At 47.6% G+C, this 72,089-nt stretch overlaps 3 protein-coding genes across 3 annotated transcripts; 2 read left to right on the top strand and 1 right to left on the bottom strand.

The window, feature by feature from the left end:
- Window positions 1-13,736: 13,736 nt before the first annotated feature.
- On the top strand, window positions 13,737-22,513 carry LOC142188423 (DNA topoisomerase 1-like). Its single transcript, XM_075261831.1, has 14 exons — window positions 13,737-13,832; window positions 14,066-14,181; window positions 14,361-14,482; window positions 14,607-14,729; window positions 16,641-16,828; window positions 16,967-17,111; window positions 17,766-17,909; window positions 17,980-18,165; window positions 18,803-18,871; window positions 19,084-19,198; window positions 19,505-19,632; window positions 19,973-20,067; window positions 21,879-22,028; window positions 22,113-22,513. Exons 1-14 carry the CDS (start codon window positions 13,738-13,740, stop codon window positions 22,213-22,215), a joined length of 1,779 nt encoding a protein of 592 aa, XP_075117932.1. The 5' UTR covers window position 13,737; the 3' UTR covers window positions 22,216-22,513.
- Window positions 22,514-44,378: 21,865 nt separating this feature from the next.
- Window positions 44,379-46,640, top strand: LOC142188424 (lymphocyte antigen 6E-like). Its single transcript, XM_075261832.1, has 3 exons — window positions 44,379-44,432; window positions 46,140-46,259; window positions 46,397-46,640. The coding sequence occupies exons 1-3, from the start codon at window positions 44,381-44,383 to the stop codon at window positions 46,606-46,608; spliced, it is 384 nt and encodes a 127-aa protein (XP_075117933.1). The 5' UTR covers window positions 44,379-44,380; the 3' UTR covers window positions 46,609-46,640.
- Window positions 46,641-50,586: 3,946 nt separating this feature from the next.
- On the bottom strand, window positions 50,587-72,086 carry LOC142188422 (cytochrome P450 2B4-like; the record flags this gene model as incomplete). Its single annotated transcript, XM_075261830.1, has 6 exons — window positions 50,587-51,639; window positions 52,082-52,223; window positions 57,498-57,685; window positions 61,497-61,638; window positions 63,523-63,696; window positions 72,021-72,086. Coding segments are annotated over 6 exons (912 nt in total), but the record flags the coding sequence as incomplete, so codon positions are not given.
- Between the last annotated feature and the right edge of the window lie 3 nt (window positions 72,087-72,089).

Here is a 72,089-nt window from a genome sequence, read left to right as displayed (position 1 = left end):
TCCTGTCCTACAGTCGGCCTCTCCTGACATGGCTGATAACAGATAGTAATATATTGTATTCCCTTGTCCTACATTCGGCCTCTCCTCTCCTGACATGGCTGATAACAGATAGTAATAGATTGTATTCCCCTGTCCTACAGTCGGCCTCTCCTGTCATGGTTGATAACAGATAGTAATAGATTGTATTCTCCTGTCCTACAGTCGGCCTCTCCTCTCCTGACATGGCTGATAACAGATAGTAATAGATTGTATTCTCCTGTCCTACAGTCGGCCTCTTCTGACATGGCTGATAACAGATATTAATAGATTGTATTCCCCTGTCCTACAGTCGGCCTCTCCTGACATGGCTGATAACAGATAGTAATAGATTGTATTCTCCCGTCCTACAGTCGGCCTCTCCCCTCCTTACATGGCTGATAACAGATAGTAATAGATTGTATTCCCCTGTCCTACAGTCGGCCTCTCCTGACATGGCTGATAACAGATAGTAATAGATTGTATTCCCCTGTCCTACAGTCGGCCTCTCCTCTCCTGACATAGCTGATAACAGATAGTAATAGATTGTATTCCCCTGTCCTACAGTCGGTCTCTCCTCTCCTGACATGGCTGATAACAGATAGTAATAGATTGTATTCCCCTGTCCTACAGTCGGCCTCTCCTCTCCTGACATGGCTGATAACAGATAGTAATAGATTGTATTCCCCTGTCCTACATTCGGCCCCTCCTCTCCTGACATGGCTGATAGCAGATAGTAATAGATTGTATTCCCCTGTCCTACAGTCGGCCTCTCCTGACATGGCTGATAACAGACAGTAATAGATTGTATTCCCCTGTCCTACAGTCGGCCTCTCCTGACATGGCTGATAACAGATAGTAATATATTGTATTCCCCTGTCCTACAGTCGGCCTCTCCTCTCCTGACATGGCTGATAACAGATAGTAATAGATTGTATTCTCCTGTCCTACAGTCGGCCTCTCCTGACATGGCTGATAACAGATAGTAATATATTGTATTCCCCTGTCCTACAGTCGGCCTCTCCTCTCCTGACATGGCTGATAACAGATAGTAATAGATTGTATTCCCCTGTCCTACAGTTGGCCTCTCCTCTCCTTACATGGCTGATAACAGATAGTAATAGATTGTATTCCCCTGTCCTACAGTCGGCCTCTCCTGACATGGCTGATAACAGATAGTAATATATTGTATTCCCCTGTCCTACAGTTGGCCTCTCCTCTCCTTACATGGCTGATAACAGATAGTAATAGATTGTATTCCCCTGTCCTACAGTCGGCCTCTCCTCTCCTGACATGGCTGATAACAGATAGTAATAGATTGTATTCCCCTGTCCTACAGTCGGCCTCTCTTCTCCTGACATGGCTGATAACAGATAGTAATAGATTGTATTGCCCTGTCCTACAGTCGGCCTCTCCTCTCCTGACATGGCTGATAACAGATAGTAATAGATTGTATTCTCCTGTCCTACAGTCGGCCTCTCCTGACATGGCTGATAACAGATAGTAATAGATTGTATTCCCCTGTCCTACAGTCGCCCTCTCCCCTCCTGACATGGCTGATAACAGATAGTAATAGATTGTATTCCCCTGTCCTACAGTCGGCCTCTCCTCTCCTGACATGGCTGATAACAGATAGTAATAGATTGTATTCTCCTGTCCTACAGTCGGCCTCTCCTGACATGGCTGATAACAGATAGTAATAGATTGTATTCCCCTGTCCTACAGTCGCCCTCTCCCCTCCTGACATGGCTGATAACAGATAGTAATATATTGTATTCCCCTGTCCTACAGTCGGCCTCTCCTCTCCTGACATGGCTGATAACAGATAGTAATAGATTGTATTCTCCTGTCCTACAGTCGGCCTCTCCTGACATGGCTGATAACAGATAGTAATAGATTGTATTCCCCTGTCCTACAGTCGGCCTCTCCTGACATGGCTGATAACAGATAGTAATATATTGTATTCCCCTGTCCTACAGTCGGCCTCTCCTCTCCTGACATGGCTGATAACAGATAGTAATAGATTGTATTCTCCTGTCCTACAGTCGGCCTCTCCTGACATGGCTGATAACAGATAGTAATATATTGTATTCCCCTGTCCTACAGTCGGCCTCTCCTCTCCTGACATGGCTGATAACAGATAGTAATAGATTGTATTCTCCTGTCCTACAGTCGGCCTCTTCTGACATGGCTGATAACAGATAGTAATAGATTGTATTCCCCTGTCCTACAGTCGGCCTCTCCTGACATGGCTGATAACAGATAGTAATAGATTGTATTCTCCCGTCCTACAGTCGGCCTCTCCCCTCCTGACATGGCTGATAACAGATAGTAATAGATTGTATTCCCCTGTCCTACAGTCGGCCTCTCCTGACATGGCTGATAACAGATAGTAATAGATTGTATTCCCCTGTCCTACAGTCGGCCTCTCCTCTCCTGACATGGCTGATAACAGATAGTAATAGATTGTATTCCCCTGTCCTACAGTCGGTCTCTCCTCTCCTGACATGGCTGATAACAGATAGTAATAGATTGTATTCCCCTGTCCTACTGTCGGCCTCTCCTCTCCTGACATGGCTGATAACAGATAGTAATAGATTGTATTCTCCTGTCCTACAGTCGGCCTCTCCCCTCCTGACATGGCTGATAACAGATAGTAATAGATTGTATTCCCCTATCCTACAGTCGGCCTCTCCTCTCCTGACATGGCTGATAACAGATAGTAATAGATTGTATTCTCCTGTCCTACAGTCGGCCTCTCCTGACATGGCTGATAACAGATAGTAATAGCTTGTATTCCCCTGTCCTACAGTCGGCCTCTCCTCTCCTGACAGGGCTGATAACAGATAGTAATAGATTGTATTCCCCTGTTCTACAGTCGGCCTCTCCTCTCCTGACATGGCTGATAACAGATAGTAATAGATTGTATTCCCCTGTCCTACAGTCGGCCTCTCCTGACATGGCTGATAACAGATAGTAATAGATTGTATTCCCCTGTCCTACAGTCGGCCTCTCCTGACATGGCTGATAACAGATAGTAATAGATTGTATTCCCCTGTCCTACAGTCGGCCCCTCCTGACATGGCTGATAACAGATAGTAATAGATTGTATTCCCCTGTCCTACAGTCGGCCCCTCCTGACATGGCTGATAACAGATAGTAATAGATTGTATTCCCCTGTCCTACAGTCGGCCTCTCCTCTCCTGACATGGCTGATAACAGATAGTAATAGATTGTATTCCCCTGTCCTACAGTCGGCCTCTCCTCTCCTGACATGGCTGATAACAGATAGTAATAGATTGTATTCCCCTCTCCTACAGTCGGCCTCTCCTCTCCTGACAGGGCTGATAACAGATAGTAATAGATTGTATTCCCCTGTCCTACAGTCGGCCTCTCCTCTCCTGACATGGCTGATAACAGATAGTAATAGATTGTATTCCCCTGTCCTACAGTCGGCCTCTCCTGACATGGCTGATAACAGATAGTAATAGATTGTATTCCCCTGTCCTACAGTCAGCCTCTCCTGACATGGCTGATAACAGATAGTAATAGATTGTATTCCCCTGTCCTACAGTCGGCCTCTCCTCTCCTGACATGGCTGATAACAGATAGTAATAGATTGTATTCCCCTGTCCTACAGTCGGCCTCTCCTGTCATGGTTGATAACAGATAGTAATAGATTGTATTCCCCTGTCCTACAGTCGGCCTCTCCTCTCCTGACATGGCTGATAACAGATAGTAATAGATTGTATTCTCCTGTCCTACAGTCGGCCTCTCCTGACATGGCTGATAACAGATAGTAATATATTGTATTCCCTTGTCCTACATTCGGCCTCTCCTCTCCTGACATGGCTGATAACAGATAGTAATAGATTGTATTCCCCTGTCCTACAGTCGGCCTCTCCTGTCATGGTTGATAACAGATAGTAATAGATTGTATTCTCCTGTCCTACAGTCGGCCTCTCCTCTCCTGACATGGCTGATAACAGATAGTAATAGATTGTATTCTCCTGTCCTACAGTCGGCCTCTTCTGACATGGCTGATAACAGATATTAATAGATTGTATTCCCCTGTCCTACAGTCGGCCTCTCCTGACATGGCTGATAACAGATAGTAATAGATTGTATTCTCCCGTCCTACAGTCGGCCTCTCCCCTCCTTACATGGCTGATAACAGATAGTAATAGATTGTATTCCCCTGTCCTACAGTCGGCCTCTCCTGACATGGCTGATAACAGATAGTAATAGATTGTATTCCCCTGTCCTACAGTCGGCCTCTCCTCTCCTGACATAGCTGATAACAGATAGTAATAGATTGTATTCCCCTGTCCTACAGTCGGTCTCTCCTCTCCTGACATGGCTGATAACAGATAGTAATAGATTGTATTCCCCTGTCCTACAGTCGGCCTCTCCTCTCCTGACATGGCTGATAACAGATAGTAATAGATTGTATTCCCCTGTCCTACAGTCGGCCCCTCCTCTCCTGACATGGCTGATAGCAGATAGTAATAGATTGTATTCCCCTGTCCTACAGTCGGCCTCTCCTGACATGGCTGATAACAGACAGTAATAGATTGTATTCCCCTGTCCTACAGTCGGCCTCTCCTGACATGGCTGATAACAGATAGTAATATATTGTATTCCCCTGTCCTACAGTCGGCCTCTCCTCTCCTGACATGGCTGATAACAGATAGTAATAGATTGTATTCTCCTGTCCTACAGTCGGCCTCTCCTGACATGGCTGATAACAGATAGTAATATATTGTATTCCCCTGTCCTACAGTCGGCCTCTCCTCTCCTGACATGGCTGATAACAGATAGTAATAGATTGTATTCCCCTGTCCTACAGTTGGCCTCTCCTCTCCTTACATGGCTGATAACAGATAGTAATAGATTGTATTCCCCTGTCCTACAGTCGGCCTCTCCTGAGATGGCTGATAACAGATAGTAATATATTGTATTCCCCTGTCCTACAGTTGGCCTCTCCTCTCCTTACATGGCTGATAACAGATAGTAATAGATTGTATTCCCCTGTCCTACAGTCGGCCTCTCCTCTCCTGACATGGCTGATAACAGATAGTAATAGATTGTATTCCCCTGTCCTACAGTCGGCCTCTCTTCTCCTGACATGGCTGATAACAGATAGTAATAGATTGTATTGCCCTGTCCTACAGTCGGCCTCTCCTCTCCTGACATGGCTGATAACAGATAGTAATAGATTGTATTCTCCTGTCCTACAGTCGGCCTCTCCTGACATGGCTGATAACAGATAGTAATAGATTGTATTCCCCTGTCCTACAGTCGCCCTCTCCCCTCCTGACATGGCTGATAACAGATAGTAATAGATTGTATTCCCCTGTCCTACAGTCGGCCTCTCCTCTCCTGACATGGCTGATAACAGATAGTAATAGATTGTATTCTCCTGTCCTACAGTCGGCCTCTCCTGACATGGCTGATAACAGATAGTAATAGATTGTATTCCCCTGTCCTACAGTCGCCCTCTCCCCTCCTGACATGGCTGATAACAGATAGTAATATATTGTATTCCCCTGTCCTACAGTCGGCCTCTCCTCTCCTGACATGGCTGATAACAGATAGTAATAGATTGTATTCTCCTGTCCTACAGTCGGCCTCTCCTGACATGGCTGATAACAGATAGTAATAGATTGTATTCCCCTGTCCTACAGTCGGCCTCTCCTGACATGGCTGATAACAGATAGTAATATATTGTATTCCCCTGTCCTACAGTCGGCCTCTCCTCTCCTGACATGGCTGATAACAGATAGTAATAGATTGTATTCTCCTGTCCTACAGTCGGCCTCTCCTGACATGGCTGATAACAGATAGTAATATATTGTATTCCCCTGTCCTACAGTCGGCCTCTCCTCTCCTGACATGGCTGATAACAGATAGTAATAGATTGTATTCCCCTGTCCTACAGTCGGCCTCTCCTCTTCTGACATGGCTGATAACAGATAGTAATAGATTGTATTCCCCTGTCCTACAGTCGGCCTCTCCTGACATGGCTGATAACAGATAGTAATAGATTGTATTCTCCCGTCCTACAGTCGGCCTCTCCTCTCCTGACATGGCTGATAACAGATAGTAATAGATTGTATTCCCCTGTCCTACAGTCGGCCTCTCCTGACATGGCTGATAACAGATAGTAATAGATTGTATTCCCCTGTCCTACAGTCGGCCTCTCCTCTCCTGACATGGCTGATAACAGATAGTAATAGATTGTATTCCCCTGTCCTACAGTCGGTCTCTCCTCTCCTGACATGGCTGATAACAGATAGTAATAGATTGTATTCCCCTGTCCTACTGTCGGCCTCTCCTCTCCTGACATGGCTGATAACAGATAGTAATAGATTGTATTCTCCTGTCCTACAGTCGGCCTCTCCCCTCCTGACATGGCTGATAACAGATAGTAATAGATTGTATTCCCCTATCCTACAGTCGGCCTCTCCTCTCCTGACATGGCTGATAACAGATAGTAATAGATTGTATTCTCCTGTCCTACAGTCGGCCTCTCCTGACATGGCTGATAACAGATAGTAATAGCTTGTATTCCCCTGTCCTACAGTCGGCCTCTCCTCTCCTGACAGGGCTGATAACAGATAGTAATAGATTGTATTCCCCTGTTCTACAGTCGGCCTCTCCTCTCCTGACATGGCTGATAACAGATAGTAATAGATTGTATTCCCCTGTCCTACAGTCGGCCTCTCCTGACATGGCTGATAACAGATAGTAATAGATTGTATTCCCCTGTCCTACAGTCGGCCTCTCCTGACATGGCTGATAACAGATAGTAATAGATTGTATTCCCCTGTCCTACAGTCGGCCCCTCCTGACATGGCTGATAACAGATAGTAATAGATTGTATTCCCCTGTCCTACAGTCGGCCCCTCCTGACATGGCTGATAACAGATAGTAATAGATTGTATTCCCCTGTCCTACAGTCGGCCTCTCCTCTCCTGACATGGCTGATAACAGATAGTAATAGATTGTATTCCCCTGTCCTACAGTCGGCCTCTCCTCTCCTGACATGGCTGATAACAGATAGTAATAGATTGTATTCCCCTGTCCTACAGTCGGCCTCTCCTCTCCTGACATGGCTGATAACAGATAGTAATAGATTGTATTCTCCTGTCCTACAGTCGGCCTCTCCTGACAGGGCTGATAACAGATAGTAATAGATTGTATTCCCCTGTCCTACAGTCGGCCTCTCCTGACATGGCTGATAACAGATAGTAATAGATTGTATTCCCCTGTCCTACAGTCAGCCTCTCCTGACATGGCTGATAACAGATTGTAATAGATTGTATTCCCCTGTCCTACAGTCGGCCCCTCCTGACATGGCTGATAACAGATAGTAATAGATTGTATTCCCCTGTCCTACAGTCGGCCTCTCCTCTCCTGACATGGCTGATAACAGATAGTAATAGATTGTATTCTCCTGTCTTACAGTCGGCCTCTCCTCTCCTGACATGGCTGATAACAGATAGTAATAGATTGTACATTATGGCTGAGTTCGGGGCCCCTGGGGGCCGCTGCCTCCTTCTGACATCTTCCGTTTTCCTGTGCACAGGTTATAATGGTGGCCAATGAAGTTCTGCACCAGGATCCTGCACTGGTAAGGTCCTTGTGCTCTCTGTGGGCGGGGCTGTGACTCTCCTTTCTCCATGTAGACCCGCCCCTGTAGCCTGCGCTCCTGTCCCCTGTCTGTCATGTTGTAAGCTGTTCTTTTTGCAGACACCACTAGGGGAGCTGAGGAGCCCTGAGTCTTTGTGTGTGCACTACGCTCCCTCTAGTGGTGGCTGCAGGTAGTGAGAATGTTATCCTGTAATTCTACATCTGTGCAGAGGATTTGGAGCTCTGTATCAGTAAATTGAAGCGCTGAACATTGTCCAGATATTAAGTAATGTCCCGACAGATTGTCCCGTTATTGTTAGTGTGAAGAAACCGCTGCAGAAGTTCCTAATGTGAATAGAGCACAATGTCTGTGTTGTAGAGTCCCAGAGGTCACAGCAAACCTGTCAAGATAAATCGGACAAGATGCCTGGTAGAAAGTTCCGGATCCACCACTGCGGACCCGCATAGGTAACCAGTGTGTGTGGTGATGTTTCTTATACCGGGGGCAGGGTTATGGGAACTTGGTAACATGCATAGACTTGTAATGGGCAGGAGCGGCCGGACCCCTCCCCCCAGGCTGTGGCTCCTGTATGGGTCTGGTCACAGCACTGCGCCCCTTACCTACTCATGAGCATGGACATGATTCCTCCTTTGTTCCTCCTGGCACAGTCATCTTACGCCACTGCTTTCTATACATTGTGACCTTTGTCCTGCACTACCACTTTTCAGCCTGTTGGGGGCGTTATACCATTTTTCTGTCTTGTGTTTAGGAGACGAATATTTAAAAGAGAAGAAATGAAGGAAAATTCCAGAAAAAAGAAGCCCCTGGAGGACAGAGGGGGCGCCGTGCAGGAGGAGGTAACCAATGCAGATGCCGCCCTTGTCTGCAACGGAGAATGCTGGGATTTGTAGTTCTCCTCTGTACTAGTCGCGTCCTCAGGTCTCTGCGTCTGGTGCATGTTCTTATTTTTCGCTCTTTTGTCACCTGTAGGTGGAGCCGGCTGTGTCCTCGGAGAAGCTGCTACAGGAGAATGTGGTGTCCTGGTGAGTGCGGCGCCGCCCTGCTGGCTGTCAGAAGTGTTATGTGCCACTGAGCCTGTGACAGGGAGCCGGCCACTCTCCTGGTAACTTATGTATTCCTCCTGATATAACAAGTCTGAAGCGTCTGCATTGGCCTGTCCCTCTGTTCCTCCTACTGGCAATGTATGAAGGGATTGACTAGTCATTGCTATCTCTTCCCTCAAGGGGGCGTGTCTGTATAGAGTCATCACTGACTGCAAGGTGTGAGTATTCGGGGACACACCCCACAGGGTAACACCCAGTTGTCAGTTTACTCATACATTTCCAGGAGGAGCGGTAGAGGAGCGGTGCAGTATTCTTAGAATAGTTACAGCTCCTCTATAAGGGGATGATTATATGACCCTTAGCTGCCTGCCGCCATATTTTTAGACTATTCCCCAGGTCGGTGTACAGCGCCCCCTTCTAGCACAGGCTTTGTAGAGAACTGCAGGTCTGTCCCATTATAGGGGAGGGGCAGTTATAATCCTGTAGCCAGTCCTATCAGTAGGTGATGGCGTGGCCCAGTCCTTAAAGGTCCCCTTCATGGTATCCTGAGGCAGTGATGGACGTCTGCTATATATACACACACGTCTATGGCGCCTGCAGAAGCGGTCAGTGTGGTCGGGGGCTGATCAGCTGCAGTCTCTGATCTTTTCTGTCTGATCCCTCTGTAGCACCTCAGAACATGATGTGGATCCCAACCCTGAAAGTACAAAGAAGACAACGGACATTGATGAAGACGCGTATGTATGAGGGGGCCACTAGGGGGGGCCATATGTGGCGATATACTGAGAGCATGCACCATCCAGGACCCTGCAGTGGCTGCAACCAGCAAAACGGGGGAGGAGGCCGCTCTGAGTGCACAGCAATAGCAGATCAGCATGGCACCCCTACTGATCAGCTTGCTTCACAGGCCAGTCATTGGTCACATGACCTGTGTGTAGCTCAGTCTCATGCAAGTGAATGGGATTGAGCTGCAATGCCAAGCACAGCCACTATGCAGTGTACGGCGCTGTGCATGGTCAGCAGTGGAGAGGCTGTGATGCGTTTGTCTTTCTGCGGTGACCTTCTTAAACAGCTGATGGGTGGGGGTGCACTGGGTGTTGGACCTCCTGACCTGTTTGATGTTGATGACCTGTGCTAAGGATAGGTGATCAGTTTTTAAAGGGGTATTTCCTAGAAAACCTTGTGTGATTGGTGACCTGTCTTTAGGACCTGCTGGCACCTCTGCCGATCAGCTGGTTGAATAGGCTGCCATGGGGCAGACACAGCGCTATTCATAACCAAGTGGTTGTGCCTGGTATTGCAGCTCAGTCTGATGGACATGATGTTATAGCCGCAGCATTTTCCTGAGCTGATCTGTCAGGGTGCCAGGAGTCAGACCCCCCCCTTTATTATCCCCTTTGACATTTCAGCATTGATCCTCTCCTCCTCTGTCCTAGGCCGTTGGTAACAACCTCAGACTTAGATGAGAACAGTAACGCAGTGCCGGGGGGATCGGAGCACCAAGGGATACCCTGTGACGACCAGAAGCGGTGCGTGACTGATACTGCTGGGTTATGATTGGCTAGTGGGATGTGCATGGTCCGGCTGATGGGTGGCGCTCTAGCTTCACAGAGGGCAGATCTGCCGTGATAGGTGCATTACATAACCGAGACGGGATCTCCTTATTACGGAAACACCAGAGGCGACTCCTGACTGTCCACTCCCTAGCCCGACCCCCTAGGACTGCTCATGGGGTGCACTGACCCCGGGGACCAGCGCCCCATAGTTACCTTCTATAGGTTACCCTGCTGCTGCTCGCTTCTTTCTCAGTGATAGAAGTGTCTGCGGAACAGGATTCATGTAAAGGAATATTGGGCCCCCCCCCAATGGCTGCTGAGCCCTGATCATTTACATGCACATCCGGAGGACTCTGAGAACTGATACATTGTAACAACCCCTCAGCTGAGAGCAGGACTGGCTGTGTACAGGGTGACTGCCTCTGAGTGTGACCAGCATGCACAGGTCTTTTATAGGGGGGTCTCCCGGGGTCTGTCGTCACTTCCTCCAGGGGTCATCAGAACCTGCACCTGGTCACAAGATGCTCCGCCTCCTCTCATGGTCACTCCCAGTTGTATCATGTGGGCGGGTACATCATTATAATGGTACAGGTAACATGTGGTAAGTACAAGAGAGGAGGCGGAGCAACTCAGGGGCCCGATACTGATCATGTGACCCAGGTTGGAACCACCTCAGACGTCAGTGATGGCAGACTCCCCGGAGAGCCCCTTTGTCTCAGTTTTTGGTTGGTTACCATCTGTTGTCTTTAATGTCTAGGCAAAATCACATCATGGAGGACGAGAACCCAGGCAAGAAGCAAATGGTAGGTGGATAGAGGCGGAGCCTGCAGTGTGCGTCCGCGTATCCCATCCGTATGTGCCGGAGCTTCATTCACACCTCCAAGGTTCCCACGCTTCACTTTTATTCTCCCTTTATGAGAAAAGCAACAGCAGTGGCCCCTAGGAAATGTCTCCTGAATGGAGAGTCCGGTGGGGCCCTGCACGGCGCTCCTTACATATCAATGGGGCCCACTGTAATGGCTGGAGAGTCTGGTGGGGCCCTGCACGGCGCTCCTTACATATCAATGGGGCCCACTGTAATGGCTGGAGAGTCTGGTGGGGCCCTGCACGGCGCTCCTTACATATCAATGGGGCCCACTGTAATGGCTGGAGAGTCTGGTGGGGCCCTGCACGGCGCTCCTTACATATCAATGGGGCCCACTGTAATGGCTGGAGAGTCAAGTGGGGCCCTGCACGGCGCTCCTTACATATCAATGGGGCCCACTGTAATGGCTGGAGAGTCAAGTGGGGCCCTGCACGGCGCTCCTTACATATCAATGGGGCCCCATTGTAATGGCTGGAGAGTCAGGTGGGGCCCTACACGGCGCTCCTTACATATCAATGGGGCCCCATTGTAATGGCTGGAGAGTCAGGTGGGGCCCTACACGGCGCTCCTTACATATCAACGGGCCCCTTGTAATGGCTGGATAGTCTGGTGGGGCCCTGCACAGCGCTCCTTACATATCAACGGGCCCCTTGTAATGGCTGGATAGTCTGGTGGGGCCCTGCACAGCGCTCCTTACATATTAAAGGGACACCCGGATATAGCCAAGCTCTGTTCCCATTGGGCCCATTGTAAAGGCTGGAGTGGTGTTTAGGCCCCACCTGACACCATTCAAACTGAGGTGCAAACCCCCCTAGTGGTCATGATAGAAGGGCCAGGACCCTCACACAGAAATATCCGCCCTCCAGTAACTTGAAGCTTCTGACTATCTTTTCCTTGTCCAGTTATTGTCTCTTAGGATTTCTGAAAATAAAATTGCCGCCCCTCCCCACGGCCCGGCCCTGGGTGAAGATCTACCAGCCCAGAGCGTGAATGGAGAGGATGAGGATCAGTCAGAGGAGGCAGGTGAATCCTGTGACACGGGGATCGCTGGAAGTGACAATGGTGCCCGAGTCCTTAAGGAGAGAGAGAACAATCTTGAGGAATCTAAAAAGAGAGTCCAGAGAGGAAGAGCCGAGAAGAAACCAAAAGAGGAGGTGAAGAAGGATAATCACAGGCGAGAAGACAAGACCGACGGTGAGAAGCGTAACACACGGGGGAAGGCAAAGGACAAGAAGGAAGATAAAGCCAAGGAGAAGAAGAGCGCAAAGAGCTCCGGCCCCAAGGAGAGCAAGAAGAAAGTGACCAATACAAAGAAGGACAAGGAAGAAAAAAACAGGCATAGATCCAAGTCCAAGGAGGACAAGGACCACTCCGGGTCCAAGGAAGACAAGCACAAGGGCCACTCCGGGTCCAAGGAGGACAAGGACAAAGACAACTCTGGGTCCAAGGAGGACAAGCACAAGGGCCACTCCGGGTCCAAGGAGGACAAGCACAAGGGCCACTCCGGGTCCAAGGAGGACAAGGGCCACTCCGGGTCCAAGGAGGACAAGCACAAGGGCCACTCTGGATCCAAGGAGGACAAGCACAAGGACCACTCCGGGTCTAAGGAGGACAAGCACAAGGACCACTCCAGGTCCAAGGAGGAAAAGCACAAGGGCCATTCGGGGTCCAAGGAGGACAAGCACAAGGAGCATTCAGACAAAAGCAAACAGGGGCACCAGGTAAAGGAAGAACCCCCAGACCCCCACCAGAATGGATGTGACGTCAAAGGAGGCATTCTGAAGAGGATCTTGGTGGACCTAGACCTGTTCCAGGAATCCCTGACTGATGACAAGAAGCAAAAGTCCAAGGAGGCCTCCAAGGGCAAGTCCCGGGAGAAGAAGGGATCCAACCAAAAGCAAAAAGACAAGAAAGTAAACGGCAACAAGAAAGACCCCAAAAGAGAGGGACAAGATGAGAACAAGGAAAGAAAAGGAATAAAGAGGGAACTAGAAGAAGAGGAGTCCAGGTCTGGTCAGAAGAAACCAAAGCCGGATCCTGAGAGCGCCGAGAAGATCCAACCCAAGGAGAAGGCAAAATCCAACAGCAAAAAGAGGAAGACCGAGGCCGAGGAGGGAGAGAGCAAAGCCAAGAAGACAAAGGAGGCGAAGGAAGAGGAGTCCAAGTGGAAATGGTGAGGAGCCGGGGCCCACTGCTGGGGGGTGATGGGGGAGGGGGGGGGGTCTTGTTCTTGGATCTTTTAAGCCTTCCCATGTGACATCACTTTTGACTTCAACGTGTTGGGTTGTAAATATAGTGATAACATCTAGGTGCTGAAGGGGTTAACAGCGGAGCTGGGCACATGTCATTGTAGCAGGTAAGTACATGGTTGTCTGTGAAGGGGTTAAAGAGGTGTCCGTCCCCCCCCCCCAGCTACCCCTCCCCTTATTGTGTGTAGTAAGTGATCTCCAGCTCACACCAGCCTCATGGGATTGTCTTAAGACTCCATTTCCCAGCATGCTTTGGGCAGAGCCGCGAGCTGATTGGCTGTGGAGCAGGAAGCCCTGTATCCAGGGGAGGGGTCCCGGCTGCAGACATGTGTGGGGTGCCCGCTGCTGGGACATGTTCAGTAATGGCTGCAGACTGCTGGGAATCCTCAGGACCCGCTGCACCGGACGGCGGCCCCTGACTATGACCGTCCTGGGGGTCAGACCCTGGTGAGGAGGGGGAGCTCCATGATGTTCTGCAGCAGTTCTCATTCATTCAGGATCTCTGATAGTTTCTACTGTTACATTTGTCTTGACTCTGCTTGTACAGGTGATGGACTTGTTACAGTGTATCAGTGCAGGGAATCCGCTGACACATTGTAACAACCCCCCTGCAGTGAGTAAGATACAAGCTGTATATAGATCTGTACGTACATATATATGTGACTGGTCTGGTGTCCTAGGTGGGAAGAGAAGAACTACGAGAACGGCGTGAAATGGCGGTTCCTGGAGCACCAAGGTCCGTACTTCGCTCCCCCGTACGAGCCGCTGCCGGATGATGTGCACTTCTACTATGATGGTGAGCAGATATAGGGGGCGCTGGGAATAGCATTAGGCCCCTCCCCCGATGGTGACATCATGGCTGCTCCTGAACATAACACCGCAGCGCTCTCCTACACTTGTGCTCATCCTGATCTCCCTAGTTCATGAGTAATCTATACATATATAGACAATGTTACAGCTGAGCTGTGTGTGTAGGGGAGCCGATGAAGCTGAGCCCGGGGGCCGAGGAAGTGGCCACCTTCTATGGGAAGATGCTGGACCACGAGTACACCAGCAAGGAAATATTCCAGAAGAATTTCTTCACTGACTGGAAAACCGTAAGCGCCATTATAGTGTGCAGATACCGTACGGCCATAGACCGCTGTGGGTGTGTGTGAGGACAGGACTCCGCACGTCTTCTCCAGATAGTCTATAGGTGACCTCTTTACTGTTCCTCTATAGCAAATGACCAAGGAGGAGAAGAAGACGATAAAACATCTGGACAAGTGCGACTTCTCCGAGATCCACAAGTATTTCTACGAGAAGAACGAGGCGCGGAAAGCTTTACCCAAAGAGGAGAAACAGGTGACGTGTATACTGGAGGGCTGTATATACCCTGGGGGTGACGTGTATACTGGATGGCTGTATATACCCTGGGGGTGACGTGTATACTGGAGGGCTGTATATACCCTGGAGGTGACGTGTATACTGGAGGGCTGTATATACCCTGGAGGTGACGTGTATACTGGAGGGCTGTATATACCCTGGAGGTGACGTGTATACTGGAGGGCTGTATATACCCTGGGGGTGACGTGTATACTGGAGGGCTGTATATACCCTGGTGGTGATGTGTATACTGGAGGGCTGTATATACCCTGGGGGTGATGTGTATAGCAGAGGGCTGTATATACCCTGGAGGTGACGTGTATAGCAGAGGGCTGTATATACCCTGGGGGTGACGTGTATACTGGAGGGCTGTATATACCCTGGTGGTGATGTGTATACTGTAGGGCTGTATATACCCTGGGGGTGACGTGTATACTGGAGGGCTGTATATACCCTGGGGGTGACGTGTATACTGGAGGGCTGTGTATACCCTGGGGGTGACGTGTATACTGGAGGGCTGTATATACCCTGGAGGTGACGTGTATACTGGAGGGCTGTATATACCCTGGAGGTGACGTGTCTACTGGAGGGCTGTATATACCCTGGAGGTGACGTGTATAGCAGAGGGCTGTATATACCCTGGGGGTGACGTGTATACTGGAGGGCTGTATATACCCTGGTGGTGACGTGTATACTGGAGGGCTGTATATACCCTGGGGGTGATGTGTATACTGGAGGGCTGTATATACCCTGGTGGTGACGTGTATACTGGAGGGCTGTATATACCCTGGGGGTGATGTGTATACTGGAGGGCTGTATATACCCTGGGGGTGACGTGTATACTATAGGGCTGTATATACCCTGCAGGTGACGTGTATACTGGAGGGCTGTATATACCCTGGGGGTGACGTGTATACTGGAGGGCTGTATATACCCTGGGGGTGATGTGTATAGCAGAGGGCTGTATATACCCTGGGGGTGACGTGTATACTGGAGGGCTGTATATACCCTGGGGGTGATGTGTATAGCAGAGGGCTGTATATACCCTGGGGGCGATGTGTATACTGGAGGGTTGTATATACCCTGCAGGTGACGTGTATACTGGAGGGTTGTATATACCTTGGGGGTGATGTGTATACTGGAGGGCTGTATATACCCTGGGGGTGATGTGTATACTGGAGGGCTGTATATACCCTGGGGGTGACGTGTATACTATAGGGCTGTATATACCCTGGGGGTGATGTGTATAGCAGAGGGCTGTATATACCCTGCAGGTGACGTGTATACTGGAGGGTTGTATATACCCTGCAGGTGACGTGTATACTGGAGGGTTGTATATACCCTGCAGGTGACGTGTATACTGGAGGGTTGTATATACCCTGCAGGTGACGTGTATACTGGAGGGTTGTATATACCCTGCAGGTGACTTGTATACTGGAGGGCTGTATATACCCCTGGGGGCGATGTGTATAGCAGAGGGCTGTATATACCCTGCAGGTGACGTGTATACTGGAGGGTTGTATATACCCTGCAGGTGACGTGTATACTGGAGGGTTGTATATACCCTGCAGGTGACGTGTATACTGGAGGGTTGTATATACCCTGCAGGTGACGTGTATACTGGAGGGCTGTATATACCCTGGGGGCGATGTGTATAGCAGAGGGCTCTGTATATTTGGAGCTGACATGTGCAGTAGCGTGGCTGGGCTCTGTAGTGCTGCCGCTGATCTCGTCCTTCATCGCCACTTGGATGTTCCATCACTTCGGTGACTCAGGTGTCTGCAGTGCTGAGATAGTTGTCAGTATTACAAGTGGCCGGGTTGTCGGACTCGTACCTGTGCACACTCGGCTCTTCTCATGTCTCATCTTTATCTATTACATTTTCTCCAGAAATTGAAGGAAGAGGCCAATAAGATCCAGGAGGAGTTCGGCTTCTGTACACTGGACGGACACAGAGAGAAGATCGGGAACTTCAAGATCGAGCCCCCGGGACTGTTCCGAGGCCGCGGGGATCACCCCAAAATGGGAATGCTGAAGCTGAGGATAATGCCGGAGGACGTCATCATAAACTGCAGCAAGTGAGTGACCCCTGATCTCCCACTGTATGGCACTACAACTCCCAGCATGCTCGGACACCCTGCGGCCATTAGTCCATGCTGCTAGTCGTAGTTTTTTGGTATAAGTCTCGGTGTGACCTTCTCTCCTCATCGCCTCAGAGACTCCAAGGTCCCAGATCCTCCCCTCGGCCACAGGTGGAAGGAGGTGCGTTGTGACAACACGGTGACATGGCTGGCGTCCTGGACGGAGAACATTCAGGGGTCCATCAAGTACATCATGCTGAACCCCAGCTCCAAACTCAAGGTGAGGATGGATATTGAGGATCTGGGGGTCTGACAACCTGCAGCCTCATCCAGCAGATGTTTGTCAGCACAGCGCCCTGCATTGTATAGTGGCCGTGCTTAGTATTGCAGCTCAGTGCCATTCACTTGAGTAGGACTGAGCCGCCACATAACGATGTGACCAGTGGATGAGCCGCACCCCGGCCAATATCCTGTTGATGACTTCTATGGTCGGGTCTCAAATTTTAGTGTCCTGGAAGAAAAATGTGATGTGCAGTACCTGATCTGGCCACTACACGGAGTCTGTATCCGTGCGGGTACAGTGAGGATCCTTAGGACAGGTTATTGCCTGGAAACCCCCTTTAATATCATCTATAGCATGTGCTGGAGAAGCAGATACCACAACGTGATGGCAGACCTCAGTGGGTTTGGTTTTGTGACATCCTGGATTATTATTTTTTGCCTCTTTTTATTACCACCTGCACCGCCATATCGCTACCCGTAATGTAAGCATGGCATGGGGTGAGAGATGTCGGCCCTATGGCTCCAGCTCCAGTACATATATGGGTGTGTGTGTGTATATATATATATATATATATATATATATATATATATATATATATATATAATATAGTAGGGGGTCGTCTACCACCACAGTCTCTGATCTGTTTTGCAGGGGGAGAAGGACTGGCAGAAGTACGAGACAGCGCGGCGTCTGAAGAACGTGGTGGATCAGATCCGATCTCAGTATCGCCTCGACTGGAAATCCCGAGAGATGAAGAAACGGCAGAGAGCGGTGGCGTTGTACTTCATCGATAAGGTACACGCTAATGACATGTGACACGTGTATGGCTGCGGGCATGGCCTGTGACCTTCTCCTCTCCCGGCAGCTGGCGCTCCGAGCGGGCAATGAGAAGGAGGAGGGGGAGACGGCGGACACGGTGGGCTGCTGCTCCCTGCGGGTGGAGCACATTAAGCTGTACCCCAAGCTGGACGGGCAGTCGCACATTGTGGAGTTCGACTTCCTGGGCAAAGACTCCATCCGATATTACAACAAGGTGCCAGTGGAGAAGGAGGTAAGAGCCCGGGGCCCCATCCTGCTCACAGCTGAGGGTTTGCTACAGCCAGACCTTCCTCTGTATCGCTGCAGATCAGATATCTCTGTCTGGAGACTCTGCAGCTCGCAGGGGATTGTCTAGACTGGTACACTGTAACAAACCCTCTTTGGATTTGCTACAATGTATCGGGGCACAGCATGCAGCGGGGGGTTATATTACTCACTGGATATAGGGGTTACATATAGATGTGACGGTGGGGTCTGACATCTGGGTTCCCCCTCCATTTGGTTGCAGAGGCTGCAGCTTCTTCAGTAAACACCAAGCACAGCGCCCCCACATACTGTAGTGGCTCTACTTGGTATTGCAACTTGGCAGCATTTACTCGATTGGGACTGAGCTGCTGCTGTTCTATGTGACTGTGACCTCATTGGCACCAGGATGAGGCTTCAGCTTCGGCAAACAGTTGATGGTCAGGGGTCCTGTGCGACAGATCCCACTGACCACATACTGATGTCCCATAAAAGCCCTTTAAGCCTCCACTGACCTTGGGCCACACTTGAGATTTCTGTTTAAAATAATGAGCCCAGAACCCATCTATAGCCATCAGAGTGCCCTCCGGTGTCTGACTACTAACACTGCGCTCCCCCCACCCCAGGTGTTCAAAAACCTCATGAAATTTATGGAGAACAAGGACCCGGACGACGATCTGTTTGACCGACTAAGCGTGAGTAAATGTTTCCGGCCCCAAAAGGGCAAAAGCCAGTCTGCACATGGATATCGGCCGATTGGATGATGGAGTTGTAGTAAACGTCTCGCCCCTAAGAAGGGAGCGCCCTCTGCAGACCTGCCCAGTGTCCCCGGGATTGCTCCGATAAGTTTGGGACACTTGGCCGGTGTAAGAGGTTTAGAATGTGAAATCTGGTTCTTCTTCTCCAGACGACCGTTCTCAACAAGCACCTCCAGGACCTGATGGACGGACTGACCGCCAAAGTCTTCAGAACATACAACGCCTCCATCACCCTACAGAACCAGCTGAAGGAGCTCACTAATGGTGAGGGGCCCGCGCTGGGGGAGGGGGAGCCTTGGAGGTTATAGAACAGGGGTAGGGAACCTTTGGCTCTATAGCTGCTGTGAAACTACAACTCCCATCATGCTCCATTCACTTCCATGGGAGTTCCCAGAACAGCAGAGCCAGTATGCATGCTGGGAGTTGTAGTTTTTTAACAGCTGGAGAGCCGTACGTTCCCTACCCCTGTTATAGAAGGTTCTGGCACTTTTGGGCAGTGTGTGCTCTCCTGTATAGCTGGGACGTGCAGGGCGCTGTCGTGTCCTCTCAGGGTCTCCTCTTCTTTTACAGCCGACGACAACGTTGCAGCCAAAATTCTTTCCTACAACCGTGCAAATAGAGCCGTAGCACTTCTGTGTAACCACCAGAGGGCGCCACCCAAGACCTTTGAAAAATCCATGCTAAATCTTCAGACAAAGGTACAATGTGGGGCGAAGACTGCACTGCTAGATTGGGGTGTCACAGCCTTAACTGGGGAACCCCTGACCAAATCCCTAAAACTATATCAGCCCCCAGAGCCATCCCCTTGTGCTGGGCCTGAGCCGCAGATCTGTGGTGGAGACCCCCTGACATTGATGCTGATGGTTTCAGGAGATGTGATGTAGTAACAGACTGACTCCGCCTGTTGTGTCCAGACTGTGATTAATGACCGGACATGCTGGGACTTGTAGTAGATCTTAGGTGCCGCCTCTCCATGTGTAGGGCGGGGGCCATGCTCACATCTAGGGGGACGGTCACCCAATTGTTTAACCCCTACAGATTGATGCAAAAGAACAGCAACTAAAAGAGGCCAAGAAGGAGCTGAAGAAAGCGAAAGCCGACTACAAGGAGCACAAGAACGACCGGACCAAGAAGTAAGGAGCGGTGTCATTGTCTGTGTGTGCTGCCTTATACTATTATATATAACCTTCTCCTCTAGTCACATCCAGAGCTGTGTGTGCTGCCTTATACTACTACATATAACCTTCTCCTCTAGTCACATCCAGAGCTGTGTGTGCTGCCTTATACTATTATATATAACCTTATCCTCTAGTCACATCCAGAGCTGTGTGTGCTGCCTTATACTATTATATATAACCTTATCCTCTAGTCACATCCAGAGCTGTGTGTGCTGCCTTATACTACTACATATAACCTTCTCCTCTAGTCACATCCAGAGCTGTGTGTGCTGCCTTATACTACATATCATCTTCTCCTCTAGTCACATCCAGAGCTGTGTGTGCTGCCTTATACTACATATCATCTTCTCCTCTAGTCACATCCAGAGCTGTGTGTGCTGCCTTATACTACATATCATCTTCTCCTCTAGTCACATCCGGAGCTGTGCGTGTGCTGCCTTATACTATTATATATAACCTTATCCTCTAGTCACATCCAGAGCTGTGTGTGCTGCCTTATACTATTATATATAACCTTATCCTCTAGTCACATCCAGAGCTGTGTGTGCTGCCTTATACTACATATAACCTTCTCCTCTAGTCACATCCAGAGCTGTGTGTGCTGCCTTATACTACTACATATAACCTTCTCCTCTAGTCACATCCAGAGCTGTGTGTGCTGCCTTATACTATTATATATAACCTTATCCTCTAGTCACATCCAGAGCTGTGTGTGCTGCCTTATACTATTATATATAACCTTATCCTCTAGTCACATCCAGAGCTGTGTGTGCTGCCTTATACTACATATCATCTTCTCCTCTAGTCACATCCGGAGCTGTGCGTGTGCTGCCTTATACTACATATCCTCTTCTCCTCTAGTCACATCCAGAGCTGTGTGTGCTGCCTTATACTACTACATATAACCTTATCCTCTAGTCACATCCAGAGCTGTGTGTGTGCACTGCCTTATACTACATATCATCTTCTCCTCTAGTCACACCCGGATCTGTGTGCACTGCCTTATACTACTACATATAATGGACTCTAATGTCTTCTTCTCTAGTCACATCCAGAGCTGCTTGGTGGTTTTGCCCTAATGTGGTAGGAGGTAAGAGTATAGTGACTGCAGCTCTTGATGTCACTAGAGTATAAGATATGGTTTTACAGCCTTGCATTCAGAGTTCTGCCGCCGCCACACTGTCTTATACTCCAGTCACATTCAAAGCTGCATTTACATTTTATATTTTAGGCCTAGTCACCTCCAAACCTGTAGTTACAAATCAATTATAACTTGTGATAGGAAGATATACCAAAATGATGAATGCAGCTCTGGCTGTGACTGGAGTGAAAGAGCTGATGTAACAGGAGTCTTGTGATTGCAGCTCTGGCTGTGACTGGAGTGAAAGAGCTGATGTAACAGGAGTCCTGTGATTGCAGCTCTGGCTGTGACTGGAGTGAAAGAGCTGATGTAACAGGAGTCTTGTGATTGCAGCTCTGGCTGTGACTGGAGGAAAGAGCTGATGTAACAGGAGTCCTGTGATTGCAGCTCTGGCTGTGACTGGAGTGAAAGAGCTGATGTAACAGGAGTCTTGTGATTGCAGCTCTGGCTGTGACTGGAGTGAAAGAGCTGATGTAACAGGAGTCCTGTGATTGCAGCTCTGGCTGTGACTGGAGGAAAGAGCTGATGTAACAGGAGTCCTGTGATTGCAGCTCTGGTTGTGACTAGTGGCTGTACTTTTGGGGCGGTGTTCCCCTTTAGCGGCTACTGACGGCTCTGTTCTCAGGGTGATGGAGAAGAAGAAGAAGCAGGTGGAGCGTCTGGAGGAGCAGCTGATGAAGCTGAAGCTTCAGGCCACAGACAAGGAGGAGAACAAGCAGATCGCTCTGGGCACCTCCAAGCTGAACTACCTGGACCCCCGGATCACCGTGGCCTGGTAAGAGGCAGTGCTGGTGGCCACCACTAGGGGGCGATCTGTGTGCGGCTCCAGGGTATTCATTCCACCCCTCCCCCCCTGCAGGTGTAAGAAGTTCGGCGTGCCCATCGAGAAGATTTACAACAAGACCCAGCGAGAGAAGTTCGCCTGGGCCATCGACATGACCAACGAAGACTTTGAGTTTTAAGTCCGTCCTCCCTGCCGGGGGCGCTCTGCCCTCTACAAGTCTGTGTTCTGAAAAGCCTGGATGGCGGCCTCTATGCTATTCTAGCTCCGCAGTGGTTGTCACCCAGCTTTCCTGGACTCTGCTTCGATCTACACTGATACTACCTCCACATTGCACTGTCTGTATAATTCAGTCCATTTGCAGGAAAAGTTGGGTGACTTGTAGCCGTAGGAGCGTCTTAAAGGCATCGGGCACCCAGCTTTCTAGAAACAGCACCGCGGAGCCATGGGGTGACTTTGGATGGGCGGCTCCAGAGTCTCAGGGATATTTGGCTGCTTTTGTGTTTTCTGTTCCGGAGCTCACCTTGTACGTTTCATGTGAGCCCTTCTTTAGTTTGTTCCGCCGGTGACGGCGTCTTGTGTTTCCAGGCGCTGCCGTTGCTTTAATTTATTATCGTCTCCTTCATTTTGTTACTTTTCTTCTGAGGAAACGGCAATAAAGTGAATACATTTGTGTAATTGTCAGCCCTAATTATAATATAACTCAGGTGACCCCGCCCTCTATAATATAACTCAGGTGACCCCGCCCTCTATAATATAACTCAGGTGACCCCGCCCTCTAATAAGGAGATGACTCTGCTGACTTCACCCTGCGTATCTTGTCTGCACCGATCTCTATAGAGAGTATTGTGATACTTTCCCTTATACCGGCACATATATAATGTATATAGGGCCAGTCTGCGCATCTAAGAAACCTGATCTATGACCACAGCAGATGAGACCGCAGAGGAAACGTGCAAAAATATAAAGCGGGACTAGAGAGCGCCCCCTGTGGGGGTAAATCTGCTGGAGATGCCAGGACTTCCCTATACAGGAGGTAGAAAAGGTTCAGATCTGCTGTGTGGCTTCTATTACACTACTTTAGTACAGCGCCCCCCCCCTGTCCCGTCCTCTCGCAGCGCCCCCCCCCCCCCCACTGTCCTGTCCTCTCGCAGCGCCCCCCCCCCCCACTGTCCCGTCCTCTCGCAGCGCTCCCCCACTGTCCCGTCCTCTCGCAGCGCCCCCCCACTGTCCCGTCCTCTCGCAGCGCCCCCCCACTGCCCCCCCACTGTCCCGCCCTCTCGCAGCGCTCCCCCACTGTCCCGTCCTCTCGCAGCGCTCCCCCACTGTCCCGTCCTCTCGCAGCGCCCCCCCCACTGTCCCGTCCTCTCGCAGCGCCCCCCCACTGCCCCCCCACTGTCCCGCCCTCTCGCAGCGCTCCCCCACTGTCCCGTCCTCTCGCAGCGCCCCCCCACTGTCCCGTCCTCTCGCAGCGCCCCCCCACTGCCCCCCCACTGTCCCGCCCTCTCGCAGCGCTCCCCCACTGTCCCGTCCTCTCGCAGCGCTCCCCCACTGTCCCGTCCTCTCGCAGCGCCCCCCCCACTGTCCCGTCCTCTCGCAGCGCCCCCCCACTGCCCCCCCACTGTCCCGTCCTCTCGCAGCGCCCCCCCCCACTGTCCCGTCCTCTCGCAGAGCGCCCCCCCCCACTGTCCCGTCCTCTCGCAGCGCCCCCCCCCACTGTCCCGTCCTCTCGCAGCGCCCCCCCCCCCACTGTCCCGTCCTCTCGCAGCGCCCCCCCACTGTCCCGTCCTCTCGCAGCGCCCCCCCACTGTCCCGCCCTCTCGCAGCGCCCCCCCCCCCTGTCCCGTCCTCTCGCAGCGCCCCCCCCCCCTGTCCCGTCCTCTCGCAGCGCCCCCCCACTGTCCCGTCCTCTCGCAGCCCCCCCCCCCCCCCTGTCCCGCCCTCTCGCAGCGCCCCCCCACTGCAGCCATTTTAGGGGCAGCTGAATAGCAGGTTTAGGCACAACTGCAGACCTGGAGGCTCCTACACCTTGAGGTTTGCAGCGGCACATCCCTGTTTGTAACGCATTATGACGGTATTTTAGCCGCTGATTTCCTCATCTGATGCATATGCCTGGCAGAAACCTTCCTCATTCTGCCTTTATCTGCAGGAACCCATCTGTGCTCCGAATCAGCCACAAATCGCTTAGAGGACCTTTCACCATATCTGGGCACAGGCAGTGTTATATACTGCCAGAAAGCTGACAGTGCGCTGAATTCAGCGCACTGTCGGCTTTCCTGATCCGTGCCCGGTGTAAAGCGCTATCGGTCCCGGTACCGTAGCGCTTTACAGTCAGAAGGGCGTTTCTGACCATTAGCCAGAGACGTCCTTCTGCCTCGCGGCGCCAATCGCGCTGTGCTGTGGAGCCGGGAGGAACGCCCCCTCCCTCTGCTCACACAGCTTGTCCATAGACGAGCATTAGCAGGAGAGGGAGAGGGCGTTCCTCCCGGCTCCACAGCACAGCGCGATAGGCGCCGCGAGGCAGAAGGACGTCTCTGGCTAATGGTCAGAAATGCCCTTCTGACTGTAAAGCGCTACGGTACCGGGACCGATAGCGCTTTACACCGGGCACGGATCGGGAAAGCCGACAGTGCGCTGAACTCAGCGCACTGTCAGCTTTCTGGCAGTATATAGCACTGCCTGTGCCCGGATATGGTGAAAGGTCCTCTTTAAGATTTTGTGAACTATCTCAGGTTTTCATCCCTTATCCCAGACATTGCACGATTTGAGCAGACTACAGACCCTTTCTCTTTCCTGTATTGCTTGAAACCTGAGGCTGCTTAATAATGTGGAACGTCCGTATTAACCCCTTCAGGACACCGTGTATACCTGGAGGCCGATTAGTCACATCTGACCTGAGTCACTTTGTGGGGTAATAACTTTCAGGCGCTGTAACTTATCAAAGTGATTCTGAGATTGTTTTTTCGTGACACCGTGTACTTTGTGTCAGTGGTGACCAAGAGTCAGTGTCTGTCTATGAAAGATTAGGAAGTTTCTTAACCCTTTCAGCATTTCACAGGAATTGAAACGATTCCATTTATTTATCCCTAAAGGTCGCACATTCACAAGGGGTTAAAGGAGATGTCACTGATGTCCGGCCACAGGGCGGTGCTAGAGGGAAGCAGGAACGAGCCAAACTGGGGAATGGAAGAAACAGTGGAAACCCCCAAATCACCCCTCAAGGAATCTATCAAGGGGTAGAGCGAGAATTCGGTCCCTCAGGTGTTACTTTCATTTATTTTTCCAAAAAATTACAGCTCACATCCTACTGGAACGCAGCGCACATGATGTAAGAGTGCAACACTACACAAAGGGTTAATTTACACTGCAGCCGCCACTCCTTGTCTGGATAATTAGTCCTGCTGAACAGGACCCACCATGTCATACAGTGCCTGGCAGTGCCCATATACAGTGCCCACATCCCATCATTACATGCGCCCCTCTGTGCTGCCCTCTGCTGGCATCAGTGGGTAAAGCTGACAATGATCCATTTACACCCGCACAGTCTCATGTGTTTGGGATGCTATAACACGGACCCTGCGCACATCTATACCCTCATGGGGTTCAATGGCAGCTAGTTAACCACTTAGATGCTGCAAACCGCACCCAAATGGTGTCCCTGCAGTATCCATAGGGGGCGCTGATCAGTTGATAAGACAGCCAGAGGCTACTGATATTGATGAGCAGCCCCCCCCCCCCCCCCCCGATTAAATCTAATTCTGGAGACACAAAGACATTTCACGTTTTCTATTAATTTGCAAATGAAAGTGATTTTTTTTTGCCTCCCCTGGAAATAACAACAAAAAGGATTGAAAACTTATAAAACTAAAAAGCCCTCAACAATAAGGTGAAACTCTCCGTGCGTCAGAATACGGGGACCCCCAAAACTGTAAGATGGCTGCGCCCTTCAGGGGTTAAACCATCGGCTGCCTGGTCAGACTGTTCTAGAAGCAGCGCGGTACTTACCTCCTCCAAGGACTTCGCCTCTCGTGAGACATCTTATTGCCTCCCTGGAGAACCATCCAAACCCCACCAGACCCCATCCATTATAAGGGGCACCCCAGCACTACCAACGCATGAGCCAAGGACTATAAGTGCCCCGTAGCAGCCGATTACAGATTCTGCACAAGGAATCGAGAACTTCAGGGTTAATGAAGATCTTCTGCCCTTTCTGCTCAGTAAGATGCCATCAGTGAGGAGCCTTCACCAGTTATCCAGCTTTCTCAGGCCCCTGAATGACACCTGCCTGATGATACAACACGTGTGACTGTGTAAGTAGCCTCATCATAGACTCAGAAAGCTGGGTGTCCAGGAAGGCACAGGCAGTATTAGGGGCGTCGGGGCACAGGTGAGGGGAGTCAGCACTCAGGTGAGGGGTGTCGGGGCAGAGGTGAGGTCTATTGGGTTACAGGTGAGGGGTGTCGGGGCACAGGTGAGGTCTATTGGGTTACAGGTGAGGGGTGTCCGGGCACAGGTGAGGTCTATTGGGTTACAGGTGAGGGGCGTCAGAGCACAGGTGAGGGGTATCAGGGCACAGGTGAGGTCTATTGGGTTACAGGTGAGGGGCGTCAGAGCGCATGTGAGGGGTATCAGGGCACAGGTGAGGTCTATTGGGTTACAGGTGAGGGGCGTCAGAGCGCATGTGAGGGGTATCAGGGCACAGGTGAGGTCTATTGGGTTACAGGTGAGGGGCGTCAGAGCGCATGTGAGGGGTATCAGGGCACAGGTGAGGTCTATTGGGTTACAGGTGAGGGGTGTCGGGGCACAGGTGAGGGGCGTCGGGGCACAGGTGAGGTCTATTGGGTTACAGGTGAGGGGTGTCTCCACCTCTTGGCACTCCTTATTTAATGACTTCCAGGAATCCCCCCCCCCCACTAAGTTCCAGTAAGAAGTCTGGTAACTATAGCGTCTCGCTGGGGTGTTGTCGCCCGTCGCTGTTCCCCTCCATTGTTCTTCACACCATCAATAACAACGGTTTTCTTTGTATTGTAAAGTGAAAAGTTCTGCAACCTGAGAACACCAAAGCTCCATGTCCAGCATAGACACAGTTACTGTAACCTGGCGCCTGACGCAAATCACTCCAGCCATGACTGCTGAGCTCCTCTAGTCACACCCAAAGCCCATGCCAAATCTCATCAAACCTTCATCTCCTCACCAAGCGCATGTTATGGTCACAGATCATGAGACTGACCACGGTGGAGTCTGCTGAGCCCCCTCCATCTGAGCCCCCCCCCCTCCATCCATCTGAGCCCCCCCCTCCATCTGAGCCCCCCCCCTCCATCTGAGCCCCCCCATCCATCTGAGCCCCCCCATCCATCTGAGCCCCCCACATCCATCTGAGCCCCCCACCATCCATCTGAGCCCCCCCCTCCATCTGAGCCCCCCCATCCATCTGAGCCCCCCCCCTCCATCTGAGCCCCCCCATCCATCTGAGCCCCCCACATCCATCTGAGCCCCCCACCATCCATCTGAGCCCCCCCCTCCATCTGAGCCCCCCCATCCATCTGAGCCCCCCCCTCCATCTGAGCCCCCCCATCCATCTGAGCCCCCCACATCCATCTGAGCCCCCCCTCCATCTGAGCCCCCCCCTCCATCTGAGCCCCCCCCTCCATCTGAGCCCCCCCCTCCATCTGAGCCCCCCCATCCATCTGAGCCCCCCCATCCATCTGAGCCCCCCCACATCCATCTGAGCCCCCCACCATCCATCTGAGCCCCCCCCTCCATCTGAGCCCCCACATCCATCTGAGCCCCCCCCTCCATCTGAGCCCCCCCCCTCCATCTGAGCCCCCCCTCCATCTGAGCCCCCCCTCCATCTGAGCCCCCCCCCTCCATCTGAGCCCCCCCCCTCCATCTGAGCCCCCCCATCCATCTGAGCCCCCTCATCCATCTGAGCCCCCCACATCCATCTGAGCCCCCACATCCATCTGAGCCCCCCCATCCATCTGAGCCCCCCCATCCATCTGAGCCCCCCCCTCCATCTGAGCCCCCCCTCCATCTGAGCCCCCCCATCCATCTGAGCCCCCCCATCCATCTGAGCCCCCCACATCCATCTGAGCCCCCCACCATCCATCTGAGCCCCCCCCCCTCCATCTGAGCCCCCCCCTCCATCTGAGCCCCCCCTCCATCTGAGCCCCCCCCTCCATCTGAGCCCCCCCATCCATCTGAGCCCCCCCATCCATCTGAGCCCCCCACATCCATCTGAGCCCCCACATCCATCTGAGCCCCCCCCATCCATCTGAGCCCCTCTCCATCTGAGCCCCCCTCCATCTGAGCCCCCCACATCCATCTGAGCCCCCCCATCCATCTGAGCCCCCCATCCATCTGAGCCCCCCCTCCATCTGAGCCCCCCCCTCCATCTGAGCCCCCCCCCTCCATCTGAGCCCCCCCCTCCATCTGAGCCCCCCCATCCATCTGAGCCCCCCCCCCTCCATCCATCTGAGCCCCCCACATCCATCTGAGCCCCCACATCCATCTGAGCCCCCACATCCATCTGAGCCCCCCCATCCATCTGAGCCCCTCTCCATCTGAGCCCCCCTCCATCTGAGCCCCCCCATCCATCTGAGCCCCCCCCTCCATCTGAGCCCCCCCATCCATCTGAGCCCCCCCTCCATCTGAGCCCCCCCATCCATCTGAGCCCCCCCCCTCCATCTGAGCCCCCCCCTCCATCTGAGCCCCCCCCCTCCATCTGAGCCCCCCCATCCATCTGAGCCCCCCCCCCTCCATCTGAGCCCCCCCATCCATCTGAGCCCCCCATCCATCTGAGCCCCCCCCTCCATCTGAGCCCCCCCCATCCATCTGAGCCCCCCCTCCATCTGAGCCCCCCACCATCCATCTGAGCCCCCCCCTCCATCTGAGCCCCCCCTCCATCTGAGCCCCCCACCATCCATCTGAGCGCCCCCCTCCATCTGAGCCCCCCCATCCATCTGAGCCCCCAGGTGTGATCTGGATGTCAGCGGTCTTATACTGGTGACTTAATCACTGGCAGGGATCGTGCGCCTTGTCTTCACCCTCGGCACCCTCTTCTTCCTCTTGTTAGTTTCTTACATTCTATCTGCGCTGATACATTGTGACAGAATCCAGAAGAGATAAGATTTCCAGCCCCTATTGATGTTATCTATTGATGACCCAGCCACGAGATGGCCATCAGAATGTGATAGGTAAATGGGGTCCTACACCCGCACCGATCAGCTGTTCCAGCAGCATCAGTTCACCGAAACCACTGCTATTGTATAGGGTCAGTCTGTACAAAGTCCCCCGCCCATCCCTGTCTTTGGGATACACCATCAGTATGTGATCTGTAGGGGTCTCTCTCCCACACCCCGCACAGATCAGCTGTTTCAGCAGCCCCCGGGACGGGTGGGGGCTTGTACAGACTGACCCTATACAATAGCAGTGGTTTCAGTGAACTACAGCGCCGCTTCTATGAGACTGCTGGAACAGCTGATCGGTGCGGGTGTTGGACCCCACATATGACCTAACCCAAGGACGGGTCTTCAATATTTTTTTTGTGGCAGATTTTGCTGCATTTTTTTGTTTCCAACCAAATCCAAGAATGGCTACAAAGGATTGGGAGATATAGAGAGTTCTTCTACTTCTGCCTTCCGCTCAGTCCATTCTTGGCTTTAGCTCAAAAAACTGCAGCAAAATCGCACTGTTTCTGCAACATGAGGCCTCAGCCTTAGGCCTGCTTTACATCTGCGTTCGGTATTCCGCTCGGGGAGTCCACTTGGGGACCTCCAGAACAGAATACTGAATGCATTGACAAGCAGTGAGCTTACGAAAGCACACGGATCCCATAGACTATAATGGGGTCCATGTGCTTTCCACGCATTGTCCACATGAGTCAAGTAGATCATGAAGTACTTTCCTCTCTGCATGTTCTGCGGGAAACACACAGACCCCATTATAGTTTAGGGGCAATGTGTTTGGTATTCTTTTTTTTTTTTTTTTTTTTGGGGGGGGGGGGGTCCCATCTGGACTCCCCGAACAGAATACCGAACGCACATGTGACCCAGGCTTAAGAGGTCTCCTGCACACAAATGGTATGGATGTGGTTATCACTGACTTGTACATTAAAAATGAATTGCCAGAGCCAGAACTGCAGACAGCTATAGGATAGATATAGGACACATATAGGATAGATATAGGACACATATAGGATAGATATAGGACACATATAGGACACATATAGGGCACATATAGGGCACATATAGGATAGATATAGGACACATATAGGACAGATATAGGACACATATAGGGCACATATAGGATAGATATAGGACAGATATAGGACACATATAGGGCACATATAGGGCACATATAGGATAGATATAGGGTACATATAGGATAGATATAGGACACATATAGGGCACATATAGGATAGATATAGGACACATATAGGATAGATATAGGACACATATAGGATAGATATAGGACACATATAGGACACATATAGGACAGATATAGGACACATATAGGGCACATATAGGATAGATATAGGACACATATAGGATAGATATAGGACACATATAGGGCACATATAGGATAGATATAGGGTACATATAGGATAGATATAGGACACATATAGGGCACATATAGGATAGATATAGGACACATATAGGACACATATAGGATAGATATAGGACACATATAGGACACATATAGGACAGATATAGGACACATATAGGGCACATATAGGATAGATATAGGGCACATATAGGATAGATATAGGGTACATATAGGATAGATATAGGACACATATAGGGCACATATAAGACACATATACAGGACACATATAGGATAGATATAGGACACATATAGGACAGATATAGGACACATATAGGATAGATATAGGGCACATATAAGACACATATATAGGACACATATAGGATAGATATAGGACACATATAGGACAGATATAGGACACATATAGGACACATATAGGGCACATATAGGATAGATATAGGGTACATATAGGATAGATATAGGGTACATATAGGATAGATATAGGACACATATAGGACACATATAGGACAGATATAGGACACATATAGGGCACATATAGGATAGATATAGGGTACATATAGGATAGATATAGGACACATATAGGGCACATATAAGACACATATACAGGACACATATAGGATAGATATAGGACACATATAGGACAGATATAGGACACATATAGGATAGATATAGGGCACATATAAGACACATATATAGGACACATATAGGATAGATATAGGACACATATAGGACAGATATAGGACACATATAGGACACATATAGGGCACATATAGGATAGATATAGGGTACATATAGGATAGATATAGGGTACATATAGGATAGATATAGGACACATATAGGACACATATAGGACAGATATAGGACACATATAGGGCACATATAGGATAGATATAGGACACATATAGGATAGATATAGGGTACATATAGGATAGATATAGGACACATAGGATAGATATAGGACACATATAGGATAGATATAGGACACATATAGGGCACATATAGGATAGATATAGGGCACATATAGGATAGATATAGGGTACATATAGGATAGATATAGGACACATATAGGACAGATATAGGACACATATAGGATAGATATAGGACACATATAGGATAGATATAGGACACATATAGGGCATATATTGGATAGATATAGGGCACATATAGGATAGATATAGGACACATATAGGATAGATATAGGACACATAGGGCACATATAAGATAGATATAGGATATAGGACACATATAGGGCACATATAGGACACATATAGGGCACATATAGGATAGATATAGGACACATAGGGCACATATAAGATAGATATAGGATATAGGACACATATAGGGCACATATAGGACACATATAGGGCACATATAGGATAGATATAGGACACATATAGGGCACATATAGTATAGATATAGGGCACATATAAGACACATATATAGGACAGATATAGGGCACATATAGGATAGATATAGGACACATAGGGCACATATAAGATAGATATAGGATATAGGGCACATATAGGGCACATATAGGGCACATATAGGATAGATATAGGACACATATAGGATAGATATAGGACACATATAGGGCACATATAGGATAGATATAGGACACATATAGGGCACATATATAGGACACATATAGGGCACATATATAGGACACATATAGGATAGATATAGGATCTGTTCCATAATTTGCAGCTCTTCAGTTTGGCAAAAAATTTCCACAAAAAGACCGTCTGTGTCTGGGTCCAGTGAAATATGCAGGTCCTTACTTTTCTCCTCGGTTGTGGATATATAGTATAGTCATGTGTATTACAGCTCAGTAACTCCATGGGCCTCATAGTAAGAGCAGTTAACCCCATCATGTCCCTCACATTAAAGGGGTTGTCCCATCACAAGGATCCTATCTATACTGCTTGTAAATGTGAATGTAAGACTTTTCCTAAATACATTGCTTCAGCAAAACTGCTTTGTTTGGCCACTATCTTACTTTATTCATTTTTTTTGTGGCCACAGCCCTGACCTAGCTGCTCCTGAGTCAAGTGATGTGTCTGCTGCTCTCAGGGGGAGGGAGGAGGGGCTAAGTACACGGGAGCGAGCCTGGAGGGGGGGTAGTTTACCCTTTGGGGGACAGGTGAAGCCAGCAACATCTCTATGCTTCTGCCTGCATGAAGACAGCAGCGGCAGAAGCGATGCTGCTATCCCGGAGCAGGGGGCGGAGGAGTGGAATAACGGCAACGCTTCTGCCGCTGCTGTCTTCATGCAGGGCAGGAGCATAGCGATGTTGCTGGCTTCACCTGTGCCGGCGTCTAACTCCCCGGCATCCGCTGTAATAGGCGGATGCTGGGGACTGTTAGACGCCGGCACAGGCACATCGCTATGCTTCTGCTCTGCATGAAGACAGCAGCGGCAGAAGCAATACTGTTATTCCGCTCCGGGGTCACATATGCAAAGCCAAGCGGCGAGATGCCGCCGGCCCTGCGTGCAAGCTCATACACCAGTCTAACCTTCACAAGGCTAATACAGACCCGCAGGGTGTCGGGTCTTGTATTCGCATTGTGAAGGTTAGACTGGTGTATGAGCGCGCACGCAGGGCCGGCGGCATCTCGCCGCTTGGCTTTGCATATGTGACCCCGCCCACCAATGACGAAACAAAGCCGGAAGACAGAAGATTTTAGAGGAACGAAGACGGATAAGTATGCGACATGGGAGTACCCCTTTAACCCCTGAGCTTTACACAAGGGTTACTGATGTGAGATATATGGAGGTAATAATTCAGCGTCTTCACTGAAGACCTTCATTAGTCCCCCCATATGTCTCACATATTAGTAATCCTTATATTGGGTACACAGGGGTTAACATGAGGGACATGATGGGGTTAATTGCTATTAATGTGAGGTATATGGAGTTACTGGCACTAGATTAATAACCCCAAATGCCTGACAGTAATAGGAATAGTAATGTAAGAATGTACCTGTGTTTTCTTTTTTTTTTACCTTCTCTTTGTATGGAGCTTCTTCTCCTCCTCCTGGGGAAGAGCAGGAGCTGAGGAGAGCCAGGCTTCAGACAGCACTGGGGGCGGGGCTATTACCTCATACAAAGCCTTCCCCGGAGTCCCTGCTAGCACCGCCGCTGATCAGCTACAAGTGACTGCACAGTGGGTGACCCGACTGTCTGTCACTGAGAACAGACAGCCACTCCATAAACATAAAGGTGAAATATTAGGCAGCACAGGGGGCCCCTTAAGCAGTGGGGGCCCTCCCCCGCCTTAACGCTGGCCCTGGCCATGGGAGAACAGACTGTGCCAGCACTGTGACCAGGGGGCCCTAGAAGACGAGACCCACTTCCTGCTACACTGCACCAAATACTCAGCTGTGAGGGCCGTCTACTACCAAAGACTCTCTGCCCACATCCCAGACTGGGAGAAGAGGAAACTCTACATCCTACTGGGAGAAGAAGAGGCCACTGTGGAGATCGCTGCCCAATACGTGTCCAGCTGTCACCAAACAAGAGGAAGATGAGACGCATGGACTATTAAACCCCCCACCCCCCATGGACTATTAAACCCCCACCCAAAGACATTTAAGCCCCCCATCAACTGTCTACCCCATTCCCACATATACCCACATGTCCCAAACAAGAACAACGAGACCCCAAGGACACACGAACCCCCAACCCGCACACCCCCTTCCCCCACCCCCAACCATTCTTTGCTGTGGCAACACCAAATGTTTTTCTTCGGTTATGCTAATAAAGCTCATTTGTATCTGATAGAATGTAAGAAACTAACAAGAGGAAGAAGATGGTGCCGAGGGTGAAGACAAGGCGAACCATCCCTGCCAGTGACGGATAGTTATATACCGTCCTGTTCTATATTGTCCTGGTATTCTGGGGTGTTATATACCGTCCAGTGGTGAACCGAGCCTCTCTGCTGCCCGAGGCGGACGATCAAAAGACGCCCCCCTCTCCCCCAGACTGAATACCAGGGGGAGGGGGTGTCCTTCTTTTGATCGTCCTCCTCAGACAGCGGGGGGGGTTGGGGGTGCTGGCGGTAACATTACAATACATACAATGCAGTAATATTTGTGCAGTAATACTTACAGGAGACGTCTCCCCACATTTCCCGTCTCTTCCCTTTGGACCGCCATCACCTCTTCTTCCAGCTGTGACTTGACTCTGTAAAGTTTACAACGCAGACATCTCTGACTCCTCACTACTCCACACACCCGACCCCTATATAATATATATATATCCCACAGCGGCCCCTGCAGCCTCTGTTAGGCCCCACAGTTGCACACCCATGCCTAGCTAGCAGTAACAGGCTATTACTACTAGCACAGGCTTCGGGCCTATACAGAACTGCTAGCACAGGCTTCGGCCTATATGGTAATATCCCAGATGACGTGACGTCTGACACATTACAATACAGGCCGGAAGCCTGCTAGGAGTAACATCAAAAAATTATAAAACAAAAAAAAAAAGTTCTTTTACTAACCAACATGACCGCTGCTGCCACCACATCCTCTTCAGCCACCAGTAACGTCAGCGTAGGCGGCGTGATGACACTGCCTGCGCTGAGGTCTAAACCAACGCAGGAGAAGGCCGCTCGAGTTGATTTGGGAAAAGAAGTAAAAAAAGATATCGCCGCAGCTACCGCCCCCCCTGCCAGAGCTCCGCCTGTGGCTGTCGCCTCACCTCACATCATTAGAGGTGTGGCGCTGATACCATCCTGTTATCCTGGGATGATATATACCGTCCTGTTATCCTTGGGTGTTATATACCGTCCTGTTATCCTGGGGTGATATATACCGTCCTGTTATTCTGCGGTGATATAGTCCTTTCACTCTGGGGTGTTATATACCGTCCTGTTACTCTGGGGTGTTATATACCGTCCTGTTATTCTGGGGTGTTATATACCGTCCTGTTATCCTGGGGTGATATATACCGTCCTGTTATTCTGCGGTGATATAGTCCTTTCACTCTGGGGTGTTATATACCGTCCTGTTACTCTGGGGTGTTATATACCGTCCTGTTACTCCGGGGTGTTATATACCGTTCTGTTATTCTGGGGTGTTATATATCATCCTGTTACTCTGGGGTGTTATATGCCGTCCTGTTACTCCGGGGTGTTATATACCGTCCTGTTATTCTGGGGTGTTATATACCGTTCTGTTATTCTGGGGTGTTATATATCATCCTGTTATTCTGGGGTGTTATATACCGTCCTGTTATTCTGGGTGTTATATACCGTCCTCTTATTCTGGGGTGTTATATACCGTCCTGTTATTCTGAGGTGTTATATACCGTCCTGTTATTCTGGGTGTTATATACCATCCTCTTATTCTGGGGTGTTATATACCGTCCTGTTATTCTGGGTGTTATATACCGTCCTGTTACTCCGGGGCGTTATATACCGTCCTGTTACTCCGGGGTGTTATATACCATCCTGTTACTCTGGGGTGTTATTTACCATCCTGTTATTCTGGTGTGATATATACCATCCTGTTACTCTGGGGTGTTATATACCGTCTTGTTACTCTGGGGTGTTATAGACCGTCCTGTTATTCTGGGGTGTTATATACCGTCCTGATACTCTGGGGTGTTATATACCGTCCTGTTACTCCGGGGTGTTATATACCATCCTGTTACTCCGGGGCGTTATATACTGTCCTGTTACTCCGGGGTGTTATATACCATCCTGTTATTCTGGGGTGTTATATACCGTCCTGTGATTCTGGGGTGTTATATACCGTCCTGTGATTCTGGGGTGTTATATACCGTCCTGTTATTCTGGGGTGTTATATACCGTCCTGTGATTCTGGGGTGTTATATACCGTCCTGTGATTCTGGGGTGTTATATACCGTCCTGCTACTCTGGGGTGATATATACCGTTGTGCTATTCTGGGGTGTTATATACCGTCCTGTTACTCCAGGGTGTTATATACTGTCCTGTTACTCCGGGGTGTTATATACCATCCTGTTACTCCGGGGTGTTATATACCGTCCTGTTATTCTGGGGTGTTATATATCATGCTTTTATTCTGGGGTGATATATACCGTCCTGTTACTGTGGGGTGTTATATACCGTTCTGTTACTCCGGGGCGTTATATACCGTCCTGTTATTCTGGGGTGTTATATACCGTCCTGTTACTCCGGGGTGTTATATACTGTACTGTTTCTCCAGGGTGTTATATACCGTCCTGTTATTCTGGTGTGATATATACCGTCCTGTTATTCTGGGTGTTATATACCATACTGTTACTCCAGGGTGTTATATACCGTCCTGTTACTCCGGGGTGTTATATACCGTCCTGTTTCTCCAGGGTGTTATATACCGTCCTGTTATTTTGGGGTGTTATATACCGTCCTTTTACTCCGGGGTGTTATATACCATCCTGTTATTCTGGGGCGTTATATACCATCCTGTTATTCTGGGGTGTTATATACCGTCCTGTTACTCTGGGGTGTTATATACCGTCCTGTTATCCTGGGTGTTATATACCGTCCTGTTACTCTGGGGTTTATATACCGTCCTGTTATTCTGGGTGTTATATACAGTCCTGTTATTCTGGGTGTTATATACCATCCTGTTATTCTGGGTGTTATATACCGTCCTCTTATTCTGGGGTGTTATATACCGTCCTGTTATTCTGGGTGTTATATACCGTCCTGTTACTCTGGGGTGTTATATACCATCCTGTTATTCTGGGGTGTTATATACCGTCCTCTTATTCTGGGTGTTATATACCGTCCTCCTATTCTGGGGTGTTATATACCGTCCTGTTATTCTGGGTGTTATATACCATCCTGTTATTCTGGGTGTTATATACCGTCCTGTTACTCCGGGGCGTTATATACCGTCCTGTTACTCTGGGGTGTTATATACCGTCCTGTTACTCCGGGATGTTATATACCGTCCTGTTACTCCGGGGCGTAATATATACCATCCTGTTATTGTGGGGTGTTATATACCGTCCTGTTACTCCGGGGTGTTATTTACCGTCCTGTTATTCTGGTGTGATATGTACCGTCCTGTTACTCCAGGGTGTTATATACCGTCCTGTTACTCTGGGGTGTTATATACCGTCCTGTTATTCTGGGGTGTTATATACCATCCTGTTACTCTGGGGTGTTATATACCGTCCTGTTATTCTGGGGTGTTATATACCATCCTGTTACTCCAGGGTGTTATATACCGTCCTGTTATTCTGGGGTGTTATATACCGTCCTGATACTCTGGGGTGTTATATACCGTCCTGTTACACCGGGGTGTTATATACCGTCCTGTTACTCTGGGGTGTTATATACCGTCCTGATACTCTGGGGTGTTATATACCGTCCTGTTACACCGGGGTGTTATATACCGTCCTGTTACTCCAGGGTGTTATATACTGTCCTGTTACTCCGGGTTGTTATATACCATCCTGTTATTCTGGGGTGTTATATACCGTCCTGTTACTCCGGGGTGTTATATACCGTCCTGTTATTCTGGGGTGTTATATACCATCCTGTTACTCCAGGGTGTTATATACCGTCCTGTTATTCTGGGGTGTTATATACCGTCCTGATACTCTGGGGTGTTATATACCGTCCTGTTACACCGGGGTGTTATATACCGTCCTGTTACTCTGGGGTGTTATATACCGTCCTGATACTCTGGGGTGTTATATACCGTCCTGTTACACCGGGGTGTTATATACCGTCCTGTTACTCCAGGGTGTTATATACTGTCCTGTTACTCCGGGTTGTTATATACCATCCTGTTATTCTGGGGTGTTATATACCGTCCTGTTACTCCGGGGTGTTATATACCGTCCTGTTATTCTGGGGTGTTTATTCTGGGGTGTTATATACCGTCCTGTTACTCCGGGGTGTTATATACCATCCTGTTACTCTGGTGTGTTATATACCGTTCTGTTATTCTGGGGTTTTATATACCGTTCTTTTACTCTGGTGTGATATATACCGTCCTGTTACTCCGGGGTGTTATATACCGTCCTGTTACTCTGGGGTGTTATATACCGTCCTGTTACTCCGGGGTGTTACATACCGTCCTGTTACTCTGGTGTGATATATACCGTCCTGTTACTCTGGGGTGTTATACTGTCCTGTTATTCTCGTGTGATATATACCGTCCTGTTACTCTGGGGTGTTATATACCGTCCTGTTACTCTGGTGTGATATATACCGTCCTGTTACTCCGGGGTGTTATATACCGTCCTGTTATCCTGGGGTGTTATATACCGTCCTGTTATTCTGGGGCGTTATATACCATCCTGTTATTCTGGGGTGTTATATACCGTCCTGTTACTCTGGGGTGTTATATACCGTCCTGTTATCCTGGGTGTTATATACCGTCCTCTTATTCTGGGGTGTTATATACCGTCCTGTTATTCTGGGTGTTATATACCATCCTGTTATTCTGGGTGTTATATACCGTCCTGTTACTCCGGGGCGTTATATACCGTCCTGTTACTCTGGGGTGTTATATACCGTCCTGTTACTCCGGGGCGTAATATATACCATCCTGTTATTCTGGGGTGTTATATACCGTCCTGTTACTCCGGGGTGTTATTTACCGTCCTGTTATTCTGGTGTGATATGTACCGTCCTGTTACTCTGGGATGTTATATACCGTCCTGTTACTCTGGGGTGTTATATACCGTCCTGTTATTCTGGGGTGTTATATACCATCCTGTTACTCCATGGTGTTATATACCGTCCTGTTATTCTGGGGTGTTATATACCGTCCTGTTACTCCCGGGTGTTATATACCGTCCCGTTATTCTGGGGTGTTATATACCGTCCTGTTATTCTGAGGTGTTATATACCGTTCTGTTATTCTGGGGTGTTATATACCGTCCCGTTATTCTGGGGTGTTATATACCGTCCTGTTATTCTGAGGTGTTATATACCGTCCTGTTATTCTGGGTGTTATATACCATCCTGTTATTCTGGGTGTTATATACCGTCCTGTTACTCCGGGGCGTTATATACCGTCCTGTTACTCCGGGGTGTTATATACCGTCCTGTTACTCCGGGGCGTAATATATACCATCCTGTTATTGTGGGGTGTTATATACCGTCCTGTTACTCCGGGGTGTTATTTACCGTCCTGTTATTCTGGTGTGATATGTACCGTCCTGTTATTCTGGGGTGTTATATACCGTCCTGTTATTCTGGGGTGTTATATGCCGTCCTGTTACTCCGGGGTGTTATATACCGTCCTGTTACTCTGGGGTGTTATATACCGTCCTGTTATTCTGGGGTGTTATATACCATCCTGTTACTCCAGGGTGTTATATACCGTCCTGTTATTCTGGGGTGTTATATACCGTCCTGATACTCTGGGGTGTTATATACCGTCCTGTTACACCGGGGTGTTATATACCGTCCTGTTACTCCAGGGTGTTATATACTGTCCTGTTACTCCGGGTTGTTATATACCGTCCTGTGATTCTGGGGTGTTATATACCGTCCTGTTATTCTGGGGTGTTATATAGCGTCCTGTTACTCCGGGTTGTTATATACCATCCTGTTATTCTGGGGTGTTATATACCGTCCTGTTACTCCGGGGTGTTATATACCGTCCTGTTATTCTGGGGTGTTATATACCGTCCTGTGATTCTGGGGTGTTATATACCGTCCTGTTATTCTGGGTGTTATATACCGTTCTGTTATTCTGGGGTGTTATATACCGTTCTGTTATTCTGGGGTGTTATATACCGTCCTGTTACTCCGGGGTGTTATATACCATCCTGTTACTCTGGTGTGTTATATACCGTTCTGTTATTCTGGGGTTTTATATACCGTTCTTTTACTCTGGTGTGATATATACCGTCCTGTTACTCCGGGGTGTTATATACCGTCCTGTTACTCCGGGGTGTTACATACCGTCCTGTTACTCTGGTGTGATATATACCGTCCTGTTACTCTGGGGTGTTATACTGTCCTGTTATTCTCGTGTGATATATACCGTCCTGTTACTCTGGGGTGTTATATACCGTCCTGTTACTCTGGTGTGATATATACCGTCCTGTTACTCCGGGGTGTTATATACCGTCCTGTTATTCTGGGGTGTTATATACCGTCCTGTTACTCCGGGATGTTATATACCGTCCTGTTATTCTGGGGTGTTATATACCGTCCTGTTACTCCGGGGTGTTATATACCGTCCTGTTACTCTGGGGTGTTATATACCGTCCTGTTACTCCGGGGTGTTACATACCGTCCTGTTACTCTGGTGTGATATATACCGTCCTGTTACTCTGGGGTGTTATACTGTCCTGTTATTCTCGTGTGATATATACCGTCCTGTTACTCTGGGGTGTTATATACCTTCCTGTTATTCTGGGTGTTATATACCATCCTGTTACTCTGGGGTGTTATATACCGTCCCGTTATTCTGGGGTGTTATATATTGTCCCGTTATTCTGGGTGTTATATACCGTCCTGTTATTCTGGTGTGATATATACCGTCCTGTTATTGTGGGTGTTATATACCGTCCCGTTATTCTGGGCGTTATATACCGTCCCTTTATTCTGGGGTGTTATATATCATCCCGTTATTCTGGGTGTTATACCGTCCTGTTATTTTGGGTGTTATATACCGTCCTGTTACTCCGGGGCGTTATATACCATCCTGTTATTCTGGTGTGATATATACCGTCCTGCCATTCTGGGGTGTTATATACCGTCCTGCCATTCTGGGGTGTTATATACCGTCCTGTTATTCTGGGGTGTTATATACCGTCCTGTTATTCTGGGTGTTATATACCGTCCTGCCATTCTGGGGTGTTATATACCGTCCTGTTATTCTGGGGTGTTATATACCGTCCTGTTACTCCGGGGTGTTATATACCGTCCTGTTACTCTCGGGTGTTATATACCATCCTGTTACTCTGGGGTGTTATATACCGTCCTGTTATTCTGGGGTGTTATATACCGTCCTGCCATTCTGGGGTGTTATATACCGTCCTGCCATTCTGGGGTGTTATATACCGTCCTGTTACTGTGGGGTGTTATATACCGTCCTGTTATTCTGGGGGCCACTAAGGGACATAATACTGTGTGCAGGGGCCACTATGGGACATAATACTGTGTGCAGGGGCCACTATGGGGTATAATACTGTGTGCAGGGGCCACTATGGTGCATAATACTGTGTGCAGGGGCCACTATGGGGGATAATACTGTGTGCAGGGGCCACTATGGGACATAATACTGTGTGCAGGGGCCACTATGGGGGATAATACTGTGTGCAGGGGCCACTATGGGACATAATACTGTGTGCAGGGGCCACTATAGGGGATAATACTGTGTGCAGGGGCCACTATGGAGCATAATACTGTGTGCAGGGGCCACTATGGGACATAATACTGTGTGCAGGGGCCACTATGGGGAATAATACTGTGTGCAGGGGCCACTAAGGGACATAATACTGTGTGCAGGGGCCACTATGGGACATAATACTGTGTGCAGGGGCCACTATAGGGGATAATACTGTGTGCAGGGGCCACTATGGGACATAATACTGTGTGCAATACTGTTATTCTGGTGTGATATATACCGTCCCGTTATTCTGGGCGTTATATACCGTCCCTTTATTCTGGGGTGTTATACCATCCTGTTATTTTGGGTGTTATATACCGTCCTGTTACTCCGGGGCGTTATATACCATCCTGTTATTCTGGTGTGATATATACCGTCCTGTTATTCTGGGTGTTATATACCATCCTGTTACTCCGGAGTGTTATATACCGTTCTGTTACTCCGAGGCGTTATATACCATCCTGTTATTCTGGGGTGTTATATACCGTCCTGTTACTCCGGAGTGTTATATACCGTTCTGTTACTCCGAGGCGTTATATACCGTCCTGTTACTCCGGGGTGTTATATACCGTCCTGCCATTCTGGGGTGTTATATACCGTCCTGCCATTCTGGGGTGTTATATACCGTCCTGCCATTCTGGGGTGTTATATACCGTCCTGTTATTCTGGGGTGTTATATACCGTCCTGTTACTGTGGGGTGTTATATACCGTCCTGTTATTCTGGGGTGTTATATACCGTTCTGTTACTCCGGAGTGTTATATACCGTCCTGTTACTCCGGGGTGTTATATACCGTCCTGTTACTCCGGGGTGTTATATACCGTCCTGTCACTCTGGGGTGTTATATACCGTCCTGTCACTCTGGGGTGTTATATGCCGTCCTGTTACTCCGGGGTGTTATATACCGTCCTGTTATTTTGGGTGTTATATACCGTCCTGTTATTCTGGGTGTTATATACCGTCCTGTTTCTCCGGGGTGTTATATACCGTCCTGTTATTCTGGGGTGTTATATACCGTCCTGTTATTCTGGGTGTTATATACCGTCCTGTTTCTCCGGGGTGTTATATACCGTCCTGTTACTCTGGGGTGTTATATACCGTCCTGTTATTCTGGGTGTTATATACCGTCCTGTTACTCTGGGGTGTTATATACCGTCCTGTTACTCTGGGGTGTTATATACCGTTCTGTTATTCTGGGGTGTTATATACCATCCTTTTACTCTGGGGTGTTATATACCGTCCTGTTACTCTGGGGTGTTATATACCGTCCTGTTATTCTGGGTGTTATATACCGTCCTGTTACTCCGGGGTGTTATATACCGTCCTGTTATTCTGGGTGTTATATACCGTCCTGTTACTCCGGGGTGTTATATACCGTCCTGTTATTCTGGGTGTTATATACCGTTCTGTTATTCTGGGGTGTTATATACCATCCTGTTACTCCGGGGTGTTATATAACGTCCTGTTATTCTGGGTGTTATATACCGTCCTGTTATATTGGGTGTTATATACCGTCCTGTTACTCCGGGGTGTTATATACCGTCCTGTTATTCTGGGTGTTATATACCGTCCTGTTACTCTCAGGTGTTATATACCGTCCTGTTACTCTCGGGTGTTATATACCGTCCTGTTACTCTCGGGTGTTATATACCATCCTGTTACTCTGGGGTGTTATATACCGTCCTGTTACTCTCAGGTGTTATATACCGTCCTGTTACTCTCGGGTGTTATATACCATCCTGTTACTCTGGGGTGTTATATACCGTCCTGTTACTCTCGGGTGTTATATACCATCCTGTTACTCTGGGGTGTTATATACCGTCCTGTTATTCTGGTTGTTATATACCGTCCTGTTACTCTGGGGTGTTATATACCGTCCTGTTATTCTGGGTGTTATATACCGTCCTGTTACTCCGGGGTGTTATATACCGTCCTGTTTCTCTCGGGTGTTATATACCGTCCTGTTATTCTGGGGTGTTATATACCGTCCTCTTATCCTGGGTGTTATATACCGTCCTGTTACTCTGGGGTGTTATATACCGTCCTGTTACTCCAGTGTGTTATATACCGTCCTGTTACTCTGGGGTGTTATATACCGTCCTGTTACTCCCGGGTGTTATACACTATCCTGGTATTTGTTCTATGGTGCCGTTGTTCCAGGATGTTGTATACGGTACTTTCCTATATGGTATATGGGTGTCATGTTTTCCGTAGTGACTCGGTGCGGTTGGTTGCAGTCATGGTGAGTGCCGTGTATTGTGTGCACACGTATGTGTAGTTAGGAATCTCTCATGTTGTGTTGTGTGTCAGTTTACAATCCTTACACACGTGATATTGCAATGCTTTGGTGGTTTTCATAGAAACTTCTTTACAAACACACAAAGAGCGGTATATATAGAGGATGAGCGGGGCGGTATAGCACAATACACAGCGTGCAGCACACAATGGCAGCCTACACAAGTCTCCTCCTGGTCATCGCCCTCTGTGCAGCCACAGGTAAGAGAATCCACCTGCCCGACACTGCTGAGAGATTATACCGCACCAAGGCGCTGGTCACACATAGGAGTGAGAGGCAGAAGGAGGAGAACAGAGACCCTGTGTCCTCTATAGAGGCTGTTCACACTGAGACTGCGAGAGAGAGATACAGCCCAGTATCACAGCATAGGGTCAGTGTATCTAATCCTATCCTGTGTGATACTGTATACTGAGCTGTGTATCTAATCCTATCCTGTGTGATACTGTATACTGAGCTGTGTATCTAATCCCATCCTGTGTGATACTGTATACTGAGCTGTGTATCTAATCCCATCCTGTGTGATACTGTATACTGAGCTGTGTATCTAATCCCATCCTGTGTGATACTGTATACTGAGCTGTGTATCTAATCCTATCCTGTGTGATACTGTATACTGAGCTGTGTATCTAATCCTATCCTGTGTGATACTGTATACTGAGCTGTGTATCTAATCCTATCCTGTGTGATACTGTATACTGAGCTGTGTATCTAATCTTATCCTGTGTGATACTGTATACTGAGCGGTGTATCTAATCCTATCCTGTGTGATACTGTATACTGAGCTGTGTATCTAATCCTATCCTGTGAGATACTGTATACTGAGCTGTATCTAATCCTATCCTGTGTGATACTGTATACTGAGCTGTGTATCTAATCCTATCCTGTGTGATGCTGTATACTGAGCTGTGTATCTAATCCTCTCCTGTGTGATACTGTATACTGAGCTGTATCTAATCCTATCCTGTGTGATACTGTATACTGAGCTGTGTATCTAATCCTATCCTGTGTGATACTGTATACTGAGCTGTGTATCTAATCCTCTCCTGTGTGATACTGTATACTGAGCTGTATCTAATCCTATCCTGTGTGATACTGTATACTGAGCTGTGTATCTAATCCTATCCTGTGTGATACTGTATACTGAGCTGTGTATCTAATCCTATCCTGTGTGATACTGTATACTGAGCTGTGTATCTAATCCCATCCTGTGTGATACTGTATACTGAGCTGTGTATCTAATCCTATCCTGTGTGATACTGTATACTGAGCTGTGTATCTAATCCTATCCTGTGTGATACTGTATACTGAGCTGTGTATCTAATCCTATCCTGTGTGATACCGTATACTGAGCTGTGTATCTAATCCTATCCTGTGTGATACTGTATACTGAGCGGTGTATCTAATCCTATCCTGTGTGATACCGTATACTGAGCTGTGTATCTAATCCTATCCTGTGTGATACTGTATACTGAGCTGTGTATCTAATCCTATCCTGTGTGATACTGTATACTGAGCTGTGTATCTAATCCTATCCTGTGTGATACTGTATACTGAGCTGTATCTAATCCTATCCTGTGTGATACTGTATACTGAGCTGTGTATCTAATCCTATCCTGTGTGATACTGTATACTGAGCTGTGTATCTAATCCTATCCTGTGTGATACTGTATACTGAGCTGTATCTAATCCTATCCTGTGTGATACTGTATACTGAGCTGTGTATCTAATCCTATCCTGTGTGATACTGTATACTGAGCTGTATCTAATCCTATCCTGTGTGATACTGTATACTGAGCTGTATCTAATCCTCTACTGTGTGATACTGTATACTGAGCTGTATCTAATCCTGTCCTGTGTGATACTGTATACACGGCTGTATGTAATATCTGCGCTTCCTCCGCCTGTAGCTCACGCCTTGCGCTGTTACACCTGCACCGGAGCCTCCAGTAACAGTAACTGTATGACGGCCACAAACTGCACCTTGGGAGAGACCTCCTGTATGACCTCGGTGGGATCGGTGTCATTCGGTGAGTTCATTTTGGTTTTATACGTCTGTGTTCTCATATCATAGACCCTGGTAATGGCAGGTTGTCACAGCCCCGCCCCTTATAGTCACATGACTGGCGCCGGTCACTGTGTCACATGTTATTTTACTCTTCTATAGCTGGAATTTCGGCTACAAGCATCACCAAGACCTGCGCCGCGTCCTGCACTCCAACTGCCTCCACCTCCTTTGTTGTCGGCTCCGCCTCCGTCTCCTGCTGCAGCACCGACCTGTGTAACACCAGTGGTGGCGCCAGCATCAAGTCCAGCTATGCCGCCATCCTCCTGGCACTGGGCTCCGTCCTGATGATCCTGAAGAGCTCGGTCCTGTAACCGGGGGCAGATTATAGAAATAAAGATGTGTGAACACGATCCTAATGTTCTCCATTGTGGTTTGTCATCTCATCTGCACTGACACATTGTAACAAACCAGGAACCTACATAGAAATAATAGAAGGGGTGGATGAAGGCCGGTGGGTGCCAGCAGGCGGCGCACTCATGGCTCAGGCGCATCCTTATGGGGTCTCTGCACAGATTCATGCCGGGCCTCGCCTGATTCAGATTGTTCCTTCATTTTACACCTCGTGATGGACGAACCACAAAGATTCATCGGCCGAGACCGGGCAAATAACAAAAACATCCACTCACCTTTCCTGGCTCCACCGCAGCGTCCTCCGCCATCTTCATCAATGGGGGCCCGCCCAATCACAACATCAGTGGGGGCCAAAGAAGATGGCGGACGGCCCGGGAACGGCAGAGGAGTCAGGGAAGCTGAGTGATGGGGAAAAACATGGCGGCTCTACCGTTACCCTGCACGGACACTCTGCTTATATGATAAACCTGTAGGGAAGAAGTGAGGTATATACAGAGAGGATAGGCGGATACATGGTATATGTCAGTGAGTGTATATATATATATATATAGAGAGCGTTATCCTCCCACCCGCGCTCAGGCGCAGACACTCCGCACACAGAACTAAATGCTCCGGAGTCTTCTCTTCTTAGTCACTCTGACTCCCGGGCTCTTGTATCTGCTCCGAGCTTGTCTGTCTCTGTCCTGGTATATACACATATATACACACACATGGTCAGGATTGTTGTTCCCCTCGTGTAATGACAGAAAACCCCACAATGGTCTCAGAAATATCCGGAATCTGACAAACGTAATAAGAAATAACAATTCTCTGAAAATAAAAAAATGAAGGTCAGACTTTGTGTTTCGCTCCTGACACGGCCTGGACAGAGATGACGGTTCCCTTAATATTTTGTTGCTCCTCCCTTTGGGGCAATCGCTGCGATCAGACGATTCCTGTAACCGTCAGTGAGACTTCTGCCCCTCTCCGCAGGGATTTGGGCCCCTCCTCTGCTCCAGTTGTCTCGGGGGTGAAGGGGCCTTCTCCAGACGCCAGGTCTCAGCTCCTTCCATAGGATTTAGGTGCGGGCCCATAGAAGCCACTCCAGAATAGTCCAATGTTCTTCTCTCAGCCATTCTTGGGGGAAGGGGGGGGGGTGTTAGCTGTATTTTGTATTTTGGGTCAGTATCCTGTTAAAAGACCCAGGACCTGCGACTATGACCAAGCTTTCTGACTCTGGGCAGCACATTTCTCTCTAGAGACCCTTGACAGTCATGAGATTTCATTGTACCCATTAGGGGGCCCGGTGACAGGGGCCACTATGGGGGATAATACTGTGTGCAGGGGCCACTATGGGACATAATACTGTGCAGGGGCCACTATGGGGACATAATACTGTGCAGGGGCCACTATGGTGCATAATACTGTGCAGGGGCCACTATAGGGGATAATACTGTGTGCAGGGGCTACTATAGGGGATAATACTGTGTGCAGGGGCCACTAAGGGACATAATACTGTGTGCAGGGGCCACTAAGGGACATAATACTGTGTGCAGGGGCCACTATAGGGGATAATACTGTGTGCAGGGGCCACTATGGGACATAATACTGTGTGCAGGGGCCACTATGGGGAATAATACTGTGTGCAGGGGCCACTAAGGGACATAATACTGTGTGCAGGGGCCACTATGGGACATAATACTGTGTGCAGGGGCCACTATGGGGGATAATACTGTGTGCAGGGGCCACTATAGGGGATAATACTGTGTGCAGGGGCCACTATGGGGCATAATACTGTGTGCAGGGGCCACTATAGGGGATAATACTGTGTGCAGGGGCCACTATGGGGAATAATACTGTGTGCAGGGGCCACTATGGGGAATAATACTGTGTGCAGGGGCCACTAAGGGACATAATACTGTGTGCAGGGGCCACTATGGGACATAATACTGTGTGCAGGGGCCACTATGGGGGATAATACTGTGTGCAGGGGCCACTATGGGACATAATACTGTGTGCAGGGGCCACTATGGGGAATAATACTGTGTGCAGGGGCCACTATGGGGGATAATACTGTGTGCAGGGGCCACTATGGGACATAATACTGTGTGCAGGGGCCACTATGGGGAATAATACTGTGTGCAGGGGCCACTATGGGGAATAATACTGTGTGCAGGGGCCACTATGGGACATAATACTGTGTGCAGGGGCCACTATAGGGGATAATACTGTGCAGGGGCCACTATGGGGAATAATACTGTGTGCAGGGGCCACTATGGGACATAATACTGTGTGCAGGGGCCACTATGGGACATAATACTGTGTGCAGGGGCCACTATGGGGAATAATACTGTGTGCAGGGGCCACTATGGGACATAATACTGTGTGCAGGAGCCACTATGGGACATAATACTGTGTGCAGGGGCCACTATGGGGTATAATACTGTGTGCAGGGGCCACTATAGGGGATAATACTGTGCAGGGGCCACTATGGGACATAATACTGTGTGCAGGGGCCACTATGGGACATAATACTGTGTGCAGGGGCCACTATGGGGGATAATACTGTGTGCAGGGGCCACTAAGGGACATAATACTGTGTGCAGGGGCCACTATGGGACATAATACTGTGTGCAGGGGCCACTAAGGGACATAATACTGTGTGCAGGGGCCACTATGGGACATAATACTGTGTGCAGGGGCCACTATGGGGAATAATACTGTGTGCAGGGGCCACTATAGGGGATAATACTGTGCAGGGGCCACTATGGGGAATAATACTGTGTGCAGGGGCCACTATGGGACATAATACTGTGTGCAGGGGCCACTATAGGGGATAATACTGTGCAGGGGCCACTATGGGGAATAATACTGTGTGCAGGGGCCACTATGGGACATAATACTGTGTGCAGGGGCCACTATGGGACATAATACTGTGTGCAGGGGCCACTATGGGGAATAATACTGTGTGCAGGGGCCACTATGGGACATAATACTGTGTGCAGGAGCCACTATGGGACATAATACTGTGTGCAGGGGCCACTATAGGGGATAATACTGTGCAGGGGCCACTATGGGACATAATACTGTGTGCAGGGGCCACTATGGGACATAATACTGTGTGCAGGGGCCACTATGGGGGATAATACTGTGTGCAGGGGCCACTAAGGGACATAATACTGTGTGCAGGGGCCACTATGGGACATAATACTGTGTGCAGGGGCCACTAAGGGACATAATACTGTGTGCAGGGGCCACTATGGGACATAATACTGTGTGCAGGGGCCACTATGGGACATAATACTGTGTGCAGGGGCCACTAAGGGACATAATACTGTGTGCAGGGGCCACTATGGGACATAATACTGTGTGCAGGGGCCACTATGGGGAATAATACTGTGTGCAGGGGCCACTATGGGGAATAATACTGTGTGCAGGGGCCACTATGGGACATAATACTGTGTGCAGGGGCCACTATGGGGAATAATACTGTGTGCAGGGGCCACTAAGGGACATAATACTGTGTGCATGACTCACTACGGGACATAATAGAGTGCGGAGGAGGGGGTTGGTCGAGGTCTTCGGTGTCGGTTGGGGGGGGCGCCCATGCCAAAAGTTCGCCATGGGGCCCCGTCATTCCTAGTTATGCCACTGTTTAAGACCCCCTGTGCCAGATGCAACAAAGAAGCCCCAGAACATAACAGAGCTCCTCCATGTGTCACAGTATCCCCATGGTGGGACTAGTAAAGGATTATCTTATCTTATGAGTGAAGATAATTGGACTACATGATATCAGTCAGTGAGTGTGTACACAGTCCTGTATATAGAGAGCTGATATTCTTCTCTTCTACAATCATCACCAATAACAAATCACATTTATTGGAAAAATTTTATTATTATGATTATTATTATTATTATTATTATTATTATTATTATTATTATTTGTTCCCATTTATTGATTTCACCAAAATAATCCGTAACATGAAACAATAATTATCCAAATGATCCCTGACCTGTGGAATCTCGTACACTGTATCACTCCCATCATCCCTGACCCCAGGAGCTGACAATCTAATCTCTATATCACACACACAATGTATCACTCCCATCATCCCTGACCCCAGGAGCTGACAGTCTCATACAGGCAGAATATTGTGTTTTTCGCTCTTTTTCTGCAGCTTTCTACAATTATTGTGAAAAACAGGCAAGTCTTAGCGGGAGGTGAAGTGTCGCAGCGCGGACCGGACTGAGACCGAGGTATAAAACATCAGTGTTAACGGATTCTCCTCTGAGTGTGCACAAGCTCTTAAAGCTGAGGCCGCAAAGGAGAAGCCATTACTGATATCTGGCCCTTAGAACAGTTTGGGGCCACATTTACAGGTTCTCAGTGGACACAATAGGACCTTAAATTGAGGCTGGCTCCTAGTGGGCGGGACTTCAATGGTCATGAGCTCAGCAGGGGCAGGACTTCATTGTATTAGAATGTAATCATTTTGGAGATGCAGCGACCCCTTAATCTGATAATATTATAGAAATCCCCCCGTCCTGTACAGAAAGCTTCACCGCTGTACAATGAGCAGGGACAGTTCTTCTGCTGATGGTTTGCTACAATCCACGGATACACTGTAACAAACCCTCCGCTGTGTCAGCAGGACTGCTTATAAAGATTTACTTACAGAAAAGATTGAATCTGACACAAATTAGAAGGTTTTAGAACTTTCCATTACACAATGATGAACCTTTCCTGATTAGACAAATCCTTAAAGTGACGTCTCCTCATCCCCTCATTCTTCTGCCTCGCTCCTCCTCGGGTTAGGCTGTGGAGGACGTGAGACGAGGTTTAGCGCAAATCTCAGAGAAAAACAGAGTTTTAAACTTGTTCTGCTTCAGTTTCTTGCAGTCCTGACGTTCCGTCCCTGGGGGGAGGGTGAAGGTGAATTTCTGGAGCAGAGCGGAGAAGAGCAGGAAGAGCTCCATGCGGGCCAGGTTCTCTCCAGCGCAGATCCGCTTCCCTGGCAATGAGAATATATCTGTAGTGTAATATATTATTACAGCCCGATACAGGACCCCTCCCCCCGCCCTCCGACCACGGCACTCCTCCCCCACCCTCTGACTACGGTCCTCCTCCCCCGCCCTCCGACCATGGTGCTCCTCCCCCGCCCTCCGACCACGGCACTCCTGCCCCGCCCTCCGACCACAGCGCTCCTTCCCCGCCCTCCGACCACGGCCCTCCTCCCCCGCCCTTTGACCATGGTGCTCCTTTCCTGCCCTCCCACCATAGTGTTCCTCCCCCGCCCTTCAACCACGGCCTTCCTCCCCCACCCTCCAAAAACGGTGCTCCTCCCCCACCCTCTGACCACGGCACTCCTGCCCCGCCCTCCGACCACAGCGCTCCTTCCCCTGCCCTCCAACCATGCCTCTCCTCTCCCACCTTCCGGCCACGGTGCTTCTCACCTGCAGAAAATGCCATGAAGGCCGCTCTGAGGCGGAACTGCCCCTTATCATCCAGGAAATGCCCGGGGTTAAACTCTTCGGGAGTCTCCCACTGGGTGGGGTCAGACAACACTGACGAAATAAACGGGATCACTGTTGTTCCCTATAAAGACAGAAGAGTCCGATAGTGAGAAGGAAGTAGTTGGTAGAGATGAGTCTGATGGGCGTGTACATCTCTGAATGAGTCAAAGAGGAGGGTTTATACCAGGAAGAGTCTGATGGGCGCGTACATCTCTGTGTGTAATGGGGTGTATATCTCTGTGTGTAATGGGGTGTATATCTCTGTGTGTAATGGAGTGTACATCTCTGTATGTAATGGAGTGTACATCTCTGTATGTAATGGGGTGTATATCTCTGTGTGTAATGGGGTGTATATCTCTGTGTGTAATGGGGTGTATATCTCTGTGTGTAATGGGGTGTATATCTCTGAGTGTAATGGGGTATACATCTCTGTGTGTAATGGGGTGTATATCTCTGTATGTAATGGGGTATATATCTCTGTGTGTAATGGGGTGTATATCTCTGTGTGTAATGGAGTGTATATCTCTGTGTGTAATGGGGTGTATATCTCTGTGTGTAATGGGGTGTATATCTCTGTGTGTAATGGGGTGTATATCTCTGAGTGTAATGGGGTGTATATCTCTGTGTGTAATGGGGTGTATATCTCTGTGTGTAATGGAGTGTATATCTCTGTGTGTAATGGGGTGTATATCTCTGTGTGTAATGGGGTGTATATCTCTGAGTGTAATGGAGTGTATATCTCTGTGTGTAATGGGGTGTATATCTCTGTGTGTAATGGGGTGTATATCTCTGTGTGTAATGGGGTGTATATCTCTGAGTGTAATGGGGTGTATATCTCTGTGTGTAATGGGGTGTACATCTCTGTGTGTAATGGGGTGTACATCTCTGTGTGTAATGGAGTGTATATCTCTGAGTGTAATGGAGTGTATATCTCTGTGTGTAATGGGGTGTATATCTCTGTGTGTAATGGGGTATATATCTCTGAGTGTAATGGGGTGTATATCTCTGTGTGTAATGGGGTGTATATCTCTGAGTGTAATGGGGTGTATATCTCTGTGTGTAATGGGGTGTATATCTCTGTGTGTAATGGGGTATATATCTCTGAGTGTAATGGGGTGTATATCTCTGTATGTAATGGAGTGTACATCTCTGTGTGTAATGGGGTGTATATCTCTGTGTGTAATGGAGTGTATATCTCTGTGTGTAATGGGGTGTATATCTCTGAGTGTAATGGGGTGTACATCTCTCAGTGTAATGGGGTGTACATCTCTCAGTGTAATGGGGTGTATATCTCTGTGTGTAATGGGGTATACATCTCTGTGTGTAATGGGGTGTATATCTCTGTGTGTAATGGGGTGTATATCTCTGTGTGTAATGGGGTGTATATCTCTGTATGTAATGGAGTGTATATCTCTGAGTGTAATGGGGTGTATATCTCTGTGTGTAATGGAGTGTATATCTCTGTGTGTAATGGGGTATATATCTCTGTGTGTAATGGGGTGTATATCTCTGTGTGTAATGGGGTGTATATCTCTGTGTGTAATGGGGTGTATATCTCTGTGTGTAATGGAGTGTATATCTCTGTGTGTAATGGGGTGTATATCTCTGTGTGTAATGGAGTGTATATCTCTGTGTGTAATGGAGTGTATATCTCTGTGTGTAATGGGGTGTACATCTCTCAGGGTAATGGAGTGTATATCTCTGTGTGTAATGGAGTGTATATCTCTGTGTGTAATGGGGTGTATATCTCTGTGTGTAATGGGGTGTATATCTCTGTGTGTAATGGAGTGTATATCTCTGTGTGTAATGGAGTGTATATCTCTGTGTGTAATGGAGTGTATATCTCTGTGTGTAATGGGGTGTATATCTCTGTGTGTAATGGGGTGTACATCTCTGTGTGTAATGGGGTGTATATCTCTGAGTGTAATGGGGTGTATATCTCTGTGTGTAATGGGGTGTATATCTCTGTGTGTAATGGGGTGTATATCTCTGAGTGTAATGGGGTGTATATCTCTGAGTGTAATGGGGTGTATATCTCTGTGTGTAATGGGGTGTATATCTCTGAGTGTAATGGAGTGTATATCTCTGTGTGTAATGGGGTGTATATCTCTGTGTGTAATGGGGTATATATCTCTGTGTGTAATGGGGTGTATATCTCTGTGTGTAATGGGGTGTATATCTCTGTGTGTAATGGGGTGTATATCTCTGTATGTAATGGGGTGTATATCTCTGTGTGTAATGGGGTGTATATCTCTGTGTGTAATGGGGTGTACATCTCTGTGTGTAATGGGGTGTACATCTCTCAGGGTAATGGGGTGTATATCTCTGTGTGTAATGGGGTGTATATCTCTGTGTGTAATGGGGTGTATATCTCTGTATGTAATGGGGTGTATATCTCTGTGTGTAATGGGGTGTATATCTCTGTGTGTAATGGGGTGTACATCTCTGTGTGTAATGGGGTGTACATCTCTCAGGGTAATGGGGTGTATATCTCTGTGTGTAATGGGGTGTATATCTCTGTGTGTAATGGGGTGTACATCTCTGAGTGTAATGGGGTGTATATCTCTGAGTGTAATGGGGTGTATATCTCTGTGTGTAATGGGGTGTATATCTCTGTGTGTAATGGGGTGTATATCTCTGTGTGTAATGGGGTGTATATCTCTGTGTGTAATGGGGTGTACATCTCTGAGTGTAATGGGGTGTATATCTCTGAGTGTAATGGGGTGTATATCTCTGTGTGTAATGGGGTGTATATCTCTGTGTGTAATGGGGTGTATATCTCTGTGTGTAATGGGGTGTATATCTCTGTGTGTAATGGGGTGTATATCTCTGTGTGTAATGGGGTATATATCTCTGAGTGTAATGGGGTGCATATCTCTGAGTGTAATGGGGTGTACATCTCTGTGTGTAATGGGGTGTATATCTCTGTATGTAATGGGGTGTATATCTCTGTGTGTAATGGGGTGTATATCTCTGTGTGTAATGGGGTGTACATCTCTGTGTGTAATGGGGTGTACATCTCTCAGTGTAATGGGGTGTATATCTCTGTGTGTAATGGGGTGTATATCTCTGAGTGTAATGGGGTGTATATCTCTGTATGTAATGGGGTGTATATCTCTGAGTGTAATGGGGTGTACATCTCTGTGTGTAATGGGGTGTATATCTCTGTGTGTAATGGGGTGTATATCTCTGAGTGTAATGGGGTATATATCTCTGAGTGTAATGGGGTGTATATCTCTGTGTGTAATGGGGTGTACATCTCTGAGTGTAATGGGGTATACATCTCTCAGGGTAATGGGGTGTACATCTCTCAGGGTAATGGGGTGTATATCTCTGTGTGTAATGGGGTGTATATCTCTGTGTGTAATGGGGTGTATATCTCTGAGTGTAATGGGGTGTACATCTCTGTGTGTAATGGGGTGTACATCTCTGTGTGTAATGGGGTGTACATCTCTGAGTGTAATGGGGTGTATATCTCTGTATGTAATGGGGTGTATATCTCTGTGTGTAATGGGGTGTATATCTCTGAGTGTAATGGGGTGTACATCTCTCAGTGTAATGGGGTGTACATCTCTCAGTGTAATGGGGTGTATATCTCTGTGTGTAATGGGGTATACATCTCTGTGTGTAATGGGGTGTATATCTCTGTGTGTAATGGGGTGTATATCTCTGTGTGTAATGGGGTGTATATTTCTGTGTGTAATGGAGTGTATATCTCTGTGTGTAATGGGGTGTACATCTCTGAGTGTAATGGGGTATACATCTCTGTGTGTAATGGGGTGTACATCTCTGTGTGTAATGGGGTGTATATCTCTGTGTGTAATGGGGTGTATATCTCTGTGTGTAATGGGGTGTATATCTCTGAGTGTAATGGGGTATATATCTCTGTATGTAATGGAGTGTACATCTCTGTGTGTAATGGGGTGTATATCTCTGTGTGTAATGGGGTGTATATCTCTGAGTGTAATGGGGTGTACATCTCTCAGTGTAATGGGGTGTACATCTCTCAGTGTAATGGGGTGTATATCTCTGTGTGTAATGGGGTATACATCTCTGTGTGTAATGGGGTGTATATCTCTGTGTGTAATGGGGTGTATATCTCTGTGTGTAATGGGGTGTATATTTCTGTGTGTAATGGAGTGTATATCTCTGTGTGTAATGGGGTATACATCTCTGTGTGTAATGGAGTGTATATCTCTGTGTGTAATGGGGTGTACATCTCTGTGTGTAATGGGGTGTATATCTCTGTGTGTAATGGGGTGTATATCTCTGTGTGTAATGGGGTGTATATCTCTGAGTGTAATGGGGTATATATCTCTGTATGTAATGGAGTGTACATCTCTGTGTGTAATGGGGTGTACATCTCTCAGTGTAATGGGGTGTACATCTCTCAGGGTAATGGGGTGTATATCTCTGTATGTAATGGGGTGTATATCTCTGAGTGTAATGGGGTGTACATCTCTCAGTGTAATGGAGTGTATATCTCTGAGTGTAATGGGGTATACATCTCTGTGTGTAATGGGGTGTATATCTCTGTGTGTAATGGGGTGTATATCTCTGTATGTAATGGGGTGTATATCTCTGAGTGTAATGGGGTGTATATCTCTGTGTGTAATGGGGTGTACATCTCTGTGTGTAATGGGGTGTATATCTCTGTGTGTAATGGGGTGTATATCTCTGTGTGTAATGGGGTGTATATCTCTGTATGTAATGGGGTGTATATCTCTGAGTGTAATGGGGTGTATATCTCTGTGTGTAATGGAGTGTATATCTCTGTGTGTAATGGGGTGTATATCTCTGAGTGTAATGGGGTGTATATCTCTGTGTGTAATGGGGTGTATATCTCTGTGTGTAATGGGGTGTATATCTCTGAGTGTAATGGGGTGTATATCTCTGTGTGTAATGGGGTGTATATCTCTGTGTGTAATGGGGTGTATATCTCTGTGTGTAATGGGGTGTATATCTCTGTGTGTAATGGGGTGTATATCTCTGTGTGTAATGGGGTGTATGTCTCTGTGTGTAATGGGGTGTATATCTCTGTGTGTAATGGGGTGTATATCTCTGTGTGTAATGGGGTGTATATCTCTGAGTGTAATGGGGTGTATATCTCTGTATGTAATGGGGTGTATATCTCTGTGTGTAATGGGGTGTATATCTCTGTGTGTAATGGGGTGTATATCTCTGTGTGTAATGGGGTGTATATCTCTGTGTGTAATGGGGTGTACATCTCTGAGTGTACCGGGTCACAGATCGTAGACCCCCTGGTGGGTTGTCCATTAGTCTTCTGCCCTAATGATGACTGAAGTTTTGGAAGAACCTGGAGACACCTGGAGAAATCGATCTGCAGATTCTGTACCTTGGGGAGGGTGTATCCTCGAAACTGAGTGTCCTTGGTCACCGCATGATAGTGAGCCACCGGCGCCAGGTCCAGGACCCTCTGGACCTCATGGATGACTGCATTGGTGTACGGCATCTGGGCCCTGTCCATAATCCCAGGAGGACGCTCCGACCCCGTAACCTCATCAATCTCCTGCTGGACCTTCACTGGAATATGAGGAAGAATAATGGAAGGTGAGGAGATACATCAGACCGGCTGTATATACCATCTCATGGGGAGCGCAGGATACAGGGGGCTGCTCGGGGCTCTAATATTATATATCCACACAGTGCACCCATAATATATATATATCTGTATACAGGTCATACATTATAGATTGTATACACAGGATGGCCGGTATCTGCCACTGAGGGGGGTGACGGGAGTGTAACACTGGGATTTGGGAGTTGCTGCAGCTCCTCTACTCCAGTCCTGGGGCTCCGGGAGGACAGAACATTAAGGAGGTAAAAGCTGCAGAGGCCGAAGAGAGGCGAAGACAACGGGGCCGTCTACAGATCCTGTACACACTGCCCCAAACCAAGAACTGCTCACAATCTAATCTCTATATCACACAATGTATCACTCCTATCATCCCTGACCCCAGGAGCTGACAATCTAATCTCTATATCACACACACAATGTATCACTCCCATCATCCCTGACCCAGGAGCTGACAATCTAATCTCTATATCACACACAATGTATCACTCCCATCATCCCTGACCCCAGGAGCTGACAATCTAATCTCTATATCACATACAATGTATCACTCCCATCATCCCTGAGCCCAGGAGCTGACAATCTAATCTCTATATCACACACAATGTATCACTCCCATCATCCCTGACCCCAGGAGCTGACAATCTAATCTCTATATCACACACAATGTATCACCCCCATCATCCCTGACCCCAGGAGCTGACAATCTAATCTCTATATCACACACAATGTATCACTCCCATCATCCCTGACCCCAGGAGCTGACAATCTAATCTCTATATCACACAATGTATCACTCCCATCATCCCTGACCCCAGGAGCTGACAATCTAATCTCTATATCACACACAATGTATCACTCCCATCATCCCTGACCCCAGGAGCTGACAATCTAATCTCTGTATCACACAATGTATCACTCCCATCATCCCTGACCCCAGGAGCTGACAATCTAATCTCTATATCACACACACAATGTATCACTCCCATCATCCCTGAGCCCAGGAGCTGACAATCTAATCTCTATATCACACAATGTATCACTCCCATCATCCCTGACCCCAGGAGCTGACAATCTAATCTCTATATCACACAATGTATCACTCCCATCATCCCTGACCCCAGGAGCTGACAATCTAATCTCTATATCACACACAATGTATCACTCCCATCATCCCTGACCCCAGGAGCTGACAATCTAATCTCTATATCACACACAATGTATCACTCCCATCATCCCTGACCCCAGGAGCTGACACTCTAATCTCTATATCACACACAATGTATCACTCCCATCATCCCTGAGCCCAGGAGCTGACAATCTAATCTCTATATCACACACAATGTATCACTCCCATCATCCCTGACCACAGGAGCTGACAATCTAATCTCTATATCACACACAATGTATCACTCCCATCATCCCTGACCCCAGGAGCTGACAATCTAATCTCTATATCACACACAATGTATCACTCCCATCATCCCTGACCCCAGGAGCTGACAATCTAATCTCTATATCACACACAATGTATCACTCCCATCATCCCTGACCCCAAGAGCTGACAATCTAATCTTTATCACACACAATGTATCACTCCCATCATCCCTGACCCCAGGAGCTGACAATCTAATCTCTATATCACACACACACAATGTATCACTCCCATCATCCCTGACCCCAGGAGCTGACAATCTAATCTCTATATCACACAATGTATCACTCCCATCATCCCTGACCCCAGGAGCTGACAATCTAATCTCTATATCACACACACACAATGTATCACTCCCATCATCCCTGACCCCAGGAGCTGACAATCTAATCTCTATATCACACAATGTATCACTCCCATCATCCCTGACCCCAGGAGCTGACAATCTAATCTCTATATCACACACAATGTATCACTCCCATCATCCCTGACCCCAGGAGCTGACACTCTAATCTCTATATCACACACAATGTATCACTCCCATCATCCCTGACCACAGGAGCTGACAATCTAATCTCTATATCACACACAATGTATCACTCCCATCATCCCTGACCCCAGGAGCTGACAATCTAATCTCTATATCACACACAATGTATCACTCCCATCATCCCTGACCCCAAGAGCTGACAATCTAATCTTTATCACACACAATGTATCACTCCCATCATCCCTGACCCCAGGAGCTGACAATCTAATCTCTATATCACACACACACAATGTATCACTCCCATCATCCCTGACCCCAGGAGCTGACAATCTAATCTCTATATCACACAATGTATCACTCCCATCATCCCTGACCCCAGGAGCTGACAATCTAATCTCTATATCACACACAATGTATCACTCCCATCATCCCTGACCCCAGGAGCTGACAATCTAATCTCTATATCACACAATGTATCACTCCCATCATCCCTGACCCCAGGAGCTGACAATCTAATCTCTATATCACACACAATGTATCACTCCCATCATCCCTGACCCCAGGAGCTGACAATCTAATCTCTATATCACACAATGTATCACTCCCATCATCCCTGACCCCAGGAGCTGGCAATCTAATCTCTATATCCCACAATGTATCACTCCCATCATCCCTGACCCCAGGAGCTGACAATCTAATCTCTATATCACATACAATGTATCACTCCCATCATCCCTGACCCAGGAGCTGACAATCTAATCTCTATATCACACACAATGTATCACTCCCATCATCCCTGACCCCAGGAGCTGACAATCTAATCTCTATATCACACACAATGTATCAGTCCCATCATCCCTGACCCCAGGAGCTGACACTCTAATCTCTATATCACACACACACAAAATGTATCACCCCCATCATCCCTGACCCAGGAGCTGACAATCTAATCTCTATATCACACACAATGTATCACTCCCATCATCCCTGACCCCAGGAGCTGACAATCTAATCTTTATCACACACAATGTATCACTCCCATCATCCCTGACCCCAGGAGCTGACAATTTAATCTCTATATCACACACAATGTATCACTCCCATCATCCCTGACCCCAGGAGCTGACAATCTAATCTCTATATCACACACAATGTATCACTCCCATCATCCCTGACCCCAGGAGCTGACAATCTAATCTTTATCACACACAATGTATCACTCCCATCATCCCTGACCCCAGGAGCTGACAATCTAATCTCTATATCACACACAATGTATCACTCCCATCATCCCTGACCCCAGGAGCTGACAATCTAATCTTTATCACACACAATGTATCACTCCCATCATCCCTGACCCCAGGAGCTGACAATTTAATCTCTATATCACACACAATGTATCACTCCCATCATCCCTGACCCCAGGAGCTGACAATCTAATCTCTATATCACACACAATGTATCACCCCCATCATCCCTGACCCAGGAGCTGACAATCTAATCTCTATATCACACACAATGTATCACTCCCATCATCCCTGACCCCAGGAGCTGACAATCTAATCTTTATCACACACAATGTATCACTCCCATCATCCCTGACCCCAGGAGCTGACAATTTAATCTCTATATCACACACAATGTATCACTCCCATCATCCCTGACCCCAGGAGCTGACAATCTAATCTCTATATCACACACAATGTATCACTCCCATCATCCCTGACCCCAGGAGCTGACAATCTAATCTCTATATCACACACCGATCAGTCTGTATGCATATCTTACTACTATATACACCCTCCATACATTGTATATACAGTGACTTCCTTACCCTGTACATCGGGGTAATTGCTGATGACATTCAGGGAGAAATTGAGGGTGGAGGTTGTAGTCTCCGTTCCGGCTGCGAGGAGGGCGATGAGGGTCATGAGGAGACTGGTCTCACTGAAGTTACTCCCTGAGCTGGATTCCTCCTGGTGATGGGACAGGACAGCTCTTATGTCACCGCTCACCAGATTATCGCGTGAAATTCCTTTACGTCAATTCTCCTGAATTGGTTGTCAATTTTGATTTGTTCCACTAAATTCAGATTGAATGTAAAGTCTCCGAGGACTCTTATCCACATCTTATAAGGAACTTGTCACACAACTTATTCTTATTTAATAGAGATTTGATTGTATCTGGAGCAAAATGTAAAGCACTTCATCTGAAAGATCTCTCGAAAGTTCCTGCCACTGAATTTCTCGTTCCCTCCCCGTTACTAGGGAAGTTCTGTCTTTAGAAATCAGCAGGTTCAAGATGGGAAGAAAGTAAGTGAAGGAGGAGGGGCAGATAAAAGAGTATGGGGGGGGACAGGTCTGTGAGTATGGGGGGGGGAGGTCAGTGAGTATGGGGGGGGGGCAGGTCAGTGAGTATGGGGGGGGGGAGGTCAGTGAGTATGGGGGGGGGCAGGTCAGTGAGTATGGGGGGGGCAAGTCTGTCTTCATATAGTGAGTATAGAGGGAGGGGCAGGTCTGTCCTCACATAGTGAGTATAAGAGGGGGGGCAGGTCTGTCCTCACATAGTGAGTATAAGAGGGGGGGCAGGTCTGTCCTCACATAGCGAGTATAGGGAGAGGGGCAGGTCTGTCCTCATATAGTGAGTATAGGAGGGGGGGCAGGTCTGTCCTCATATAGTGAGTATAGGGGGAGGGGCAGGTCTGTCCTCATATAGTGAGTATAGGGGGAGGGGCAGGTCTGTCCTCATATAGTGAGTATAGGGGGAGGGGCAGGTCTGTCCTCATATAGTGAGTATAGGGGGAGGGGCAGGTCTGTCCTCATATAGTGAGTATAGGGGGAGGGGCAGGTCTGTCCTCATATAGTGAGTATAGGGGGAGGGGCAGGTCTGTCCTCATATAGTGAGTATAGGAGGGGGGGCAGGTCTGTCCTCATATAGTGAGTATAGGAGGGGGGGGCAGGTCTGTCCTCATATAGTGAGTATAGGGGGAGGGGCAGGTCTGTCCTCATATAGTGAGTATAGGAGGGGGGGCAGGTCTGTCCTCATATAGTGAGTATAGGAGGGGGGGCAGGTCTGTCCTCATATAGTGAGTATAGGGGGAGGGGCAGGTCTGTCCTCATATAGTGAGTATAGGGGGAGGGGCAGGTCTGTCCTCATATAGTGAGTATAGGGGGAGGGGCAGGTCTGTCCTCATATAGTGAGTATAGGGGGAGGGGCAGGTCTGTCCTCATATAGTGAGTATAGGGGGAGGGGCAGGTCTGTCCTCATATAGTGAGTATAGGGGGAGGGGCAGGTCTGTCCTCATATAGTGAGTATAGGGGGAGGGGCAGGTCTGTCCTCATATAGTGAGTATAGGGGGAGGGGCAGGTCTGTCCTCATATAGTGAGTATAGGGGGAGGGGCAGGTCTGTCCTCATATAGTGAGTATAGGGGGAGGGGCAGGTCAGTAACAGGGGGCGGGGCTGTGACTACCTCTCAGACATGATATATACAGCTGGTTGTCAGTAACAGGGGGCGGGGCTGTGACTACCTCTCAGACATGGTATATACAGCTGGTTGTTAGTAATAGGGGGCGTGGCTGTGACTACCTCTCAGACATGGTATATACAGCTGGTTGTTAGTAATAGGGGGCGGGGCTGTGACTACCTCTCAGACATGGTATATACAGCTGGTTGTCAGTAATAGATGATTAGCTGTACTGTAGTATAAGGGGGCGGATCTCATGTCTGATCACATGTCATTATATCAGTGATGTCAGTAACAGGGGGCGGGGCTGTGACTACCCCTTAGAGGACCTGGTATCTCTGGTACATTTAGTAGCCTGTCTCTACCGTTGCGCTCTCAGCTCTACTACGTCATTACCTCTTTTATCTTTATCAGGAAGTAGTCGATGAAGTCGCGGGGGGCAGTTGGGTGTAAACATTTTCTGTGCTTTTCAATGTATTTTTGGACAAATGATATGAGCTGAGAACTCTCCTTGAAGATTTTTTCCTTCAGGATCGGGATGTTCAGGAGAATTGGGAAAGTGTTTCCGAGCTGCAAGATAAAAAAAAAGATGAATTATTACCAGTAACCCCATGTGTAGGGACTCCCGCAGTACCAGACCGAGTCCTTGCACTTTGGTGCACTGAGCCCTAGAGACGCGACTCCTTGTGCGACATCTTGGGACTTTGTGTGCCATAAAGGTCAACTCCAGTCATTCAACAAAGAATAAAATCCAGCAACTCTATGAGGTCGCAGTAAAAATTACTTTTAATCCATCATATTAATGGACAAATACTAACCACCCAATAGTTACAGGGAACCAGGAAGAGTTAGGTAGGATAGTACCCGACCATCTAGAGATATCTGCACGGCCCGCTTAATCCGCCTCACCCCCCGATCTTCATCGGCTGTTCCCCTCTGCCAGTCCCGTCACTGGCTACCTATAGCCCAGCGAATTGAGTTCAAGCTACTAATGCTAACATACAAAGCCATCCACAACCTGTCCTCTCCATATATCTCTGACCTCACCCTCACCTGTCCCCTCTATATATTTCTGACCTCATCCTCACCTGTCCCCTCCATATATCTCTGACCTCATCCTCACCTGTCCTCTCCATATATCTCTGACCTCATCCTCACCTGTCCCCTCCACATATCTCTGACCTCATCCTGACCTGTCCTCTCCATATATCTCTGACCTCATCCTCACCTGTCCTCTCCATATATCTCTGACCTCATCTTCACCTTTCCTCTCCATATATCTCTGACCTCACCCTCACCTGTCCGCTCCATATATCTCTGACCTCATCCTCACCTGTCCCCTCTATATATTTCTGACCTCATCCTCACCTGTCCCCTCCATATATCTCTGACCTCATTCTCACCTGTCCTCTTCATATGTCTCTGACCTCATCCTCACCTGTCCTCTCCATATATCTCTGACCTCACCTGTCTCCTCCATATATCTCTGACCTCATCCTCACCTGCCCCTCCATATATCTCAGACCTCATCCTCACCTGTCCCCTCCATATATCTCTGACCACACCTGTCCTCTCCATATATCTCTGACAACATCCTCACCTGTCCCCTCCATATATCTCTGACCTCATCCACACCTGTCCCCTCCATATATCTCTGACCTCATCCTCACCTGTCCCCTCCATATATCTCTGACCTCATCCTCACCTGTCCTCTCCATATATCTCTGACCTCACCCTCACCTGTCCCCTCCATATATCTCTGACCTCATCCTCACCTGTCCCCTCCATATATCTCTGACCTCATCCTGACCTGTCCTCTCCATATATCTCTGACCTCATCCTCACCTGTCCCCTCCATATATCTCTGACCTCACCCTCACCTGTCCGCTCCATATATCTCTGACCTCATCCTCACCTGTCCCCTCTATATATTTCTGACCTCATCCTCACCTGTCCCCTCCATATATCTCTGACCTCATTCTCACCTGTCCTCTTCATATGTCTCTGACCTCATCCTCACCTGTCCTCTCCATATATCTCTGACCTCACCTGTCCCCTCCATATATCTCTGACCTCATCCTCACCTGTCCTCTTCATATGTCTCTGACCTCATCCTCACCTGTCCTCTCCATATATCTCTGACCTCACCTGTCTCCTCCATATATCTCTGACCTCATCCTCACCTGCCCCTCCATATATCTCAGACCTCACCTGTCTCCTCCATATATCTCTGACCTCATCCTCACCTGTCCCCTCCATATATCTCTGACCACACCTGTCCTCTCCATATATCTCTGACAACATCCTCACCTGTCCCCTCCATATATCTCTGACCTCATCCACACCTGTCCCCTCCATATATCTCTGACCTCATCCTCACCTGTCCCCTCCATATATCTCTGACTTCATCCTCACCTGTCCTCTCCATATATCTCTGACCTCACCCTCACCTGTCCCCTCCATATATCTCTGACCTCATCCTCACCTGTCCCCTCCATATATCTCTGACCTCATCCTCACCTGTCCTCTCCATATATCTCTGACCTCATCCTCACCTGTCCTCTCCATATATCTCTGACCTCATCCTCACCTGTCCCCTCCATATATCTCTGACCTCACCCTCACCTGTCCCCTCCATATATCTCTGACCTCATCCTCACCTGTCCTCTCCATATATCTCTGACCTCATCCTCACCTGTCCTCTCCATATATCTCTGACCTCATCCTCACCTGTCCCCTCCATATATCTCTGACCTCACCCTCACCTGTCCCCTCCATATATCTCTGACCTCATCCTCACCTGTCCTCTCCATATATCTCTGACCTCATCCTCACCTGTCCCCTCCATATATCTCTGACCTCATCCTCACCTGTCCTCTCCATATATCTCTGACCTCATCCTCACCTGTCCTTTCCATATATCTCTGACCTCATCCTCACCTGTCCTCTCCATATATCTCTGACCTCGCCTGTCCCCTCCATATATCTCTGACCTCACCTGTCCCCTCCATATATCTCTGACCTCCTCCTCACCTGTCCCCTCCATATATCTCTGACCTTCTCCTCACCTGTCCCCTCCATATATCTCTGACCTCATCCTCACCTGTCCCCTCCATATATCTCTGACCTTCTCCTCACCTGTCCCCTCCATATATCTCTGACCTCATCCTCACCTGTCCTCTCCATATATCTCTGACCTCGCCTGTCCCCTCCATATATCTCTGACCTCACCTGTCCCCTCCATATATCTCTGACCTCGCCTGTCCCCTCCATATATCTCTGACCTCACCTGTCCCCTCCATATATCTCTGACCTCACCTGTCCTCTCCATATATCTCTGACCTCATCCACAACCTGTCCCCTCCATATATCTCTGACCTCATCCTCACCTGTCCCCTCCATATATCTCTGACCTCATCCTCACCTGTCCTCGTCATATATCTCTGACCTCATCCACACCTGTCCCCTCCATATATCTCTGACCTCACCTGTCCTCTCCATATATCTCTGACCTCATCCACAACCTGTCCCCTCCATATATCTCTGACCTCATCCTCACCTGTCCCCTCCATATATCTCTGACCTCATCCTCACCTGTCCTCGTCATATATCTCTGACCTCATCCACACCTGTCCCCTCCATATATCTCTGACCTCATCCACACCTGTCCTCTCCATATATCTCTGACCTCATCCTCACCTGTCCTCTCCATATATCTCTGACCTCATCCTCACCTGTCCTCTCCATATATCTCTGACCTCATCCTCACCTGTCTCCTCCATATATCTCTGACCTCATCCTCACCTGTCCCCTCCATATATCTCTGACCTAATCTCCCGCTACCTGCCCACACGTAACCTCCTCCAATGACCTCCTACTCCGCTCTGCCCTCATCCGCTCCTCACACAACCTTCTCCAAGATTTCTCCCGTGCATCTCCCATACTCTGGAACTCCTTACCAAGACACATAAGACTGATCCCCACAATCACAAGAAGCCCCTGAAGACTCCCCTATTCAGGAAGGCCTACACCCCCCAATAACACTATCACCGCACCACCATCTGTACAGTCTCCCCCTCTCCTTCTGTCTCTGCCCCATAGACTGTAAGCCCTCGCGGGCAGGGCCCTCTACCCCACTGTGCCAGTCAGTCATTGCTAGTATTATATCTACCTGTATATTCTGTGTATTGTATGTAACCCCCAAATGTACAGCACCATGGGATTAATATAATAATGTACAGCACCATGGGATTAATATAATAATGTACAGCACCATGGGATTAATATAATAATGTACAGCACATGGGAGTAATATAATAATGTACAGCGCCATGGGATTAATATAATAATGTACAGCACCATGGGATTAATATAATAATGTACAGCACCATGGAATTAATATAATAATGTACAGCACCATGGAATTAATATAATAATGTACAGAGCACCATGGGATTAATATAATAATGTACAGAGCACCATGGGATTAATATAATAATGTACAGAGCACCATGGGATTAATATAATAATGTACAGCACCATGGGATTAATATAATAATGTACAGAGCACCATGGGATTAATATAATAATGTACAGAGCACCATGGGATTAATATAATAATGTACAGAGCACCATGGGATTAATATAATAATGTAAAGCACATGGGATTAATATAATAATGTACAGCACCATGGGATTAATATAATAATGTACAGAGCACCATGGGATTAATATAATAATGTACAGCACCATGGGATTAATATAATAATGTACAGCACATGGGATTAATATAATAACGTACAGCACCATGGGATTAATATAATAATGTACAGAGCACCATGGGATTAATATAATAATGTACAGAGCACCATGGGATTAATATAATAATGTACAGAGCACCATGGGATTAATATAATAATGTAAAGCACATGGGATTAATATAATAATGTACAGCACCATGGGATTAATATAATAATGTACAGAGCACCATGGGATTAATATAATAATGTACAGCACCATGGGATTAATATAATAATGTAAAGCACATGGGATTAATATAATAATGTACAGAGCACCATGGGATTAATATAATAATGTACAGAACACCATGGGATTAATATAATAATATACAGCACCATGGGATTAATATAATAATGTACAGAGCACCATGGGATTAATATAATAATGTACAGAGCACCAAGGGATTAATATAATAATGTACAGAGCACCATGGGATTAATATAATAATGTACAGAGCACCATGGGATTAATATAATAATGTACAGAGCACCATGGGATTAATATAATAATGTACAGCACCATGGGATTAATATAATAATGTACAGAGCACCATGGGATTAATATAATAATGTACAGCACCATGGGATTAATATAATAATGTACAGAGCACCATGGGATTAATATAATAATGTACAGAGCACCATGGGATTAATATAATAATGTACAGAGCACCAGGGGATTAATATAATAATGTACAGAGCACCATGGGATTAATATAATAATGTACAGCACCATGGGATTAATATAATAATGTAAAGCACATGGGATTAATATAATAATGTACAGCACCATGGGATTAATATAATAATGTACAGAGCACCATGCGATTAATATAATAATGTATAGAGCACCATGGGATTAATATAATAATGTACAGCACCATGGGATTAATATAATAATGTACAGCACATGGGATTAATATAATAACGTACAGCACCATGGGATTAATATAATAATGTACAGAGCACCATGGGATTAATATAATAATGTACAGAGCACCATGGGATTAATATAATAATGTACAGAGCACCATGGGATTAATATAATAATGTAAAGCACATGGGATTAATATAATAATGTACAGCACCATGGGATTAATATAATAATGTACAGAGCACCATGGGATTAATATAATAATGTACAGCACCATGGGATTAATATAATAATGTAAAGCACATGGGATTAATATAATAATGTACAGAGCACCATGGGATTAATATAATAATGTACAGAACACCATGGGATTAATATAATAATATACAGAGCACCATGGGATTAATATAATAATGTACAGCGCACCATGGGATTAATATAATAATGTACAGAGCACCAAGGGATTAATATAATAATGTAAAGCACATGGGATTAATATAATAATGTACAGCACCATGGGATTAATATAATAATGTACAGAGCACCATGGGATTAATATAATAATGTACAGAGCACCATGGGATTAATATAATAATGTACAGAGCACCATGGGATTAATATAATAATGTAAAGCACATGGGATTAATATAATAATGTACAGCACCATGGGATTAATATAATAATGTACAGAGCACCATGGGATTAATATAATAATGTAAAGCACATGGGATTAATATAATAATGTACAGAGCACCATGGGATTAATATAATAATGTACAGAACACCATGGGATTAATATAATAATATACAGCACCATGGGATTAATATAATAATGTACAGAGCACCATGGGATTAATATAATAATGTACAGAGCACCAAGGGATTAATATAATAATGTACAGAGCACCATGGGATTAATATAATAATGTACAGAGCACCATGGGATTAATATAATAATGTACAGAGCACCATGGGATTAATATAATAATGTACAGCACCATGGGATTAATATAATAATGTACAGAGCACCATGGGATTAATATAATAATGTACAGAGCACCATGGGATTAATATAATAATGTACAGAGCACCATGGGATTAATATAATAATGTACAGCACCATGGGATTAATATAATAATGTAAAGCACATGGGATTAATATAATAATGTACAGAGCACCAGGGGATTAATATAATAATGTACAGAGCACCATGGGATTAATATAATAATGTAAAGCACATGGGATTAATATAATAATGTACAGCACCATGGGATTAATATAATAATGTACAGAGCACCATGGGATTAATATAATAATGTACAGCACCATGGGATTAATATAATAATGTAAAGCACATGGGATTAATATAATAATGTACAGAGCACCATGGGATTAATATAATAATGTACAGAACACCATGGGATTAATATAATAATATACAGAGCACCATGGGATTAATATAATAATGTACAGAGCACCAAGGGATTAATATAATAATGTAAAGCACATGGGATTAATATAATAATGTACAGCACCATGGGATTAATATAATAATGTACAGAGCACCATGGGATTAATATAATAATGTACAGAGCACCATGGGATTAATATAATAATGTACAGAGCACCATGGGATTAATATAATAATGTAAAGCACATGGGATTAATATAATAATGTACAGCACCATGGGATTAATATAATAATGTACAGAGCACCATGGGATTAATATAATAATGTAAAGCACATGGGATTAATATAATAATGTACAGAGCACCATGGGATTAATATAATAATGTACAGAACACCATGGGATTAATATAATAATATACAGCACCATGGGATTAATATAATAATGTACAGAGCACCATGGGATTAATATAATAATGTACAGAGCACCAAGGGATTAATATAATAATGTACAGAGCACCATGGGATTAATATAATAATGTACAGAGCACCATGGGATTAATATAATAATGTACAGAGCACCATGGGATTAATATAATAATGTACAGCACCATGGGATTAATATAATAATGTACAGAGCACCATGGGATTAATATAATAATGTACAGAGCACCATGGGATTAATATAATAATGTACAGAGCACCAGGGGATTAATATAATAATGTACAGAGCACCATGGGATTAATATAATAATGTACAGCACCATGGGATTAATATAATAATGTAAAGCACATGGGATTAATATAATAATGTACAGCACCATGGGATTAATATAATAATGTACAGAGCACCATGCGATTAATATAATAATGTATAGAGCACCATGGGATTAATATAATAATGTACAGCACCATGGGATTAATATAATAATGTACAGCACATGGGATTAATATAATAACGTACAGCACCATGGGATTAATATAATAATGTACAGAGCACCATGGGATTAATATAATAATGTACAGAGCACCATGGGATTAATATAATAATGTACAGAGCACCATGGGATTAATATAATAATGTAAAGCACATGGGATTAATATAATAATGTACAGCACCATGGGATTAATATAATAATGTACAGAGCACCATGGGTTTAATATAATAATGTACAGCACCATGGGATTAATATAATAATGTAAAGCACATGGGATTAATATAATAATGTACAGAGCACCATGGGATTAATATAATAATGTACAGAACACCATGGGATTAATATAATAATGTACAGAGCACCATGGGATTAATATAATAATGTACAGAACACCATGGGATTAATATAATAATATACAGAGCACCATGGGATTAATATAATAATGTACAGAGCACCAAGGGATTAATATAATAATGTACAGAGCACCATGGAATTAATCACTGTCACTGTCCTGCACCGCCTTAGTGTCACTATGTCCCTGTCCTGCACCCCCTTAGTGTCGCCATGTCCCTGTCCTGCACCCCCTTAGTGTCACCATGTCCCTGTCCTGCACCGCCTTAGTGTCGCCATGTCCCTGTCCTGCACCCCCTTAGTGTCGCCATGTCCCTGTCCTGCACCCCCTTAGTGTCGCCATGTCCCTGTCCTGCACCCCCTTAGTGTCGCCATGTCCCTGTCCTGCACCCCCTTAGTGTCGCCATGTCCCTGTCCTGCACCCCCAGGTGTCACATTGTCCTCTCCCCCAGGTGTCATTGTCAGGGTTTTCACAGGTTGATGCATTCCTACAGACAGAGGACCCACATAGACCCGGCGGTACCTCATGTAGGGGCGAGTGGGTATTGAAGATGAACCTCCTTGTAGTTATGATCAGTTCCTGTAGTTTTGG

The sequence above is a fragment of the Leptodactylus fuscus genome, unplaced genomic scaffold (assembly GCF_031893055.1).
Source record: "Leptodactylus fuscus isolate aLepFus1 unplaced genomic scaffold, aLepFus1.hap2 HAP2_SCAFFOLD_444, whole genome shotgun sequence".
In the NCBI taxonomy this organism is placed as follows: domain Eukaryota; kingdom Metazoa; phylum Chordata; class Amphibia; order Anura; family Leptodactylidae; genus Leptodactylus; species Leptodactylus fuscus.
This window is presented reverse-complemented; position numbering and strand designations above follow the sequence as displayed.

Coding starts and splice junctions, on each gene's coding strand:
- LOC142188424 (XM_075261832.1), top strand. CDS start 44,381: ATGGCAGCCTACACAAGTCTCCTCCTGGTCATCGCCCTCTGTGCAGCC. Junction 44,433..46,139: donor CGCCCTCTGTGCAGCCACAG/GTAAGAGAATCC, acceptor CTCCGCCTGTAG/CTCACGCCTTGCGCTGTTAC. Junction 46,260..46,396: donor GGTGGGATCGGTGTCATTCG/GTGAGTTCATTT, acceptor ACTCTTCTATAG/CTGGAATTTCGGCTACAAGC.
- LOC142188423 (XM_075261831.1), top strand. CDS start 13,738: ATGTTCAGTAATGGCTGCAGACTGCTGGGAATCCTCAGGACCCGCTGC. Junction 17,910..17,979: donor CGTTGTACTTCATCGATAAG/GTACACGCTAAT, acceptor CTCTCCCGGCAG/CTGGCGCTCCGAGCGGGCAA. Junction 19,633..19,972: donor TGCTAAATCTTCAGACAAAG/GTACAATGTGGG, acceptor TAACCCCTACAG/ATTGATGCAAAAGAACAGCA.